The sequence below is a fragment of the Mytilus californianus genome, unplaced genomic scaffold, assembly GCF_021869535.1.
Source record: "Mytilus californianus isolate M0D057914Y unplaced genomic scaffold, xbMytCali1.0.p SCAF_6, whole genome shotgun sequence".
Lineage (NCBI taxonomy): Eukaryota > Metazoa > Mollusca > Bivalvia > Mytilida > Mytilidae > Mytilus > Mytilus californianus.
In genome coordinates this window covers 76,786,002-76,848,877 of record NW_026262712.1, presented here as the reverse complement: position 1 = coordinate 76,848,877, position 62,876 = coordinate 76,786,002, and the positions used below count along the sequence as shown (strand labels likewise).

The 62,876-nt window shown below is 32.5% G+C and overlaps 1 protein-coding gene across 1 annotated transcript; it reads right to left on the bottom strand.

Annotated features, from left to right (window-relative positions):
- Positions 1-13,563: 13,563 nt before the first annotated feature.
- LOC127704867 (synaptojanin-1-like) lies at positions 13,564-59,627 on the bottom strand. Its single transcript, XM_052209096.1, has 26 exons — positions 59,485-59,627; positions 56,840-56,926; positions 55,584-55,851; positions 55,034-55,259; positions 53,547-53,630; positions 52,819-52,977; positions 49,951-50,120; positions 47,978-48,059; positions 47,333-47,488; positions 46,798-46,954; positions 45,482-45,670; positions 44,724-44,826; positions 44,064-44,204; positions 42,050-42,242; positions 29,414-29,572; positions 27,463-27,622; positions 27,074-27,152; positions 25,926-26,126; positions 25,074-25,152; positions 22,223-22,388; positions 21,899-21,961; positions 20,907-21,034; positions 20,433-20,535; positions 19,691-19,776; positions 18,413-18,554; positions 13,564-17,434 (listed from the first exon to the last, which is right to left on the bottom strand). Exons 1-26 carry the CDS (start codon positions 59,606-59,608, stop codon positions 16,563-16,565), a joined length of 4,377 nt encoding a protein of 1,458 aa, XP_052065056.1. The 5' UTR covers positions 59,609-59,627; the 3' UTR covers positions 13,564-16,562.
- Between the last annotated feature and the right edge of the window lie 3,249 nt (positions 59,628-62,876).

The window sequence follows — 62,876 nt, the reverse complement described above, 5'->3', positions numbered from 1 at the left end:
AATACTATATGCAATAGGTCAACTATAAATTGTGTATGGAAATATTTTATGATGTACATGTCAGTCTCACAGGTTTTATTTGACCTTGACCTCATTTTCACGGTTCATTTCTCAGTGTTAAGTTTTTGTGTTTTGGTCTGTTTTTCTTCCAACTATAAGCAATAGATCAACTATATTTGATGTATGGAAGGATTGTAAGGTGTATATGTCTGTCTGGCAGGTATCATCTGACCTTAACCTCATTTTCATGGTTTCTTTGGTCAATGTTAAGTTTTCATGGTTAAGTTTGTTTCTAAGATACTATAAGCAATAGGTCAACTATATTTAATGCCTAAATTGATTGTAAGGTGTACATGTCTGTCTGGCATGGTTCATCTGACCTTGACCTCATTTTCATGGTTCATTGGTCAATGTTAAGTTTTCTTGTTTAAGACTGTTTCTTAGAAACAATAAGCAATAGGTCAACTATGTTTGGTTTATTGAATCATTGTAGGTGTACATGTATTTCTCGTTTGGTTTATCTGACCTTGACCTCATTTTCTTGGATCATGTTAAGTTTATGTGTTACTTGTAATAAAGCTTTGTATTTGGGACCATCAACATAAAATCAATGGTTAAGAAGGCGAGACATTTCAGCATGTGCACTCTTGTGGATGTTTCCTACAATTTGGTTTTTGTCACAAAATGCTTATAGGGATTAATATCCAGAGGTAGCGATAGTATAAACTATTTGTATAATGCTTTATATTTCAGAAGATAGATGCTTATGTTTCTAAGTTTCTGTCTGTCATATAAAAATAAGAAGATGTGGTATGATTGCCAATTAGACAACTCTCCACAAGAGACCAAATGACACAGACATTAACAACTATAGGTCATCGTACTGCCTTCAACAATGAGTAAAACCCATACCGCATAGTCCGCTATAAAAGGCCCCGAAATGACAAATGTAAAACAATTCAAACAAAAAAACTTAACGACCTAATTTATGTACAAAATAATGAACTAAAAACAAATATGATATAGAGCAATAAACAACAATCACTGAAATACAGGCTCCTGACTTGGGACAGGCACATATGGAATGTAGCGGGGTTAAACTAGTTTGAAGGCACCAACCCTCCCCTAACCTGGGACAGTGGTGTAACAGTGCAACATAAGAACAAACTATAATCAAAGCACCAAGGGCGCTATAGGCAGTTAATTATAAAACCAAAGGCAAACTTGGCAGATGTTAAGGTGAATATTGTAGAAGAATTGGGAAAATGTTTATCTCAGCTATTTCTCAAGTATCAAATAATGTTTGTATCGTAATGTTTCTGCTATCCAATCCTACCACTTTCGAAAGTTATTTCCAATTTATTTTTTAAAGATTCAATGTCTGAGATTATGCACATACACTGTCCCATATTAGGGGTTTTGTGCCAGCTAACATGTTTAACCCGCCACATTCTATATGCACCTGTCCATAGTGAGGACCCAGGAGTTTGGTGATTGTTGATTGTTGCTGTATATACATGTATATCATATTTAATTTTCGTAATTGCTTTGTACATTAATCAGGCTGCTTTAGTTTTATTGTTTTACATTTGTCATTTCGTGGTCGTTTATAGCTTACTATGCAGTATACATGTAGGTTTTGCTAATTGTTGCAGTCTGCATGGAGGAATATTCTTATCAGAATAATAATTTCAATAATGGTGTCCAACAGTGGTGTATGGTTTAATTCCACTATGTACATGTACTAGAGTTTGAATATGCCATATGATCAGCTGGTGCCACTATGCACAATTATCTTATCATACCTGAAACTATCTGAATAAATACATTAACATGTAAGCGATATTCTAAGACAATGAACCATGACTGATGGTACAGTGTTTATCAATCTCCATGGAAATGAGATGTGCCAATGCTTATACAACTGCTTACCAAATACCATTGACTTTTCATAAGTCGTTCCCTTTAAACAAACCTTAACACAAATTCAATTTCTAAGTCAATGAACCATAATGAGGGGTTGGGGTTATATAATATCCATGGAAATGAAACTTTTAAATACCAATACATTCTCATACCAAATAGCTTTGACTTAAGACTACTGGTAATCTTAAACTGGCATAATCATAATAATCACAAACTAATTCATGTAAACTAAGTAAAAGTTTCAAAGTCAATAGATCATGCATATGACTGAGGGGTAAGGACCACATATCCTCTATGGAAATGAGATGTACTAATGCTTCTACATCTGCAGGCCAATTATCATTAACCTTCCACTATTGGCTTCCCTAATACTAACCTAATCAAAAGCTAATAAATGAAATTTCAAAACAACGTATGTTTCCAAGTAAAAAGAGCATGATTGAGGGGGCAGGCCAAATAATCTAAATGGAAATTAGAAATGACAAAGTTTATACAACTGCACACCAAATATCATTGACCTACCACTAGTGGTTCCCCCTAAACTGACCTAATCACAAACTTATACATGTAAGTAAAACTATGCGAAGTTTTCAAAGTCAATAGACCATGACTAAGGGGGTGGGGCCAAATATTCTCCATGGTACCGTAATGAGATGTGCCTATGCTAACACAACTGCTTACCAAATATCATTGACCTACCTTAAACTATACCTTATCACAAAATCACAAACTAATACATTGTTGATGCCGCCAAAACAGCATGCCTATATATATATATATATATATATTTGCCTTCGGGTTTATATGATCCGTTCATCCTATTTTGACTCTTTCAAAATTCAAGAGTCTATCCTAAATTCAGGTAAATTATATGGCCTTCCAAACACCGTTTCGATTCCTAACATCACTGGAGACATATTTAATTGTCAAAATCCGGATATGGTGTACAAATTTTTGCACCTCATGTTTGTGGTATACCATCTTTTCCGCAAGTTTATTGTTTTCTGGTTGGTAATAAATTAATAATAAAAAGATCTATTTTGTTACATCTTGTGATCTGTTTATTTGGCAATCGCCAATGGCAGTCAGCAGGGTTTAAGAACATCAGTTGTTCGACCTGCTAGTCAAATGCGTTTTGTTAAAATATACTTTTTCACTCATTTGGTCTTTTGGAAATGTTGTTTGTGCTGTATTTAGACCCCTCTACCAAGAAATTTATTTTGCATGCACACGTATAAAAATTGCGGTTTTTATCCAACGCAATCATAGGTTTGAACGTTGTTTTCAATTTAGACTTGTGTATATATATATATATATATATATATATATATATATACATGTGTCTCTCTGTTTGACTCTGTCAAGGCAAGACAAAAATTGCAACAATTTTAATACAAATATTTTGTCCATCTTTTTTTAATATTTTCATATTCTTCATTTCTTAGATATATATATCAATGTTGCGTTCACACATAATTCGATTTTGATTCGCATTAACTGAAAATAGTTTAATATGCATTCGAAACATTTAACATGTTTAATGTCCAAAAGTAAATTCTACTTCGAATTGCAATACGCGTCAATATTGCTTTACTGTCCAAATGATGTTAACTTTTAATTCAATTTATCAATTAATTTATTATAGTTTAATTCAAATTACAATTTAAAGAGTGTCCACACCAGAGTTTAATCGAATTAATTTAATCAAATTAAATTAACTCGTATTAACAAAAAACGTATTTCTAATGAGAATTCGATAATGCAAGTTAGCCAATTTGAATTAGATTTGAATTAAAAAAAGAAGAGTGTGTCAACGCGATTAGTGAATTCGATTCGCATTAGACTTTGAATTCAATTCGAAATAAAAAAAAAAGAAGATTGTGTGAACTCGGTTCGCATTCAATTCAAATTAAACTTATGTGTGAACAAGGCATTAAACAAGTGACAAATATGCATTAAGTAAATAATAAAATTGAAAAGAATCCACAATCAAAATACTGCTGTGTAATTATGGTAATAAGTAATTCTCCTTGGTACAATTTAACCTTACTCTTGGACTGTTAATTAGAATATAAATTAAACTAAAATATTTCATGTGTACAATGCATCAATATCATGAATTCCAACTATCTTTATATAACTTCATGCAAAAAGTTTCTGATAACTTGGCATACTTCTTAGTGCACAATAATATATCTCCTTTTGTAGTAACAGTTTCACAGATTCTGACATATCATGATCATAGTTCTGAAAATATCGTTAAACAATCTCTTAAAATTGCTAGACCCATAGGCACACTTAATAACAAATAATATTCATGTGTTGTAACTGCTGGCAAGTTTATAATAATTCCTGTCAGAAAGCTGAACCAAAACTTGTCAGACTAGTCAACATGATGAGACCTATAAACAATCTTCAAAATTGAGCATATACCGGTATGTAGATATACATGTAAATATCTTCATAACATCATAGTAGTCTAGAGTTTCATTGCTTTTATGGAATTATTGTGGTGCTACAGAGAATCATGTATTGTACATGTACATGTATGCCTTAATTTTGCCTCTTCTAGTATTAGCCATTCCCAAAGATTGGAATAAAGCTGAAATAAAAACAAATACAAATAAATAAAATTAAACTTGTTGAAAACGTTAAGACTAAGTCTAAAGTACAACTTTTGTATACCTTGCGAAGTTGTACGATACGCGCGTCTGGCATATTAAATTACAATGGTACCTTTGATAACGATTTGCTGAAAGGTGCATCGAAATGATTCAAGAACACTTTACAGTGTTCTAGCCAGGATTTGAAAAGGGTAGGGTGCTAGTCAAAAAAAGGGCAATTTTACGCGCAAGAGCCATTGAAAAAAGGGCAATTATTTAAGCCTCATATTTAATTAGCATAAAACTCAAACTCGGCCACTATGGTAAAATTAAGTTTTAGTTAAAAAGGAGTAATTAAAATTCAATACTTATGGCACAATCTTCTCGGTCTGACTTTTTGATCCCAAAACAATATGCATTCTGCTGAATTCAAGTATTAAGGAGACTTTTCAAGATATTTTATTTTGATTACTGTTTCCCAAGTAGTTTTGTAAGGCTAAAATTTAAATAAATGCTAAATGTAGTTGTAATTATTACTGTAATACACTTGATAGATCAATTAATGGAAGTAAAGATTAAAAAAATGATTTTCAAAATATTATCTTTTTTAGTGTTTTCAGGTGAAAAATAATTGAAAGTAATATTCTGATATGCATTTGCATTCAATTTGTTTAAGATTAAATCTTTTTACCTAAATGATCATACATTAATTGTGAAAGGTGATAAAACAGGGGAAGTAATTCATTTTTTTTTTGTCAAACATTTTCGAATTTTCGAAATACACAAATTATTTATCACCTAAAGCTCAGGTAATTGGTGTTAATTAACGATGTGCTTGACACCAAAGCTGTCAGGTGAAGCCATGCATTTAATGGGTCACTTAATTTGACAGTTTACACAGCTAGCTTAACTTCCTGTTCATAGAAGAATTACGAATTTGCCGGTTTACATGTATTTCAAAGGCAGAAAAATGCCGATATTTTCGCGATAAAAACGGCAGGGCGCCCAGGAAACAGCAGAAAAAAGGCAGGGGCGTCAATACAAAAGGGCGGGCGCTGCGCCCTGTTTAAACTTTGTAGCTAGAACACTGCTTTACGAGTGTTTAAATATGAAAAAATCACAAAAAACATCGAAAAAGTTGTTTTTATAGCTATAAATACGTTACCATCATACATTCTGAGTGTAACCCCAATTGCGTCATAGGTCAGATGGAAAATCCCGACTAAAAATAAACGTACTCTCACTGGTCCGGACATATACCCCTGTTTGCCCATATTCTCTCATTCAATTTCCATCTGCGACATCGGTCACACGTGCAAATTATTACAGATTCAACAGAGAAGTGTTTAGTTGTTTGTTAAGTTTTTTGAATAGCTTAATTGCTTTTCATATATTGTGTTTATTATTGGAAATTTATTCCCTTGTTTAGTTTGAATTTCTAAAAAAAATATTTGTGTTTTTTTGACTAAAGTAAATTTTATTATGGACCTTACTTTGAATAGTCCTTACGTAAATATTCCTGGTTCGGACTATCTCCTGGATGGGTCACTACCTTTAAGTCCCCCCCCCCCCCCAAACTACCAGTACATTGACCGGGGTTTCGACAACGGTGTCTGGTAATGCTACCTATCCGACCCTTTCACAAGTTTCGGCCATGCATTTTTTTTTTGGGGGGGGGGGGGGGGGGGTACCTACGTCAACTTCGGTGACTCATACTTTATCTAGGCCTGTTAATTCATCGGGTACTATTGGTTCTGTCCCAGGTACAGCTATGGGCTTGAACTTGCCAGGTTCTAGACCCCCATTATCCTATTGTGGGTATATGCTTCCCAACTCGGGCACCCAACCTTTACCCTCATGGTCTCAGCCACCTTGGCCACAGTCTTATCCTTATGGTGGGTTTATGCCAAACCAACCTTGTTTTTGGCCTTATAGGGACAATTTCTATGGTCCCCCTTCTGGGGTAGCTACTGTACCACCCGTAGCAGTATCTGTGACTCCTGCAGTAGATCCTTCTACCACAATACCTGACTCTCGAGCTCAATCTTCTAGCTCTTCTCATGGTACTCAGGGTTCTGATCATGCACCATCTTTGGATGGTTTTCAGAAGTTACTTTTGGACTTTGGTGAGTCTTTCAAGGCTGAATTTAGTACTCTATCCAGTAGTATGTCTCTACTGGAGAATAGAGTTTCTTCTAATCAACCTTCTTCTCCAGCTAAGTCTGTAGAATATGATGAGAGGGAGGATGACGAGCTTTCTGTTTCCCCTGGGAGTCATGAAAGGGCTTTCCTCACTGATGAGGATGTTGAAAGTTCTTCTTCTCCCAAGGTATCGAAGACGGCCCCTGAGCCTTCTTCTAAGTCAGCTCAACAACCTCCAACCAAGGAGACTGAGGATCCTCCATCCTTGAAGGATCTTAGGGATAAGGTGTATACCTTGATGAGGGATGAAGCACATATCCTTTTTGTCTCTCCTTCCAAGCCGAAGAAACCTTCTTCAACTTTTGAAGCTTCCTGTGGTATTTCTCAGGATACTGTGACTTCTCACAATTCTTTTCCTGAATCTGGCCATATGGCATTTGCTTTACAATTTATTAATGAAGGTATCGCTAATTCTGCTAGTGAAAAGGTTGCTAATAACAATATCTCTGGATTTGGAATGTCATCCTTTTCTGATCAGGTTAAGTACAAGGATTTTGATATCTTTGATTCTTCACTGGGTAGACTTGTTCCCAGTTGTGACAAATCTATGTCATCTTTGTTGGGGGAAAAAGCCAGTAGATGGTCTTCGTCTCACTCAACCTGTTTGGTCAAAGACTGAGAATCTCCTTCGTAGTGCTTCTCAAATTCTTGGCACAGCCAAACATTTTCTAGCTGCAACCGGACATTTGCTTAACAGCGAAGATTCGGTTGTTCCAGCAGAAGTACGATCCTTCTTGCTTCAACGGGATAAAGCTCTAGGTTCATCTCAGTTGCTTTTAATGGGTTCTATTGCTAATTGCACCCTATCTAAAAGAGCAGAGTTTCTTGAAAACATTTCTGTTGCTGAGCCTTTGAAAGATTCTTTACTGAAATCTCCACTTACTGACAAGATGTTTGGTTTACCCTTACAGCGGGTTAGAGAGGAACTCAGCAAAAACCCTCCTTCAGTCAAAGTTAGTGTACAAGTTACTAATGGCAAGAGGTCGGTCAATGCTACATCTAGTGTTACTAGTACTTCTGCTTCAGGTGGTCCTCCTTCTTCTGCTAAGAAAAGGAAGAATAACTACGGCAAATCGCAGAACAAACCCCATAACTCCGGAAAAAGCTCAGGTTATCCTTCTGGTGGTTTTAAGGGTCCCAAGAAACCTGGGTCTAGTACCTAGGTGCTTGCCCCCTCGTACGTTATTGACAGCTTCCCCAGGGGAAAATTTACAACAAGTTCCTCAAAAATCATTACCAGTAGGGGGGAGGTTAAGTTTTTTCCTAAATCAGTGGAAGAAAATTACCTCAGACTGTTATGTGCTGTCAATAATTCGAGGGGGATTAACACTTCAGTTCAAGAACCCACCTCCTCTGTCTGCAGTTCCGATAAGTTTGTCTCATACCCAAGACCCAGTCAAGTATCAACTTCTATCAGTAGAAGTGGACACAATGTTACAAAAATCTGCAATAGAGGAGGTGTCGCTCTTAACTCTGTCTCCGGAATTTTATTCCCGTCTTTTTCTGGTTCCAAAGAAGACTGGAGGAATGAGGCCGGTCATAGACCTATCTATTCTGAACAACTTTCTTATTGTTCCCCATTTCAAAATGGAAACCAACAGATCAATCAGGGCTTCAATCCTTCCAGGAATGTGGACTACTTCTCTGGATCTTTCAGATGCTTATTTCCACATTCCCATTTCCCATACTTACAGGAAATATCTTCGCTTCGTTTGGAACAACAAAGTTTTCCAGTTCAAGGCTCTCCCTATTGGCCTGTCTACAGCCCCTTTGGCTTTTACCAAAATCATGCAGGCAGCTATAGCTCACCTACATGTCTGTCTATTCAGATTCATTCCTACCTGGACGATTCCCTTCTCAAGGAATTTTGCCCAATCAAATTGAGGGTTCAGACAGATTTGGTCATCAATTGTTTTCTGTCCCTAGGCTTCCTAATCTCTTGGAAAAAGTCAGAGATAATTCCTTCCAAGACTTTGTTTTCCTGGGAGAACATTTCCTAACCAATGTAGGCCTAGTCCTCCCACCAGAGGAAAAATTTACAAAACTATGTCAGAAAATACATTTATTCCTGACGGTTCAATCAGTCACAGCACGTCAATTCTTGCAAATTCTGGGTCTATTGAACTCTCTGGCAGATGTAATTCCATTGGGACGACTTCACATTCGTCCGCTTCAGTTTTATCTGCACAAGTTATGGATTCCAGCTTCACAAGAATGGGAAGCATTGATTCCAATCACTCAGCCTTTATTTCCACATCTTCAATGGTGATTAGTACGGGAAAATGTAATGAGGGGCCTATGTCTGTCCCCTCAAGTTCCCAGTCTAACATTATTCACAGATGCCTCCACCCTCGGTTGGGGAGCATATCTGGAGGGGCTTACAATCTCGGGAGTCTGGAATCCAGATCTTTTGGAAGAGCATATCAATGTATTGGAAATGAATTAAAGCAGTTTTGTTTGCACTAAATCATTTCCAAATGTCTCTAAAGAATCAGTCTGTCATTCTGGCCACGGACAACACAACAGTTGTAGCTTATCTCAAGAATCAGGGAGGAACTCATTCACCTTCTCTTTATCAGATAGCCAGAGACATTCTCCTTCTGTGTTTTCAACTCCAGGTTTATCTAGTGGTGAGACATATTGCGGGGCACCTCAATATTCTAGCCGACACTCTATCCAGATCCCTTGCTCCAGTAAACACGGAGTGGGAACTACTTCAAGTAGTTTTCAAAGCTGTGACTCTTCATTGGGGGTCACCTCAGATAGATCTGTTTGCGACCAGTCTCAATCACAAACTTCTTACATTTGTGTCTCCGGTTCCAGATCCAAAATCTTTTGCGGTAGACGCAATGAGCCTATCTTGGAAAGGAATGTTCGGGTACGCCTTCCCTCCTTTCAGGTTTCTCTCCCCAGTACTTCAGAAAATAGCAGGGGAAAATTGCAAGATCATAGTTATTGCTCCAGCATGGCCGAAACAGTCTTGGTTTCCAGACCTTCTGCGCCTATCATGTGCTTTTCCTCTAGTTCTACCTCTGAGACCAGACCGTCTGTCTCAAATCAAGGGCAAGGTTCTTTATCAAAATCCAGAAAAAACTTCATCTACACGCCTGGCTTCTCTCAGGGTAAGCCTCAGAAAGAGAGGTTTTTCTGAAGGAGCAACCAAGCATCTCACAAAGTCTGTCACTAGCATTGTCTATGATGCAAAATGGTCAATCTTCTCAGATTGGTGTAGTGAGCGGGAAATTGATCCTGTCCAAGTCACTGTACAACAATTAGCAGACTTTCTAGTTTTTCTTTTTGAATCCAAAGGATTATGTCCCTCTACTATTAAGGGATATAGATCAGCTATTTCAAGAACTATTCATATTTCTGGTGGCCCAGATTTTGGAAACAATGAGCATATTTCTCCTTTGGTTCGTAGTTTTAGTCTTGAAAGACCAAGACAAAAAACTTGAGTTCCTAAGTGGGACCTTGGACTAGTTTTATCCTTTTTAAAACGTCCTCCTTTTGAACCAGCAGAAACAATAGATTTAAGGTTTCTTTCCTATAAATGCTGTTTTCTTTTAGCTTTGGCTTCTGGACGGAGAAGGAGTGAAATCCATGCCTTCTCTATTTCTGATGCTTGCCTTCGATTTAACAGGGATAAATCTTCTGTTACTCTTTTAACGGATCCTGCTTTTTGGCAAAGAATCAGATTCCAGATAAGGGTGCATAACCAGTCGTGATTCCTGCACTCCCTAGCGATTCTATTTCTGTACTTTTATGTCCAGTAAGAATCATTTCTATTTATCTGGATAGAACGAGTAGTTTACGTTCTGTTTCTAACTCAAGACTCTTTATTCCTATTAAAAAAGGAATCTCAGATCTTTCTGTTAAAACTATTTCTACTTGGATATGCAAATGCATATCTTTAGCTTATGGTTCTTCTAAGGTAGAACTTTTAAATAGTTTTAATGTTAAAGCTCATGATGTTAGGGGTATCTCTACATCCTGGGCGCTGTTTAACAGTGCATCTTTAGAAGAGGTACTGTCTGCAGGTTTCTGGAGAAATGAGAACTCTTTTATATCTCATTACCTTCAATCATGGCTACTTTTGCCGAGAGTTTATACTCTCTTGGACCTATAGTTTCAGCACAAAGATTGAACTTTCCTCCTGTTTCTTCTGTTACAGGGGATTCAGCTTTACGTTAGATTCTGTTACTCAGAATTTATGATGGTAACGTATTTATAGCTATAAAATATTCAAATTTTAAAGTAAATTTTGATTTTATTAGATAAATACTTACCATCATAAATTATAGGTCCACCCACCTCCCCTTCATCCCCTTTCCTTACGTTTCTGTCTTGAGGAAATTGAATGGGAGAATATAGGCAAACAGGGGTATATGTCCGGACCAGTGAGAGTACGTTTATTTTTAGTTGGGATTTTCCATCTGACCTATGACGCAATTGGGGTTACACTCAGAATTTATGATGGTAAGTATTTATCTAATAAAATCCAAATTTTCTTTAAAATTTGAATATTTTCCATTTACCGGAAATATGAAAAATCATTGTAAATCAAAAACAATTACGGTGCGAGACGCATCACAAATTCGTACTTAATATTTTACAAAAATATGCGACTTTGGAAGTTAAATAATGCCGTCCTATAGCAAATAATTGATAAAGTATTAATCTAAATATTGTTTGAAGCACCTTTAGCTAAATCAAAGCACATGTAGCAGTCTGTAGCACCAAAGCCTGAATTAAAAACACAAAGGAAACCATCTTGAAATGACCTTGACATCGACCAATCAGATCTCTAGTTTGATTTCATTCATAAATAACAACAACTTGTTTTGACGAGCATGAAGATCAGTTACGACATAAACGGAATAATATTAACAAGAATACAAATGAGCATACATTTAATTAAGATGATTTTAAAAATCACACTCATCTCAAATAAAATTATTAATAATAATTACCCTTGTATTATCAGAATCCACCAAATTTAAAACGTCCTTGATTTACGTTTTGTTGACGAAGTTAAAATTACCGCCAACTGAGACTTCAACTCCGTGTCATATTAGTCCCAGCCGTTATACAATATTCCTGCGCTTTTTGCCATTTGTCAAATGTAAACGACTTGTAATTAGAGATTTTCGGTAATGAAATAATTCATACAATTGTTCTTTGACATCTTAGCCAAATGCACAGGGGATAATAAACTTCATAAGGATTTCTATTGAGCACTTCTTCCTACGTGCAACTTCAAAACTTTTGGGTGGTTCGACGATCATTTAAGGTTTTTCTGCTCATATTTTTTGTAATCCAGAATTAAAAGTATGAAAAAAGTGTTTAATTAGTTATAAATAACATAATAGCCAGCTAGATAATAACAATGGCACGTATTTCAGCATTTATTGGGTAGAACACAAATCTAGGGTGCTCGCATAAAGCAGCTTAACTGCTTAAAAATCAGTTGAAAAGGGCTTCACTCATCAGATGGATACAAAGCAGAAATAAATCTTAACAAAAACACAGAGTGGACGTGGCAGGGTACTTATACATCCCCACAACAAAAAGACACTAAGTACAGATCTGAGAGTACTCGCAGTTACTGACAGCTAGTTTAAAGCCAATAACAACTAATTAAACAAATCATGCATCTAAGACTAAAGTATCAATCAGTTCACATCCAATGTCCAATGGATTTAGCGTAACAGTCGAAGAAAAACATGACCTTGTGCAATGCCAAGATACAGGTATCGACAGATTGTAGAGCCATGAATGTGCATATGTATATAAAATGATATTTAGTCTGATTTTAATTTACTGATAACAATATCAATATTAATACCAATAAAAACAATATTCAAAGATCTAATTATAGTGTTGAATTGGTAACCTTTTAGAATAAATTTATTTAAAGTTTTCCCGGATCGTATCTAAATTTGTGGGCTTGGTTAACAATATCTCTGAAAAAATTAGGATGTGCTATATGTCCATTACACCTAGGATCATCTGAACTTGACCTCATTTTCATGGTTCATTGAACAATGTGAAATTTTTGTGGTATGGTCTATTTCTCCGGTACTATAAGCAATATGGCCACTATATTAGGTGTACAGAATGATTGTAAGATGTACATGTTTTTCTGGCAGGGTTCATCTGACCATGACATTTTCATAGTTCATTAGTCAAAGTTACGTTTGTGTCTCAGTTACTATAAGTAAAAGGTAAACTATATTTGGTGTATGGAATGTTTGCATGGTGAACATATTGTCTGACAGGATTCATCTGACCTTGACCTCCTTTTTATGGTTCATTGGTCAAAGTTCAATTTTCATAACTAGGTCTGTTTCTCAGATACTACAAATGTATAAGCAATATACATATATTTGGTGTATAGCAATATTGTAAGGTGTTCGTGTCTGTCTGGCAGGGTTCATCTGACCTTGACCTCATTTACATTGATAATTGATAATGTAACACTTTCAACATAAAATCTGATGATAAGTAAAGTAGGCAAGACAATTCAGCATGTGCACTCTTTTTTTCATCTATGTGAAGACATTCTTAAGGGGTTCTTGATCACAAAGGATAACAATTAGAATTACCTGATGCTAAAATCTGATAAAACATAGCTGGATTGAACTTTTGCAGTAAATTGTCACAAGAAAAATTGAACAATTACACCAAATACTCTAAAGCATAGAGCAGCATAAATGTATGTTTTTACTGTAGATAATTTCAGACTGGCTTCTGAGGACCATAAAAACTGTTGACTTAACTTGAAGAGAATCAGACACAGAATAATATTAACAAAAAAACACAAAGAAAACAATAACACATATCACAGTTTATTCTTAAAATGTATATCAAATATGTAACAACAGCAATACAGCAACAATGACCTAGCGTGATCTAACTTGGAATGTATACCATAACAAACAGAAGAAACTAAGCAAATAGTAACACAATGTTTTGTATCTTTTTCATGGTATTTAAAGCCATTTTGCTTTATATGTAGTCATGGTTGTCTTTTTTTTTTCTTCTCTAAAAAATCAAATCTCATATTGTATATTTAAAAATAAAAACTAAATCAAGTATCTGATAATCTTTGAGAGCCTGTGAACGTTAATGCTTTCTCTGGGGCAAACTACCAAAGAAATATTTATTTTCTCATGCATAAATGTCTAATATTCCCCCTAAATATACATGTACTATTTATCAAATATACAATGTAAATATAATTTTATTGCACAGAATTATCATTATGCACGCTTATAGCAATATTAACAATAAATTAAATTTACCTGTATGTATACAAACATACTTCTAAACTAAAATGTACAATGAATTCAATATTTTTTTATGCAATTTTGTGTCAAATCTCAACTCATAATATTGAACAGTTAACTGGACAAATATTTGAAACATTTTATTGTACAGTTGCTGTTAATATAATAAATAAATGCATTGTTTTGGAATACTTGCTGACAGTAATTTTCTATTTAATTCTAAAAATTGAATGACTGATAGAATATGAAAGCCAGAAAGTGATTATTTGCAACTTTGACGTATTGAAATTCAAGCAGATATTCAAATTTTAATGCATTGGCTGGGCTTTGTGTGTTATAATTTTCATATCAACTGAATTGCCTTTTGCAATTCTTCTTAACATTTCTAAAGACAAAGTATTGATTCTACCTCCAACCTAAATTGATGTAATACATTGTATTATATGACTCTGGCAGTACTATAGAAATAACATTAACACAGTTTTTTAAAGCCATAAGAAAAACTGATAGTTAGTGCAAAGTAAAACAAATCCTACAAAATGAAACACACAAAATTCATTGAACCCAATCCTTACAAAAAAAATATTTTAATCCAGATAGTTTTATCATAATACATATCTTTGCTTTCTTGTATTAATGTTTATTGACTAATAGGAAACAAAAATGAGTATAAGGTGTAATACCACCATTGTTTTTCCCCTATTAGTCTTTGTTAAATTTGCACTTTTCAAAATATTGTGCAGAATTTATCTTTGTTTCAAATAAAGAAATACTTGGCATGAGTAAAGTTTTATCCTGTCCAGTACTATAGACAAAATTTCACATAATATTTCATTGCATATAAGAAAATAACCATCACTGGAAGTTAACCAATCAAATTTTCACCCCTTTTTTTCCTGTGTACAAGCTTTATTAACCATGTAACATCAAGTTTCCAAAATATTCTATAAAAACAACAAATAAAAAAAATAATGGTGCTTTGAAACACCCAAGATATATGTTTATAATGTGACGTACTATGATTTGGTGGTATTACACCTATCACTTAAACATGTGTAGAACTGGTGATAAAAAAAATCATTATACATGTACATCTTTACTTTTAAACTTACAAACACATAAGTGTAAATAGCATCAAATTCTAAGTTTGGTAAAAGAAATTGAGTATAAATAGTGCAGTACATGGATTGAGTATAAAAGGCGAATCACAAACTATTGGTCAATTTTGTTCACGTCTAATGTAATGTATTAATTAAAGAGTAGATATTTCATGAGAAAACTACTTTGGTAACGCAAGGATGAGTGGAATATGCAATTTCAAAAGTGGGTGTTAATAAAAAAAATAATTGCATTTTAAAAAACCAAATAGAACTTGCATGTTTGAAAATGATCCAATACTTGTTATTAGATATATATGTGCAATAATTGATAATTTAATTTCTCATTTTTTGGGAATAAAAAAAATAAGAATGGTTTTTATAAAAAAAAATCTTCATTCAATCAATATATTGTATGATTTTTTTTGTTAGATGTTTCAAAGAAATCTGGCAGTTAAAATAACTCATTTCTAAATAATTATCCTTTAAAGTACATTTGTTTTTATTTACCACATACTGTATCATATTCCATAACGATTTTTTTTATGGAATATAAATTGTAATTCTGTAATTTGTTGTTCAATACAAAATAAGGAGATGTAGTATAAATACCAACGAGACAAACATCCATCAGAAGCCTTGGAAATGACTTTATAAATGCTTTCACTAATCGTCAAGCGACTTGATGAACACATTCTAGGCCTAAGATGTTAAATTGAGCAATGAACATCAGATGGTTTTTGGATGAACTGAAAAAAACTGTTCCCGCTTAGACCTGGTACGTCGATCGAAGAAACATTATTTATTATTTTTAATTTTTGAAATTTCTAGAAAAATTAATCCTGAAAATGAACATGTCGTTGTTGAAGTAAAAATAACTGAAAACACTTCTTTGGCACTAAAAGTACAGGAATCACAATAAAAGAACAAATAATTAACATATCTTACTGACCTTTTGTAAATCTTAAAATTTATGGTCATGTGCAAAAATAAATTCAATCTGATTCAATTGAATATACGATAAAATGTAATAACAATTCCCACATAAACCATGTAAATTTGCATACAATTGATAAATAATAATAAAAGGAGATACAACCTTTCCTTATGAAATCATATGTATAATACTTAGATTTATTGCTTTTTAACATACGGTACGGTTGGTATTATTCTTGTCAAAACACATTATAGTTGCCATGCAAAGATAGATAATGTTTATAAACCCGATAAAGTAACAGATTTTGTTGAAATGCTGTGTAGTTGATTCTATATCAAACAAAATCACAAAACAACTACTTTCTAAATACACATAGTGCAATAGATGTATTTTTAAGCATCTGTGAAAATATTCATCTTGCAGTTTTTGATTATGTCACGCAGAACAACTACAGCTATATTTACAGGAAAAATACCAGATATACTGCATTATACAGTTTTATATTAATTCAATTCCTAGGTGGTACTGGAGGTAAATTTCTACTTGGGACAGGAGGAAGATTATTTGGAATACTAGATGGTGGTCGAGATGGGACAGCAGGTCTAGAGGGAACAGGAGGAAGGTTTGTTGGAGGTCCATCTACAGGACGTGGGGGAGGTGGAGGGGGCAAGTTTGGTGGTGGATGAGAAGGTGGATTTTGATCATTAAGCCTAGGTGATTCATTAAGGTCCTCTGAAGATTTATGTGTTACTGGTGGTGATGGGGGTGGAGATTCAGGTGCAGGAGGGGGAATACTTGGAGGACTAAAATTTGGTTCTGGAAAACTTGAATACCTCATTTCAACATTTCCATTTGGCTGACTAGAATTATCTACATAGTTTGACGCTGGTATATTGAATACAGGGTTTATAAACTTTGCATTTATATTGCTTGTATCAAATGGATCAGCCTTTGGTTTAGATAAAGGTGATATTGGTGCATCTAAAATATTAGAATTTGGTTGACTAGATATATCCTGTTCTTTCTGGTTCAAAACTGACATGACTTGACCTGAATGAATGTCATTTAAGTTTGTAACATGGGATGGTACAAAAGCACTTTGTACTTCTCTTCTTGGTGCAGGTCTTGGTCGAGATGCAGGTATATTTGAATCATCAGTCGGACTATCTCTTAATCTGGGGATAGGTTTTCTATCTTCAGTAGGACTATCACGTGATCGAGGTGCAGGAACAGGATTGACAGTCCCTGAAATATTCCCTGTACTTCTTGCTCTTGGTATGGGTTTAGGAACATTAACTCCTTCATTAGCTGATTCTGCAACTGATGACAAAGTTTCTGCAGTTCTACTCTGAGGCATCTGAGAAGGAGTAAGCAGTTCATCTAAAACAGATTTGTATAAATATTAAAATTTCATACAATTTGAAAACTTAATTGAAGAATATATTTCATAGTTCTGTTCGTGAATAAATGGAATAATCTATAATATGTAATAGTCGGTCTAGATATCCCGTTTGATTTAACAAGCTGATGTATCAAAAATATATCCCAAAAAATTAATTGAATATTTAAGGCAGAAGGACATCACATGAAAATTAAACTTTATTTTTTTTCATGTTGACTGGTGTTTCTTATGGACTCAAAAATATTATTGGAATTTCTAAAAATAAGTTCAGATATTTCACATCTTGAAGAGTTTGCAGCAAAAGAATGTTCAATTTTGGGACCTTATTGGCCAATAATAAAGAAAATTGCATACTACCTGTATAAATCACATTTCAATTAACATCCTTTTATAGTTAGGGCTGTTCTGTCATAGAAGGCACTAATTTCATTGTACTTGACAACCTCCCATAGTGGAGATTTCAAAGTGCCTTTCTTGGGTCCCATTTAGGTTTTTTTTTACACATCTCTTATAAACACTAGCATTAAAATTATAAAAATAAGTTGAGTTGATTTTGACTTATGGAAGGACATGGCAGTGCAGAAAGAGAGACAGATTACTAGAGGGTACTGCTGACTTGTTGGTGGAGCCTTAATAAGAATCTGAGATTAGCAACTTTCTATTAAAGCATACCAAGAATGATTTGGGTGAGATTTAATAATTGCGATTCTCAGGTTTTTATCAATATCTATGATACAATATTGACCAATCAAATTTTACAACTGTCTGATGATAGAGAGTAAAGATAAAGCTGGAATCATAACGTATACAATCTGACATAATGAGCCCAAAGCTAAGGAGGCACTGTAGATATTTGATATTATTTCCTTTTCAGTAGTGCTTAGAAACCTAGGATTCACAGGCTAAGTGGTGATAATAGCCTCCAGATTCAATTCAATTTCCTGAATAATACCTACCATTATTTGGCAGTAATGGTTGGGGTAAGGAAGCATCTACACTTTCACCTCTAATCAATTTCTCAATAACATTCTGAGCTTCCTGCATGCTTGCTGCATGTCCATGATGTAAAACATTTGTAGGCAGTCCAATTGATGAGATCTATAAAGATTTAAAAAAAAAACTTCTTTTACATAATTTATCCTCTGACTGATACTACTAACCTTATCTCCATAAAACCATAGAAAAATTAAAAGGGACAAATTAACTTGCATGATTAGATGAAGACATACTGTTGTTTATTGTTATCTTTATCTTTGCTAAAAAATAAGCAAAATAAAATAAATAAACTGTTGATACAGAGATATGTCTTGCCTTTGCGTTATTTTGATTGTATAATTCAAATGTTGAAATTAAAATGGAAATAAAAACAAATATTAAATAATAACTAAAAATGCAGAGTAAGCAAAAGTTTCAAAGTCAATGAACCATGATGATGGAGTGGGGACACATTATCTTCATGGAAATGAGACTTGCAAATGCCAATACATTTGCATACCAAACATCATTGACTTACTATTAGTGGATCATCTTTAACTGAATAAATCACAAACTTTAACATGTTAACTAGCCAAAAGTTTACAAGTCAGACTATGACTGAGGGGTTAGGCAAAATGGTCTCCATGGAAATGAGATGTTCCAATGCTAATACATCTGAATACCAAATATCACTGATCTACCACTAGTGGTTCCCCTTTAACTGACCTAATTACATTATTATATATTACTGACACCGGAAGTAACATGTCTGTCACTTTTTATTTTACTGCATTGACTTGCCTTATCTAAATAATACAAGCAGAAATGGATGAGTCAATGTTTTGTTTGGAGAAACCATAGAAATTACTCAGATCAAAACTTAAAATAGCAGGTGTATAACTTCATGTCCTATAAAAGAATCTGTGTAAGTCTGGTTGATTCTGAAAGCCATTTATTGGGGATTAACGAAATGTGACTTGGGTGATGCAGACAACAATACAAGATGATACAATGATTCCTATGTGTTGCCCCAGCTAGGTGATACAATAAGTAATTGCTGATTCGTGTAGTATCTGCCTTAAACAGTAAAAATAAAAGCCTTTGATAGGCAACAGGCCTATTTTTTTTTATTCTGAAATGTTTCTTTTCAGTTTGTATAGCTTGAATAAATGATATTGTGAGTAATAAACAGCTTAGTTTTACCAAAACAAGACATGACCATATCTTTTTCAAAATATATGAAGATAATATTTTCTTGCCTTTGCTTGTTTTTTTGATTTGATGTTTTTAATTGATTGTGATCCCAATGGCTTTCTGACTGGTGGCATCTTCTTCAAAGGTGCAACTGCAAGAATAAAAAAGTCATTTGTAATTTTTAAGAACTTTATTTCCTTTGATGCCATATTATTTCTTTTTACTTTAGATGGAATATGCAGTTTTACCCTTCAGAAGATACACATTCTATGTATATATATTAGCTCAGTTACATTTTAATATTTATTTTATCTAGGAATTTTCTGTTGATTAAAGAGCCTCCTCATGGGGTTTTTGATTATGTGATTACTTGGCCGTTTTCATAGTGATTATTTGATTACCAGACCAAATATTTCATGATTATTTGATAATCTAGGACTGTATTTTTGATTATTTGATTATCTTGTTTAAAAAATAATTAATGATTATGTGATTATATTGGCAAAAAATTTATGATTATGTGATTACTTGGACATCCCCATGAGGGGCCTCATTAAAAAACTTTTCTCCTTAATTAAATAGAAAACAGATTAAATAATGTATATCTTATATTATATAAACAAACAGGACTTTATTATAATTTGGATGACAAACTAGGAACCAGACTGAAACTTTCATCAAGACAACCCTGTTTTCATATTTTTGTACAATTCAAATTTTTATATACTTAACCGACTGAAAGAATTAAATTTGACTTATATAATATTTGCATAAAAAGTCACAAACTGTTGAAGTGGAACAGTATACCTGTGCTTTGTTGTATTGGTTTAATAGGACCCCCAGTTGGTCTTTGTGGAGGAGGGGGCTTCACAGGAGGAGCTGGTCTCTGTGGAGGTTGTTTGACTTGAACCTAAAAAGATAAATTTATGATCTATTTAAAACAATATAATTTTACTAAAGCATCAAATAATATCTCAGAATGATACAAGCTTATTCTTGGAGGTATCAATAATTCAAATAATTGCATGAAAAATTATGGCAATGATAATTTCATCCACATCTCAATCTGTTTTTAGAGCATATGTGATGTCATACATTTATCATAATGCTTTGAAAGTGAAAAGAGTAATACTAGAAAAAAGTAAAATCACAAAAATTGCTGAAGTGATTATCAAATATTTCATGGATATTAACACAACAATACATTTAAAATTGACAACTGACACTTCTAATCGGAAAATTACCCATGAATATTTGATTCTAAACAGATATGATATTTACCTCTTTTGGCCCAGTATCCTCTGATGCGACAGGGTTTACATTTGGTCTAGCAGGAGGTGCAGGTCTGCTTGGTGGGGGAGGAGCCCCATCCAGTATACCATCATCTGAGAGAGCTGGACTGTTTCTTCCTGAAATACATATTTATTTATTCCTTCATGTCGTCATTAAACTAAATTGAAAACCCAAGAAAACTAGTATAAAGTCAATTTTTGGATTTTCCTACAACAATTAATAATTTCTTGAGATCGAATTTATATTGCTTTGGCAGTCCTGTTTAAGCAACTTAACTAGGAATAATAAAATTTCTTTGTCTGCCCTGTCTCCAATAGTAGTGGGGAAATGTGTTTTCTTGTTGGTTTCTTATCTATTCATTCGTCCACCCAGTATCAGGTTTAAGTATTTGGTAAAGGTAGTTTACCATGAAGTTCCACTCATATCAACTTGAAACTAAGTACACATGTTCATTATGATGTGAACTTTTAAAATTACTGCAAATTCAGAAATTATTGCGAGGTTTTTATTAATGAGAATAATGCGACTACTTGAATATCGAAATAATAAGAACTCGCATTCTGATATTAATTACATATATCTGTATGAAGCTTTTCCTAAAATCGCAATAATTAAACTCGCATTTTTGTTAATTCTTCAAAAATCGCAATAATAATTTCTGAATTTACAGTATAATATGCAAAATTACATTTTTTAAACCAACTGACAGTTCACTAAACCTAGAAATGTGATAGTGTGGAACCAGAAATTCCAAGTTTTATGTTAAGGAAGTTTACCATGAAGTATTGAACTATAAAATTATATGCCAAATTACAGTTTCACAGTTAACTGAACAAGGAAAATGATAGTGCAGAGGGGAATGGTGTCTTATGGAAACATATTCTTGTTCAAATATCATTCACTTATGTTTCCATATGCCAGATCAATTTGTGTCACAATGTACTTAATTAAACAGATGCAATAAAAAGACGTATGTATACCTGAATGTATTGGCGTGTTATTTTCTGATACTGTTAATCTGTCTGTCTGGTCATCTTCATCTTCTACAAATATTAAACAAAGTTATAATTATGATAGAAAAGGGAATAAAAATAAGAGTGGACATCCTAAAATGTTTTGCCAGCTTTACTATTTATAACTAAATTTTATTTTGAAAGTCCTTGAGATCAAGGTCGTACTGATGGTATCACAAAAACTTAACACTAATTCATGAAAATAAGATTAAGTTTAAGACTACATCAAACCTGATCACTAAAGATCTAAATTAATCTGAGAATCACACATCTACAACAACTGAGGCATACCATCAGAATCAAAGTCATACAATCCTGTGAAATCTTCTCCAAGTAAGCTGTTGCTGATGTTGTTAAACAGGGCCCCAGTGTTCATTGTACACAATTTCATCTCTTTATCTATCTTCTGTTTCCAGTCTACAGTCTTTAACTTTACTTGGACTTTTCTGCCATTCATCTGTAATTCAGTTTCTCTTTTATTGAATAAACCTTTCTATAAAGGCTTTATCCCATAGAAATTGTTAAAAGTTTCAAATTATCAATGCTATGAAGAAAAGTAAAAATGAAATTGAGCAGTACAGGTAACAGATAATCTTGTTAGCCATTTCTATTTTAAATGATTTTTAATATTTTCAATAAGTTAAATCATGGAAATGTTTATTGTTTATATCAGTGCAGATGGAAACCCCAATAAAAAATTTACAAAGGTCACTCCTGCACAAAATGTTGGTCAACATGATTTAATTCTTATTCTAATTAATTAATGTGAGCATTCATAATTATACAAGAAGTGTCTAATGTAGATTAAGGTTACCAATTTTTGCAAGGAAATTGATAACTGCACTTATAAAATAGCCTACATTTTGAAATTAGGTCCATAAAAAATAATACCCGTGTTTCTACTAATATGCTAATAAACTAGAGTCTCTCAAGAGCCTGTGTTGCTCACCTGACTCTACTTTGGTTTTAAAAATCATATAAAGATAGATAAAAATCATAACAGATACCCAAATAAAGATTTAGGCCAAATTTGGTTTAATATTGGTCCCATTATTAAATAAAATATCCTGGTGGCCATCTTGAACAGTAAATCGGCAACAAAGTAGCAACACTTGGTCAGCACCTCATAAGGAACATTCATGCCATGTTTGGTTTCATTCCATTCAGTGGTACTCTAAAAGAAGACATTTGTATGTATTTCCCATAGGGTCCTATGTTAAACTAAGCCTCCCCCCCCTAGCGGCCATCTTGGATGATGGATCAGCTGCAAAGTAACAACACTTGGTCAGCACCTCATAAGGAACATTCATGCCATGTTTGGTTCCATTCCATTCAGTGGTTTTCTAAAAGAAGACATTTGTATGTATTTCCCATAGGGTCCTATGTTAAACTAAGTCCCCCGCTGTCGGCCATCTTGGATGATGGACCGACTGCAAAGTAACAACACTTGGTCAGCACCTCATAAGGCACCTTCATGCCATGTTTGGTTCTATTCCAATTATTGGTTCTCTAACAGAAGACATTGGTATGTATTTCCCATAGGGTCCTATGTTAAACTAAGTCCCCCGCTGGCGGCCATCTTGGATGATGGACCGACTGCAAAGTAACAACACTTGGTCAGCATCTCATAAGGAACATTCATGCCATGTTTGGTTCCATTCCATTCACTGGTTCTCTAAGAGAAGACATTTGTATGTATTTCTCATAGGGTCCTATGTTAAACTAAGTCCCCCACTGGCGGCTATCTTGGATGATGGACCGACTGCAAAGATACAACACTTGGTCAGCACCTTATAAGGAACATTCATGCCATGTTTTGTTTCATTCCATTCAGTGGTTCTCTAAAAGAAGACATTTGTATGTATTTCCCATAGGGTCCTATGTTAAACCAAGTCCCCTGCTGGCGGCCATCTTGGATGATGGACCAACTGCAAAGTAACAACACTTGGTCAGCATCTCATAAGGAACATGCATGCTATGTTTGGTTCCATTCCAATTATTGGTTCTCTAAAAGAAGACATTTTTATGTATTTCCTGTAGGGTCCTATGTGAAACTAAGTCCCCCGCTGGCGGCCATCTTGGATGATGGATCGGCTACAAAGTAACAACACATGGTCAGCACCTCATAAGGAACATTCATGCCATGTTTGGTTTCATTCCATTCAGTGGTTCTCTAAAACAAGTCATTTGTATGCATTTCCCATAGGGTCCTATGTTAAACTAAGTCCCCCGCTGGCGGCCATCTTGGATCGGCTACAAAGTAACAACACTTGGTCAGCACCTCAAAAGGAACATTCATGCCATGTTTGGTTTCATTCCATTCAGTGGTTCTCTAGAAGAAGTTCAAAATGTAAAAAGTTAACGACGACAAACGACGCCGGACGCCAAGTGATGAGAAAAGTTCACTTGGCCCTTCGGGCCAGGTGAGCTAAAAAGTAGGCAAGCAGATAATGTTATTTTCAAAAAGTTTTTAAATGGTTTCAACTGGGGAAAGTCTTGCCTTAATAGTGCCTTTTCAACAATGACAAAAAAGTCTTTCAGGTAGCCACATTAAACATTAGGGTCCATCAGGTTTGCAGAAACACAGGCCTTACCAAAAAAACTGTGCCAGATTTGTTTAATACTTAAATCAACTCTGTTCTAGAGGTATAATTGCAAAACAGTAAGGAATAGCAAACCTTATTATAATTTTTGTTTATTTTATGTAAACCATTTAAATATCATAAATATGTCCATTGACAGAAAATAATTTTAGTTTAGTTTGTTTGATAATAGATCTTGTAAATACCGCATAAAATAATCAGATTTGTTGCCAGAAAAATTGATCACAGAACCAGATTTTGTTATTCTTTCTAAGTCATTTCCATTTTAAAATATCAGTCTGCTCAGACTTCCTTAATTTTTTATCTGATCTTTTAATTGGGATACTGAAAATTATGATTTTGTTTGTAACTAACTGTAATTTTAATTTTAAGTATTTTACATTATATTTACCCAATAAAGCATTGAAAATTACATACACAACTACAGACATTTGGCTATAATATCAATATACCACATATTTACATAAGTTCTTACTTTTTTCAAGTATAGATTATTAAATAAAATTAAATATATGAGATTTATAGTAAGAAAACCATACCTCTGTATTGTTGTACTGTAAAGCATCTATAGCATGTTTTCCATTCGTAAATATCAACCACATATCTTCATCAACAAACCTACATAAAAAACATGAGTGTGTCAAACAATTAATATGTTTCTCACAATATAAATCAGTTCAACCATCAACTTATAAAACTATTAAAATTGAAAATAAATTTCTTTTCAGAAAGTTATGAATTAGTTTTTTTGTATGGGTAAACTTTCAACCATACTAAAGTTAACAACATGTTGATGCTATACAAATATAGGCCCTACTCAATATTATAACTACATTGAGTGCCCGAGGAGAACCACGACCTTCGGTAGGAAAACTAACAATCATCATCAATTAAGATTGAAATGGAACGCACCTGCCACATACAGGATTCGAACTCACAACCTCAATGTTTGACAGGCTAGTGATAACAGTAGTTTGACTTATTAGACCACTTGGCCACCAAGGCTCCTAAGTAGCACCTGAGGAAAGTGTGAGGAAAATTTTTTGTTGGAAATGAATGGACAACGAGGAGATTTCAATAAAATATCACTTCTATAGTCAGTGCAGTATAACAAAAGAAGTAACATATCAATATAGTAAAACTTTGTAGATTGCAGGCTTCATTAAACTGTGGGTAGAAAATTTCAGTTGATGCCAATTTTACTAGCTGCTTCATCATCACAATAACAATGTTTCTGGAAGCCAATAAAGCATTACTGGAATCACTCAAAATTTGTAAATACTTTTAATAGATGAAACAAGAAAAACAACACTGAACATTTTTTAATGTAAAAAAAAAAGGTTCCTGTAAAAGCTCAGATGCATTACCAAACCCCTCAGCTTCTGTATTACCTGACCAGACTTATCTCCCCTACATCAGTTAAAGTTCCTACAATACTGTCTACAGTATCATCATCAAACTCTCCTTCTGTGAGTGAAACAACTGCAGTGCAATCTGATGGTCCTTGTTGACCGATAACTTCATCAAGAACGTCCTGTTTCTTATTGTCAATCACTTCTTGTATATCAATGTCTATTACAGCAACGACAGGTCTATAAAAAAAAATAACAACTATATTATAAAATTATTCCACGTCAAACACACTATATCTATAATTATTCCCTAGAAAATTACACCAACAGTTGTTTTTATTTTTTCAATTCAATACACAAGCTTGAATTTTTTTAAAACTTTATCAGTTGAACTTTAATTCTGATGTTTAAGTCTTTTTTTTTATTTTTATTTTTTTTTTTTTTAGGGGGTGGGTTTAGTATGATGACATCAGAAAGAGTTACCACTCTGTTTTTGCAAAGTTTGGTGGATCATCAGAGAAGTACTTAGAAATAAATCTTATATTTTTACGAACAATAAATTGAGGAGCACATAATTTAAACTGGCATTATAATTTTATTCTAACATAAGAATCGCATATATCTATCTCTAATTTCTGTTGGTTGTTGAAGATTCACATAATATATTTTCAAAAAAAATTGGTGAACTTTTAAAAATTCAAGGAGAAAAACAGTTCTCAAACTGTATTACTTTTAATAATTTTCTAATTTCATTTTTAATTTTCAAATAAAACTTGAATAAATGTGGAATCTGGGAGCTGGGATAAAATTAATAAAAAATCTCAAATGCTTTCACACATTGATTTTTCAGAAGTGTATGAAATCTCCCTTGAATCATACCCATATGGAAATTAATATTTTCTTTAAAAAAATTCAATTCTTTCTAAGAAGAAAACTGACTCTTCCTGGTTTGACAAATTTCATGAATTTTGAGGTTAATTAAATCCATGATTTTAATATTTCATAATATATATAATTTCTATTAATTTGTTATGAGCTAACACTGAAACTGTTAATTCAAAACTAAGTCTAGAAAAAAATCTATATTTACTGATAATAATTCTACATAAGATGGAGTTTTTTTCTCCTTTTTGATAGGTTCTAAAAAGAAACTAACCTATGACTTGAAGTTTTTTTATGGCGCTTACCTATGATCTGATGTCTTCAGTTCTGATCTGTTATAAAGAACAAGATGACCATTTTCATATGGATCTTCTTTTTCCAATACTGAAAAAAAAAAGATTGGTCATATTTTATATTTCTTTATATATCATGGTTTGCAAACCCTGTACTTAGACAAGTACCCTTTTCTTCAAGCAAGCATCATTTAAATATAGAAATAAAATTTATCTTTTTTAACCTAATATTGTCCATCAAATTTATTATTGATACTTCCTCAATGACTTTTTTTGTATTCTTTATCACAAACAGAATATTATTATGTCAGCACAAATAACCATAAATTTCAGTTAAAATTTTCTTATCTTTCTAAGTGTTTACAGTAAGCACTTCATTTTAAAAAGTGTTGATAACTTACAGTTTTGACCTTTTTTCCACCAAATATTTCGTCTCCAGAGCACTCTGTCTGTCCAAGCTGGTGTTCGACATTTATCACTAGTGTCATAATCATCACAGAACAGGTCATACTTGTATGTAGGAGCAAAGTTCAACTGGCCTTCATTGAATCCTTCGAATACCTAAAATAAGGTAATAAGATGGGTCTTTGGAATTGTTGAAGATTTAAGAAAATCAACAGTGAGATTGATAAACATTTCAAATAAAGGATTTATGATTGATTTTAATCAATAAAAATAATTGATGATGCTGTTGAAGTACGATAAAATTTATCTTTGATACGAATAACTGTAACAGATTCAGTAGTGACAATTATCTCCCTTTTCAGAATTACTATTTAAGACATGAAGCAAGGATACAATGTTTCTTTTGTTTTTCTCTTCTCTTTTGTTTTCTTTTGTATAGTTTGTTCTGGACATTAAAAACACTATCATGTCATACTGAACTGTTTAAGTAGTTCTTGTAAGAAATCTTTTAAGAAGTACACAACTGATATTAGAGTGTATTTGGGCATAATTTCTCATTAGCAGGTTAAGTCCTTTGAGCCTGTTTTCAGGAACTGTGAGCATTTTTTAATACAGTACGACATTGTCTATCATTTTGTGTTTGTGTATCTAATATACTTTAATTAAAGGAATAAGTGCTTTGTCTGTTACTATTTTGATTGTTACCATTTTGATTGTATGTTCTTTTTTATATGTTATGTTGGTCAACAGTTTGACAGGGGTAAAGATTTCCCTAAAAAAGTTTAACCCCATCATATATTAATTTACCTGTCCCACGTTGAGACAATTTATGTAGTATCTTAATTAGTTTGATACTGTAAATTCAGAAATTATTGCTATGTTTTTATTATTGCGAAAAATGCGACAGGGTTAATAATTTAAACTCGCATTTTGAAATTCTTTATATGAATTAAACAGGATTTTTCTCAATATCGCAAAAATTAAAATCGCATTTTAGTCCAAAATGACAAAATCGCAATAATAAATGCACGCAATAATTTCTGAATTTACAGTATTTGATGAATTTGATGTTGGTGGCTCATCTCTAATGATTTCTCAATTATATACGCTCAGGACAAACTAAAACACTTTTTACAATAAACTGATGTTGAAAAAAAAGAAAGTAAAAGAATTTTTTTAACCTGGTTAATTTTTATAGGATGAAACACATTTTTTTTGGAGTTTTATGTGTAAATTGGACAAATTTACTCACAAACTTTATATAAAAGTTCTTCTGACTTTCACTTGTTTGTGAGTAAATAGGTCCTACCATTACATGATGTCATCTTAAAAATGGTGAAAAATGAGTTTATAAAGTAATTATAAACCTCAGGTTGCACAAGTTTCTATCCCAATATGTAATCTATAAATTACATTGATTCATTTAAAATAGCAGTATCTTATGAAATTACAGGCTATGTTATCAGATAAAATTTTGGAAATAGACCACCTTCGACTGATTCAAGCCTATTTAATTCTTAGAGATTGCAATCCCATAAGAGGGTAGGAATGCCCTTTATTGTCAAGCGTCAGACGTCTGTTTTTCGCTACCGTTAGTGTCAAATGAGCCTTAATATTTTATTGTCATTCTGGAGTAAAATGTTTATGGTTAACGTTATTCTAACAAATATTTTACCATCATTCTTCATGTGGGGTAACCCATTCTAACCCTCCCATAAGGTTCCATGTAAAATCTATGTTTACGGTGGAGTTATATGAATGTAGGGTAAACTTGTATTCCTGCTTAGATTTGTTCAATTTAAGTAGCCCATTAAACACAACTCTTCTCTTCTCTTGTCCCCTAAAATAAAAAATTTCCACAAATTCATGAGGCCAAATAAGCCCTAAAATCTGTTTTCTCCATTCCATAATTTGTTTTTCCACAAAAAACATAAACCAAATCCTTACTTTTCCTTCATCTTTCTGAAGAAATAGTTGATCACATTCTCGTAATGCTGACCAGTTCTCGTCCTGTATTAACTTCTTGACGTCATCATTGGGAAGATCAATCCTGTAGTTAAAATCTCCACACCAGAATACATAATCATGTGACATTATACTTCTTCCCTAAAATAAATGATTTGCATAACTTTAGTGTGACTTTGTTGGCAAAGAGAATACAAAATAACAATTTCAACACTATGGTCATTAAAACTAAAAGTTATCAATTATTGAGTAATGATAAATAATGTCACTGTATAGTATAGGTTATTTTTACCAAATTTTAGCATCAATTTTAAAATTTCAAGTCTAATTATTATAAATACTATATAATTTCTCCATGCGTGCAAATCAGAAGAAAATTTAAACGTTGAGAAAGACTTCAATAAAAGGTTGGTAAAGATTAGTGAATAGCTGCACATTCTGTCATAAACAGCATTGGCCAATAACAACAAAATGCACTATTCATTGAGGGTTATACTTTAGAGAGATAATGTTTTATTTGATAGAAACAAAATACTTTTATCCATTTCAGGACAGAGCGTGCATCTTTCTGGGAAGGGTTTGCAAGAAAGGGGCTTGAAGCTATTTTGCAATTGCAGTTGTGCAAGGAGAACTTTTGTTTCAGATAAAAGAGGTTTTTTCTACCTTATCAAGTATTCCATATATCTGTAACAGGTTAAACAATTATATGTATAAAGATGAAAAAAATCATTAATTTTGTCAAATGGAAAGTGGCTTAAACAAATATCTTGGAGAAAATCAAAAGGTAAATGAACATGCAGACACGTCCAATAAAAAACATACAGATATGTGCAATTCACTGAACTAATTAAATGGTTGAAACAACGTTATAAAATAACATCATAGAATTTCATTTATGCTAGAATCTTGATTTTTCTATTAGGTGGGAGCTGTTCAGCTCATTTTGTAAGGGCTTTTCAAAGAAAAAGTGTATGGGGATGTTGGACAACACTTTTCTTATACCCACCATCCACAACTTTTGTTGAAATTAGCAATATCTCTCTGTAAAAAAACTACCCACTACCCACAGAAAAAAATATCATGGTGTCCAACCCTCCCATACAGATTTTCCTGGAATATCCCTAACACCTTTCAGAAACTTCAAATATAAATTCTTCTTTCAAATAGTTTTCCAAGAATAAATACAAGGTAATTTTCCATGAGATTGTTCTCTAAACTAAGTTCTTGAATATTATTAATGATCATGGAAACATGTATTCATTAATCAACCACATCATATTTTATTTAGTTTTCTTCATTTTTTAAAACAAATTATGCTCTGTGTTACATAAAAGAAATCAGGCATTTTTTTCGGTTTTGTCTATGTTACAAGAACTGTACACTAACAAGACAAAGTACTAATAAAGTGACTGGAGTATAAGTAGTGCAATCTACTGAACAACACAAATTCTGGTTATATTACTGGCATATATCCCATCTTTTATAAAAAAAGAAATGAGATATTCCCTTTTTTTTTGGGCAGACATTTCCATACAGTTTAAATATCTTTTTTTTTAGGCTTTTATGTGTAAATCTCCTCTACATAATCATTGATATGGTCAATTTATAAATTAACTGTTTACAACACTTTGAATATTATCAAATACTAAGGATTTTCTACCCTATGATTAGATTACCTTAGCTGTATTTGGAAAAACCTTTCAAAATTTTGGGTCTTCAATGAATGCTCTTCATCTTCGTACTTTATTTGGCCTTAATTATTTTTATTCGAGTGTCACTGATGAGTCTTTTGTAGATGAAACGCATGTCTGGTGTACAAAATTTTAAGCCTGGTATCTATGATCAGTTTATCTACAGATAATATTTTTGTTCTTTAATAATCCAAATTTATAATTTTAAACTTTACTTTAAAATTATAAAAAAGCTTATAATGTACAAAGTATGCCCAGTTGCCTCATTAAATATTTACAAAAAACGATCCAGTAAGAGTGTGACAACTTCAGCAAATTCAAATCAAATTACAAAAGTAGGGAAAGATTTGAATTAGATGAAGAATTCCCATCATTAACACTGAATTGGTTTATATGAATTAACAGAGATACATTATTGAGATAGAGTCTAGACCAATTTAGAGTTATTATTTATGAATAAGTTACACAGATGTGCACGAATGTGAAATTTGTCTATACCAGTATGTCCATTTGATCTAAACTTATTCTTTGCTTTATGTTGTTCCACTTTACAATACAACATGGCTTAATCATTTTGACTTTATGTTGTTCCACTTTACAATACAACATGGCTTAATCATTTTGACTTTATCTTGTTCCACTTTACAATACAACATGGCTTAATCATTTTGACTTTATGTGTTCCACTTTACAATACAACATGGCTTAATCATTTTGACTTTATCTTGTTCCACTTTACAATACAACATGGCTTAATCATTTTGACTTTATGTTGTTCCACTTTACAGGCTTAATCATTTTGACTTTATGTGTTCCACTTTACAATACTACATGGCTTAATCATTTTGACTTTATGTTGTTGCACTTTACAATACAACATGGCTTAATCATTTTGACTTTATGTTGTTGCACTTTACAATACTACATGGCTTAATCATTTTGACTTTATCTTGTTCCACTTTACAATACAACATGGCTTAATCATTTTGACTTTATGTTGTTGCACTTTACAATACAACATGGCTTAATCATTTTGACTTTATGTTGTTCTACTTTACAATACTACATGGCTTAATCATTTTGACTTTATGTTGTTCCACTTTACAATACAACATGGCTTAATCATTTTGACTTTATGTTGTTCTACTTTACAATACTACATGGCTTAATCATTTTGACTTTATCTTGTTCCACTTTACAATACAACATGGCTTAATCATTTTGACTTTATGTTGTTGCACTTTACAATACAACATGGCTTAATCATTTTGACTTTATGTTGTTCTACTTTACAATACTACATGGCTTAATCATTTTGACTTCGATAAGAAATGTATCTACTTTTTAAATGGACCTTTAAATGGTTCATGTCAAAGCAATGCTTAATCTATAAATGCACATATATACATTTATACACTGAAATACCTATAAATATAAAACTGGAAAATAAAAACAAGATAATAACAAGAGGCTCTCAAGAGCCTGAATCGCTCACCTGTTATCATTTTTGCTTAAATCTTTCATCAATGATTATTTTTGCTTTTTACCCATATGTTCCATTTTAGCCATAGTGTCTATGTTTCTTGACGTACAAGGAAATGAAGTACAAAATTTATACTAGATTCATTTGAGAAGATTTTTAAAGTTAAAAAACATAAAACAACTTGTGTAAAATTGTCCTTAAAGGGCAATAACTCCTAAAGGGGTCAATTGACCATTTTGGTCATATAAAACTTTTTTGTAGATCTTACTTTGCTGAACATTTTTGCTGTTTACAGTTTATCTTTATCTTCAATAATATTCAAGATAATAACCAAAAACTGCAAAATTTCCTTAAAACAACAAATTTAGTGGCAGCAACCCAACAGTGATGGGTTGTTCGGTGTGTCTGAAAATTTCAGGGCTGATAGATCTTGACCTTTGGAACATTTTCACCCCATGTCAGATTTGCTCTAAATGCTTTAGTTTCTGAGATATAAGCCAAAAACTGCATTTCACCCCTATGTTCTATTTTTAGCCATGGCGGCCATGTTTGTTGATGGATCAAAATTTCGGATACAATGCATAAACTAGATTCCTAAAGGAACATTCATTCAAAGTTAAGAAGTATTAGGCACAATAGTTTCAGAAGAGAAGATTTTTAAATGTTAGCAAACTTGATGAACACATTGCGTAAAATTGTATTTAAAGGGCAATTACTCCTTAAGGGGTCAATTGACAAATTTGGTCATTTAATTTTTCTGTAGATCTTACTTTGCTGAACATTATTGCTGTTTACAGTTTATATCTATCTATAATAATATTCAAGATAATAACAAAAAACTGCAAAATTTCCTCAAAACTACCAATTTAGTGGCAGCAACCCAACAATGGGTTGTTCGATTTGTCTGAAAATATCAGGGCTGATAGATCTTGACTAATTGAATAAAATTTACTCGTGTCAGATTTGCTCTAAAAGCTTTAGTTTTGGAGATATAAGCCAATAAAATGCTTCGCTGGGCGCAGCTTGATACGACCGCAGAGGTCGAACCCTGAACAGTTGGGGCAAATATGGACACAACATTCAAGCTTGATACAGCTCTGAATTTGGATTGTGATTAAATATTTGACACAGCATAGGTTTCTGACACAGAAAGAATGTGGTCTAAGAACTTCAATTTTTTTAATTTACCTATTATGGTCCAATGTCCAAAATCAAAATACATAGTTAGATTCAGCATATCAAAGAACCCCATATATTCAATTTTTGTTGAAATCAAACAAAGTTTAATTTTGGACCCCAACTTGGACAAACTTGAAAACTGGTCCCATAATCAAAAATCTAAACACATGTTTAGATTCAGCATATCAAAGTACCCGAAGAATTCAATTTTTGTTAAAATCAAACTAAGTTTAATTTTGGACCCTTTGGACCTTAATGTAGACAAATTTAAAAAACGGGACCCAAAATTAAAAATCTAAAAACACGGTTAGATTTGGCATATCAAAGAACCCCAATAATTAAATTTTTGATGAAATCAAACAAAGTTTAATTTTGGACCCTTTTGACCTCAATATGAACCAATTTGATAGCGGGCCCACAAATAAAAAATCTAAATAGATGGTAAGATTCAGCATATCAAAGAACCCCATATATTCAATTTTTGATGAAATCAAACAAAGTTTAATTTTGGACCCCAATTTGGACCAACTTGAAAACTGGGCCAAAAATCTAAAATCTGAATACATGTTTAGATTCAGCATATCAAAGAACCCCATATATTCAATTTTTGTTGAAATCAAACAAAGTTTAATTTTGGACCCAACTTGGACCAACTTGAAAACTGGTCCCATAATCAAAAATCTAAACACATGTTTAGATTCAGCATATCAAAGAACCCCTAAAATTCAATTTTTGTTAAAATCAAACTAAGTTTAATTTTGGACCCTTTGGACCTTAATGTAGACCAATTTAAAAAACAGGACCCAAAATTAAAAATCTAAATACACGGTTAGATTTGGCATATCAAAGAACCCCAATAATTCAATTTTTGATGAAATCAAACAAAGTTTAATTTTGGACCCTTTTGACCTCAATATGAACCAATTTGATAGCGGGCCCACAAATAAAAAATCTAAATACATGGTAAGATTCAGCATATCAAAGAACCCCATATATTCAATTTTTGTTGAAATCAAACAAAGTTTAATTTTGGACCCCAATTTGGACCAACTTGAAAACTGGGCCAAAAATCTAAAATCTAAATACATGTTTAGATTCAGCATATCAAAGAACCCCATATATTCAATTTTTGTTGAAATCAAACAAAGTTTAATTTTGGACCCAACTTGGACCAACTTGAAAACTGGGCCCATAATCAAAAATCTAAACACATGTTTAGATTCAGCATATCAAAGAACCCCTAAAATTCAATTTTTGTTAAAATCAAACTAAGTTTAATTTTGGACCCTTTGGACCTTAATGTAGACCAATTTAAAAAACAGGACCCAAAATTAAAAATCTAAATACACGGTTAGATTCGGCATATCAAAGAACCCCAATAATTCAATTTTTGATGAAATCAAACAAATTTAAATTTTTGACCCTTTGGACCTCAATGTGGACCAATTTAAAAACGGGGCCCAAAATCCAAAAACTTAATACACGGTTAGATTCAGCATATTAAAGAACCCCAAGAATTCAAGAATAAAACCCCATTGAAATTGATCAAGAAATAAGCAATTTATACGAAGTATCTTCTTTTGCACAATACTGTGCAATTGAATATTTCTTGCTATTGCGCAATACTGTACAATTGACAATTTCTTGCTATTGCGCAATATTGTGCTTTTGGATATTTCTTGCTATTGCGCAATACTGTGCAATTGAAGATTTCTTGCTATTGCGCAATACTGTGCAATTGAAGATTTCTTGCTATTGTGCAATACTGTGCAATTGAAAATTTCTTGCTATTGCACAATACTTATTATATAATAATTTACATATCCTGTTTGGTGTGTATCTCCTACCATATCATTATTATTTGCTTTTAAATATAAATCAGAAATAACCAACTTAAAATGGAAAATTTTAAAAGAAAAAAAAAGGAAAAAAAGAAAAAAAGAAAAAAAAAAAATCCCCCCCCCCAAATTTTTTGAACCCCCTTATGATTCATCACCCCCAAACTCAATCCCAGCCTTCCCTTTGTGGTATGGTACCTTGCAGTACAATTTCAGAGAGATCCATACACTTGAACACAAGTTATTGTCTGGAAACTAGAAAAATGCTTATTTTTGGCCCCTTTTTGGCCCCCAATTCCTAAATGTTTCGGGCAATTACCCCCAAACTCAATTCCAGCTTTCCCTTTGTGATATGGAACCTTGTAGTACAATTTCAGAAATATCCAAACACTTACACACAAGTTATTGTCATGAAACTAGAAAAATGCTTGTTTTTTGCCCCTTTTTTGGCCCCTAATTCCTAAAATTTTGAGGCAATTACCCCCAAAATCAATTACAGCCTTCCCTTTGTGATATGGAACCTTGTGGTACAATGTCAGAGAGATCCATACACTTACACACAAGTTATTGTCTGAAAGTTACAAAAATGCTTATTTTTGGCCCCTTTTTGGCCCCTAATTCCTTAACTGTTGGTACCATAACCCCCAAAATCAATCCCAACCTTCCTTTCGTGGTATTGAACTAAAGTTAGAGTGCGAAAACCAATGTGTCTTCGGACGACGCCGGACGACGACGACGACGACGACGACGCCAACGTCATACCAATATACGACCAAAAAGTTTTTAATTTTTGCGGTCGTATAAAAACTGCATTTGACCCCTATGTTCTATTTTTAGCCATGGAGGCCATGTTTGTTGATGGATTAAAACTTCGGATACAATTTATAAACTAGATATCCTAAGGAACACTTAGATGAAGTTTGAAGGTATTTGGCCCAGTAGTTTCAGAGGAGAAGATTTTTAAATGTTAGCAAACTTGATGAACAAATTGTGTAAAATTGTCTTTAAAGGGCAATAACTCCTTAAGGGGTCAATTGACAATTTTGGTCAAAAAACTTTTTTGTAGATCTTACTTTGCTGAACATTATTGCTGTTTACAGTTTATATCTATCTATAATAATATTCAAGATAATAACAAAAAACTGCAAAATTTCCTTAAAACTACCAATTTAGTGTCAGCAACCCAACAATGAGTAGTTCGATTCATCTGAAAATTTCAGGGCTGATAGATCTTGACCAATTGAACAATTTGACCCCATGTCAGATTTGCTCTAAAAGCTTTAGTTTTTGAGATATAAGCAAAAAACTGCATTTCACCCCTATGTTCTATTTTTAGCCATGGCGGCCATGTTTGTCGATGGATCAAAACTTCGGATACAATTTATAAACTAGATACCCTAAGGAACATTTAGTTAAAGTTTAAAGGTATTTGGCCCAGTAGTTTCAGAGGAGAAGATTTTTTAAATAGTTTACGACGACAGACGACGGACGCCAAGTGATGGCATAAGCTCACATGGGGCCCTTTGGGCCCCGGTGAGCTAAAAAGTTAAATAAAATGTATACAGCTGCATCAGAAGCTGACATGATATACTTATCCTTCACAATCTCACTATATTATGAACTTTAATGTGAACTGGCCGTACGGTTGCCTATAATTGCTTACATCAACTTCATTTGAACTTTGGTGGATGGTTGTCTCATTGGCGATCGTGCCACATCTCCTTATTTTTTATATTGAACTGAGTTTGTGAAATCATCCATGGTATACTATAGTAAATATGCAGTTAAAAGTATTTAATGTATTACTATTTAATAAATAGTGTCATATAGATCAGACATAGTTTTGTAAAAAAATATACTTATCACTATTACAATGAACTAGACTGGTATTATTTTATCTTAGTGTTAAATCTAAGAGCTACCTATGAACCAGTATACATAATACATGCAGATAAAGATGCAATTAATTCTAATTAATGAAAATGAATTTGTTATTATGACAGGTAGTAAAAAGTCTTGTTTCCTAAAGCTTGGTGACCTTATTACCTTCTCATGAACCTTAAAACAATTCAAACATTTAGTAAAGAACAAACAAAAAAAATCTGCTAAAAACTACCACTAAGTAAAATGCACACTTTCATATGATACTTTTAATGTAAATAGTAAATCGAAAAAAAAGTGACTTGAAATATTTAAATGAAATAAGCATATTGAGCTTTGGAGAGTTTGTTTTGATTATGTCTATTGTATTTTTTTAAGGGATTACTCCATGGTCAAAATATGGTATTCATTTATATATTTTTTTAGATTTCTCTGCCCATTTAGCTATATATTATTAGATATATGTTCCTATATTCAACAACAAATAGCCAGTATACTGGCTCATGCAACAATCAGATAACAACAATGACATAATGCAAAGATGTTTAAAAGTCCTACCATGCATTGTTCCTGTGGAGAATAATATGAATTGTTCATATAATAATAAATACAGTTCAGAAATATATTGAATTTAGTGAAAATATGTTAGAAATTGCTTGATTTAAAAAAATATATACATAAAATAACTAGAGTCCAATTCCCATATTAATAATATTTACTCTACTGTCTAAAAGGTCTTTCATGTTCCAAAAAATAATAAAATGCTCCGCAGGGCGCAGCTTGATACGACCGCAGAGGTCGAACCCTGAACAGTTGGGGCAAGTATGGACACAACATTCAAGCTTGATACAGCTTTGCATTTGGATTGTGATTAAATATTTGACACAGCATAGGTTTCTGACACAGAATGAATGTGGTCTAAGAACTTAAAAATCTTAAATTGGACATTCACCTATTATGGTCCAATATCCAAAATCTAAATACATGGTTAGATTCAGCATATCAAAGAACCCCAAGAATTCAATTTTTGATGAAATCAAACAAAGTTTAATTTTGGACCCTTTTGACCTCAATGTGGACAAAGTTGATAACAGGGCCCAAATATCAAAAATCTAAATACATGGTTAGATTCAGCATATCAAAGAACCCGATATATTCAATTTTTGTTGAAATCAAACAAAGTTTAATTTTGGACCCCGATTTGGACCAACTTGAAAACTGGGCCCATAATCAAAAATCTAAATACATGTTTAGATTCAGCATATCAAAGAACCCTAAGAATTCAATTTTTGTTAAAATCAAACTAAGTTTAATTTTGGACCCTTTGGACCTTAATGTAGACCAATTTGAAGACGGAACCAAAAATTAAGAATCTAAATACACGGTTAGATTCGGCATATCAAAGAACCCCAATAATTCAATTTTTGATGAAATCAAACAAAGTTTAATTTTGGACCCTTTGGACCTCAATGTGGACCAATTTAAAAACGGGGCCCAAAATCCAAAAACTAAATACACGGTTAGATTCAGCATATTAAAGAAACCCAAGAATTCAAGAATAAAACCCCATTGAAATTGGTCAAGAAATAAGCAATTTATACGAAGTATCTTCTTTTGCACAATACTGTGCAATTAAATATTTCTTGCTATTGCACAATACTGTACAATTGACAATTTCTTGCTATTGCGCAATATTGTGCTATTGGATATTTCTTGCTATTGCGCAATACTGTGCAATTGAAGATTTCTTGCTATTGCGCAATACTGTGCAATTGAAGATTTCTTGCTATTGTGCAATACTGTGCAATTGAAAATTTCTTGCTATTGCACAATACTTATTATATAATAATTTACACATCCTGTTTGGTGTGTATCTCCTACCATATCATTATTATTTGCTTTTAAATATAAATCAGAAATAACCAACTTAAAATGGAAAATTTTAAAAGAAAAAAAAAAGGAAAAAAAGAAAAAAAAGGGGAAAAAAAAAAAATCCCCCCCCCCAAAATTTTTTGAACCCCCTTATGATTCATCACCCCCAAACTCAATCCCAGCCTTCCCTTTGTGATATGGTACCTTGCAGTACAATTTCAGAGAGATCCATACACTTGAACACAAGTTATTGTCTGGAAACTAGAAAAATGTGTTTTTTGGCCCCTTTTTGGCCCCAAATTCCTAAACGTTTAGGGCAATTACCCCCAAAATCAAACCCAGCTTTCCCTTTGTGATATGAAACCTTGTAGTACAATTTCAGAAAGATCCATACACTTACACACAAGTTATTGTCCTGAAACTAGAAAAATGCTTGTTTTTTTCCCCTTTTTGGCCCCTAATTCCTAAAATATTGAGGCAATTACCCCCATCATCAATCCCAGCCTTCCCTTTGTGGTATGGTACCTTGCAGTACAATTTCAGAGAGATCCATACACTTGAACACAAGTTATTGTCTGGAAACTAGAAAAATGCTTATTTTTGGCCCCTTTTTGGCCCCCAATTCCTAAACGTTTCGGCAATTACCCCCAAACTCAATTCCAGCTTTCCCTTTGTGATATGGAACCTTGTAGTACAATTTCAGAAAGATCCATACACTTACACACAAGTTATTGTCATGAAACTAGAAAAATGCTTGTTTTTTGCCCCTTTTTTGGCCCCTAATTCCTAAAATTTTGAGGCAATTACCCCAAAAATCAATCCCAGCATTCCTTTTGAGATATGGAACCTTGTGGTACAATGTCAGAGAGATCCATACACTAACACACAAGTTATGTCTGGAAGTTCCAAAAATGCTTATTTTTGGCCCCTTTTTGGCCCCTAATTCCTTTACTGTTGGTACCATAACCCCCAAAATCAATCCCAACCTTCCTTTTGTGGTATTGAACCTTGTGGTAAAATTTCATAGAGATCCATTCACTTAAACTAAAGTTAGAGTGCGAAAACCAATGTGTCTTCGGACGACGCCAGACGACGACGACGACGACGACGACGACGTCATACCAATATACGACCACAAAAATTTTTTTGCGGTCGTATAAAAATATGCTGTAACTCCTTATTTTATTACTGGTAATAAAAAAAAAATTATTCATTGTCACATTTCACTGTATAGGAAAGTTCATGGACCATTATTCAAAAATTACTAAAGCAGCATTGGTTCATAAGACTAGTTACAATTTTTATGGATTTGTAGTAGAAAACAGATTTTTGACAGGATACAAGATTTTAGCCCAACTTTTTTAAGCCCTAGGGACATTATCAATCTTACTTTGGTAATTGTTGGATGCATGGTTCAGAAGATATAATATAAGAACTCCAAATTTGCACAATTTCAGTCTATTAATTGCTGATGTGACTGATTTATGTGCCAAATTATATTTTCTGGAAACAAAACTCTTCTTAAAATTTTGGTCCATTGATATGCACTGTGACCTTGACCTTTGACATTCTGACCAAAAAATAAGTAGAAGGTTCGTTCTACCCAAGGGGCATTTTCAAGTTCATTGAAGGTTGGATATATGGTTCAAAAGATGTCATCTGTAAACCAAAACATTGCATCAATTTCAGTCTATTATTTACTGCCAAGACCTGGGTCTTTGACATAGAGACCTAAAAAAACAAGTGATTTCTTCATTCCATGAGGCAAGTTTAGTAAATATATTGTTTATTGAGTAAAAGATTTTGTGGAAATCAAAATATTCACATCCAGACAACAGCACACCAGGAAGGCATTTGTGATATCATAAGTTACTTTAACTACATCACAACTTAGCTAAAACAATTAGTTAACAAGAACAGAATTCAAAGTTCATCTTAAACTCCTCATGAATTTATAACTAAATTTTACTAAGTATCTTAATTCCATTACTGAAAATTGCAGTAAAAAAACATAATGAAATCTTTTTATTTTCAAGAGTCATAACAGTCAACTGGAACAAAAACAAATCAATATATATCCCTAAAAGTCTGAAAAACTAAAACTAATTAAAAATTTCTAGGTATTGCTAACTCCATTTAATATCAGCAGACTGAAATGTCAATTATTAACTTGTAACCCCCCATAATATCATTGCAAACTGAATATCTTAACAATTTAATAAAAAGCTGCTTAAAGCAAAAAAAATATAAAAATAGATCGACAATGCCAATGGAGCATTCTGATGAGTGCCACAGATCGACAGGTTGATAACAATTAGGGTTCATAAAAGCTTAAAGATAAAAAGCAATACATGTTTAAGAAGGTAAGATGGAATATACATGTATAGTTTAAACCAGATTTCTTATACAAATATCTTCTATGATTAGATACATGAAAAGGCTTGCACATGAATAAGAGTTTATATATAATTATCATGTAAGTGCAGCGTTAATTTGTGCGGTAATAATGTATATTAACATCAATGCTTGTGATTAAAAATTGTTAACAATTCATATTGTAAGTGTATGAAAATATAATGGTTATCTTCAACATTTTCTCACTTAAAATAGGTTAAAATATATTTTATAGAAAATGAAACCAAATACACTCAAATATTGGATGGAGTTGACTCACCATGGGGAAGGAAATTTTACGAGTTATTTCTGCATAGTCGCTATTTCTGTCATTGACTTGAGACTGACCAGCAGCCAAATGTGCACAAACAAAACACACTGATGTACTCTGGACCAAAAATCTGATAGCCACACCTCCTTTGTTTCCAGTAGCTCCACCTAGACCTGTCTTAGCAGAATCTGTAGCAACATCTCTGAAAAAATATAAAAATAGATATTTCTCTGTTAAAAAAACACAGAAATTTCCAAATGTTTTATGTCAATCAATCTTCCAGGCAAAAACCCATGCACCCTTATTAGCATATATATATATGTATACTCTTAACAGAATAAAGAGCTGCGCCATGAGAGGATGATACGCCCGTTGCATTTCAAAGAATAAAGTTCCATAACATCTCAATGTCATATCAGAAATTAATAAATAAAAACTAAAGGGAGGTTATTTCAATAGATATAAACCAGTCACCAAAGTTTCATAAAAAATGCTCAAAGCGCTTTTGAGTTATTGTATGAAAACTGGAAAATCCCCCCTTTTTTATGAATAAAATCCCATAACTCAGAAACGTAAAATCCAAAATTTATAAAAATCAAAGGGAGCTTACGTCAATAGATATAAACAATCAACCAAAGTTTCACAAAAACTATAAAGTATTTTTGAGTTATTGTTAAAAAAACTGGGAAATCTCCCTTTTTTAATGAATAAAACCCCATAACTAGGAAACATAAAATCTAGAATTTATAAAAATCAAAAGGTAGCTCACGTCAATAGATATAAACTATTCACCAAAGTTTCATGCAAATTAGTTAAAGCGTTTCTGAGTTATTGTCTGAAAACTGGAAAATCCCCCTTTTTTAATGAATAAAACCACAATTACTCGGAAACGTAAAATCTAAAATTTATAAAAATCGAAAGGGAGCTCACGTCAATAGATATAAACAATTCACAAAAGTTTCATGCAAATTGGTCAAAGTGTTTTTGAGTTATTGTCCGACATGTTGACGACGGACAGACAGACAGACAACGGTATACCATAATACGTCCCATAAACAGGTGTATAAAAATCAGAGCAACATTGGATTCAGAATGACCTCTTAATGAACCGTATGTATAACTTTTACCAAACTTGTTTCAATAATGTCCATGTTGAGAGGAAGACCCTTGGGGTCAATAGGTTAAAGAACAAGGTGATAACAGCTACTTAGTTCCATAATGTCCCTAAGACTGAAGAAGACCCTTTTTGATTTTGGGGTCAATAGGTCAAAGGCCAAGGCCACAGCAGCTAATGATGGAAATGAAATTTTTTAGTTTCATCATGTTTACATTTCACCAAATTTTATTTGGTAATGCCCCGTGAGATGACAAACACCACTTCTTATCTAAAGGTAACTAGATAAAGGGTCAAGGTTACACAAGTTATTGATAGACTTAAAATTTTCTTTTGGGATGTCATCTATTGAACCATTTGTTAAACCTACACCAAAATTGGCTGGAGAATGCCACTTGGATAGGAGACCCTATTTATTTTTTAGTCAAGTCAAAGGTCAAGGTCACGGATCCTATAAATGCATTGAAAGTTTGGGAATCTTTTTTTTTAGGACTATATCTTTCGTGCCATAAATCAGATATTTCCCTACCTTTGGTGAATAATGCACATTGACATGAAAAAGACCCTTTTGATATTTAGATCAAAGGTAAAGGTTACAGCAGCAGTTAATAGACTGAAATTTAGGCTAAATTCCCCTCCTCCCACTAATTGATGTTATTTGTCAGCAGACTTTACATTCTTCAATGTACTGGACACAAACATCTGTTGATTTTGTAGCAGATCCATCAAGACAACAACTTAGCCTGTGCATCCATGTCACTGTAATTTTCTTAGCAGAATATTATATGCTATTATATTTGACTTTTTAAAACAATATTATTGGTCATATTTTACTACTATTTAAATCTTATTTGGTTATTCCTACAAATGTTAATGTATTTATTACTAAGACAAACCATTCATAATTACCTAATGAATGGGGCCAACTGTGGTCTGACAAACACATACAGAATGACCCCTACTAGCTGAACACTGGTCAACACAACATATTTATGGTCCCGAGAAATGACCTTTAGAATATATTTCTGCCATTCCCTTGCATTTGTTGTGCTGAAATAAAAAATATAACATCTTTTCATTTCTTTTCTTCCAATACAAAGTTTACCTTTCATTTACATTGGTGTTGCCTGGTTATTTTCATTCAACCCTTTTGTTAATTTTATTTTAAACTGCTTCCCTGTTTGAGGAACGGTATTTTTCCTGTTCAAACTGAATTTGTTTTCATATTACTATTAGCTCAGTTTCGTTAACATGTTCTAATTCCACAAAAAGCAAGATCAATTATAGAAATTAAATGATTCTGTTTAGGTGATAAAGTATCTGAAGCAGTTGACCCTATGTAAAACCAGATTGTTTACACATGTTGAGCACAAACTGCTCTCTCTTCTGCCAAGCAGATCTGAAAATTGCTTACTCAGTACAACATTATAAACATTCATTAATACAGAAATTGAGTACTATAAAAATAAAGTTTAGATAACAGATAGATGGACAAGGTCAGTATACCACCAACATTGTAAATCATACATAACTATATAATTGAATTAATGTCAATTCCTGACATCTTACCTTACACTGACAATGTTACTGGCATTTAAATCTACAATTTCCTCAAATCCAATAGCAAATATATCTATAGGTTTGTCAAGGTCTGCATCAGGGGAAACAACTCCTATTAAATTAGATAGATCACATCGTTAAACAATAAATAAATGGAATAATTGTACATCCTAAAACAACATCATATGATACAAAAATAAAATAATTATATTACACTTGAAGTAATGGTTTTTGACAGGTTTTGTAGTGGTATACAAATGTTTATTACTGACTATGGATTCAATATTATTATTCGTTGGATACCAATATACCAAATGGGTACAGATGAACCAAGAATTTAAATGTTAAACAAATTGTCTAAAGGCTTGTATGCAGACTTAGGCAAAACCATGAAATCAAATACCCACGAAAATGCAAGATTCCTCAATCCACGAAAATTGGTACCCAAGAAAAAAAAAGAATCCACAGTATAAATAAAAGGAGATTTAGGGTATATGTCAAAGAGATAACAACCAAAAACTTTACATTGCTTGCTTGTTTTACTGATACATACATATTGTGTCACTTAACCATGCTACTTTTTTCAAAGACTTAGTTAAACCAGTTAAATGAAACTTGTAATTCACTTACCCCTTAAGCAGTGATTCTAATGATAAAGGTAAATCCACTATTACTTGGAAAGAGAAACAATTTAGATTAAATTAAGTAATAAATAACTTACATTTTCTATTACTAAAAAAATTGACTCACAAATGCTGTGGTCTTACCTGTATCATTTTCTTTTGATATCTTAGGTGCATCTAATAACCAATCAGTCATGGATTGATGCTTGAATGCTATACTACGGAAATGTTTTCCTCCATTTACGTTCCATGTCCCAACACATATACGTAGAGGGTTCTTTTTGGTATATTCTGGATGCCTTTGGATCATTGTATGGAGGATAGGAGCTTGGGCTGAATAAAAGGACAATAAGTTTAATACAGACAAAACAAAGTAACAGGGAATATTGAAGGAATTTTCAAACAAAAATATTTTGGTTGGTAGTTAGTATAAACTTTGTGATCTGCCTTTTTAAAAACACAGATGCCCAAAGAAAAGCTACAAAATTGGCTTACATACAAGTTTTACAACATGTCACTCTAGCATGACATCATTGTGATATTATTAAAGCAAACCATTTGAACTATATAAAAAGATTGTAGTGAAATATAATTGATATACCATCACAGGTATCTGAGATATGCACCTGGATTTTCAACTTTATTAAATTCATTTCAAGTGAAAACAAAATATCAGGGTTATCCAGATGTATTCATGACTAATCTTTCAAGTTATTATGTCACCTTTACCTTATACTTCTAACCTTAAAATTTGGAAGCAATAAACAAACTTTGAAGCAACGTTCATAATAATCAACAGTGATAAACTAACTACTATTTTCATACTGAAAATAAATGGGGAATGTGTCGATGACCGCGCTTGCATATCATATAAAGTTATAAAGGGACATAACTGAAGAACGGTAAAAGTGACACTACCCAAATTGCACTTGATCTGAGTTTTGTGGTAATAAGTATTGTGTATAAGTTTCATAACATTTGGTTGAGGCAAACTTAAGTTAGAGAACGGAAATGAAAAATTCAGCAATTTTTCCGTTTGTAAAGGGGCATAACTCTAGAACAGTAAAAGTGACAACACCAAAATTCAAAATTGATTGGTGTTTTGTGGTAATAAGTATAGTGTATAAGTTTCATAACATTTGGTCGAGGCTAACTTAAATTAGAGAACAGAAACGAAAAATTCAGCAATTTTTCCATTTGTAAAGGGGCATAACTCTAGAACGGTTAAAGTGACGCCACCAAAATTCAAACTTGATCTGTGTTTTGTGGTAATAAGCATTGTGCATAAGTTTGGTTGAGGAAAACTAAAGTTAGAGAACGGAAACCAACTTTGGGACGTACGGACGTACATACAAGACGGACAAGGGTAAAACTTAATGCCCCCTCCGCTACGGCGGGGACATAAAAATATATCATACTTGTTACATATTGAAAGAATCATTGTTAAGTTTTCTAATTACCATGTAAAACTCTGGTTGATAACAATGCTCTAACTTTATCAGCCAGATCTCCCCGTAATGTACTGCCTAGCAACAACATGTCTATTGCCTCTTGTTTACTGCTGTCTAAGAAGTTATTTTGTATTGTTCTAGATGCTGACCTTGTTGCATCGGAATACTGAAATTAAAAAAATTAAAGAACAGAGTTCCAATGTCCTCTGCATTGCACGTATTTGATCTATATAAGGGCAATAACTAAAAAAACTTCTTATTTTTTTTTTGTTCTTGACAAAATAAAATTATCAAAATCTTGAATTTCATATGTGAACAAAAAAAAATAAAGGTATTGCACATAATGATAAACCTCAGATAATCAGTATTACATGCTGTAAACTTGAAATAACTTTTTCAACTCAAATGATTACTTGCTCAAGGTAGTTCAAAAAGAGTTATTCCTAACAATGTCTTTTTTTTACTTAAACAAAAAATATTCAAAATTTTAAAAAGAATCTCAATAATTTGAAATTGAGGTATGGCCTAAATCTTGGAGCAATACCTTAGATCTTCCTCCTCCTAAAGCCCCTGTCCCAGCATAGATTCTACTGCAATGGTCCCCATTAAGTGTCCAGATCTGTTTGTAAATCTCCTCAAACCTCGATATCATCTGTGGTTTGTTATATAACCCAAGACATTCTAACTGCTTTGGTAAAATCTACATTAGAGAGAAAAAGTACAATCAGTTACTATCTAACCAGACTTAGTGTCTCTCTTGTGTATAATGAAAATGTCAAGTGATGCATACTAATAAAAAATATTGGGTTGCATAAAGAAATAAAGGACTAAGAGAAAATAATATTAGAATTTCTTGTCTGAAAATCTCTAATTGTCAGTCCTAGAAGGCATGTAAATCAATTTTAGATTCTACAACAGCTGAAATGTTGTATTAATTTCATGAGGAATCATTTGAATATTTTTGTTATAGAAAAACTATAACTTTAAAATATGCAATGAAGCAGTTAACAAATTGTTGATAAATTGCATAATCATAATGATTAGTCAACACACGTCCTGTACAAAACACATATGAAACATTACCTCTGCACCAATCATAGACTGTGTAGCATTAGTTCTGACATATCAAACATTACCTATGCACCAATCATAGACTGTGTAGCATTAGTTCTGACATATAAAACATTACCTCTGCACCAATCATAGACTGTGTAGCATTAGTTCTGTCTAAACAATCTAAACAATTGGTTCTGATCGTCCCTGTCTGAAACCTGAAAATATAACAAAAGTAATCTATAAAACTGGTTCAAATGGTCCCTGCATGAATTATGAACTATAATAATTAACAATTTACATACGATTAACCAACTTATCAAATTTTAATAAAGGATTTATTTGTGCCACCTTCATGAGTTGAAAAAATAGGCAAAGATAAATTGTCAGGAAAAAGTCAAACTTGGATGCGCTCTCATTAACAAGTAAAAAAATCACAAAAAAAATAATCTCCTTATGTCAACTAGAACAAGCATTCTGTGAGTATTGCATGGCAATACATAGTCTCCTTCCGGTAAAAAATCCATTGTATTGGAACAAAATTCTAACTTGATCTCTAACTTGTCATGGTGTAAACTATATAACAAATATCAAGTCAATATCTTCAAACATGACGAAAAAAAGTGTTGAAAACTGATTCTCTAAGTGAATTTTCTAAGTCAAAGGACCATAACTCTGCACAAAATCATCAGACCGGAATAAAATTTGAACTTCATGATAAATCTATATACCATTACTGCACAAAATCATCAGACCGGAACAAAATTCAAACTTGAACTGTAACTTGTCATGATAACACTATTTACCAATTATCAAATCAAAATCTTCAAGAATGACAAAAAAAAGTGCGGAAAACTGATTATTTAAGTGAATTTTCTAAGTCAAAGGACCATAACTCTGCACAAAATCATCAGACCGGAACAAAATTTGAACTTCATGATAAAACTATATACCATTACTGCACAAAATCATCAGACCAAAACAAAATTCAAACTTGAACTGTAACTTGTCATGATAACACTATATACCAATTATCAAATCAAATCTTCAAGAATGACAAAAAAAAGTGTGGAAAACTGATTATTTAAGTGAATTTTCTAAGTCAAAGGACCATAACTCTGCACAAAATCATCAGACCGAAACAAAATTTGAACTTCATGATAAAACTATATACCATTACTGCACAAAATCATCAGACCAAAACAAAATTCAAACTTATACTGTAAATTGTCATGATAACACTATATACCAATTATCAAATCAAAATCTTCAAGAATGACAAAAAAAAGTGCGGAAAACTGATTATTAAAGTGAATTTTCTAAGTCAAAGGACCATAACTCTGCACAAAATCATCAGACCGGAACAAAATTCGAACTTGATCTGTAACTTGTCATGATAAAACAATACACCAAATATCAAATCAATATCTTCAAGCATGAAGAAAAAAAGTGTGGAAAATTGATTTGCCAGACTGACGTATGGATGGACAGACAGATAGACAGACAGACAGACAGACAGACAGACAGACAGACAGACAGACAGACAGACAGACAGACAGACAGACAGACAGACCAACGGAGTGCAAACCTAAAGTCCCCTTAGACTTCATCTCATCGGTAGGGGACTAATAAGCAGCTTTGGCTACACATAAAAAGTATCTATGAAAAATAAATTGTTAACAGTAATTGTTTCTGACGATAATAAAAAATTAGATAAACTGGTTTATGAGTGCACACCGACTTGTATTTCAGTCACTTAATCATTAATTTTATAAACAAACCCAGGATTATTGTGTAGAGAATGTATTATCTAAAAGTTTGTCATTTTGAAATATACATTGGAAGAAATACATGTTTTTCATATAAATGAATAAAAATTTCATTCATGCAAATTTTCTAGTTTTTTAGTATAATTGAAGAAAAAAGCTTCTATGCTTTTCATATATTTTATCCAACTAAACCTAATTTGCTCTTCCCCTGATTCTCATCAGAATTCTGTATCTATATTGTTTCTGCATATAAAATAAACAATTGATAATAGATTGTGTATTGACAGAAATGCACTTTTAGGTGTTCAAATGCAATACACTTCATACATGTCATACTCACTTTTTTGATTCGTCATTTTCTACATAAAAAAACTCAAAACTATCAAGTTGTTTTTTAATTCTGTCTCTCAATTTGCATAGGTTTTTCAGATTTCCACCTCTGCATTCTGAGTGATAATCAAAGTTAATCAGTGGTTTGTCTTTACCATACTGTGATGCTTTATGATGAGACTGTAAAATAATTCTTATTTGTTATTACATTTTTACTACCATGAAAACTTTGAGATTCAGAAAAACTGTAAGACACAATGTAACAAAAACCATTCAAGTGTTCACCAATTTTATTGCAAGTGATCATTTTATTTTATCCAAAGCTATTAAAAAATAATCTAATGTTGAATCATTATTGATCATACAAACCTTGAGTAAATCCTTAGTTAGTTAAATTTCATGAATCAAGCTGTTTCAACTGAATTGTATTAATGTTGGCACTAAATAATTTTTCTAATAGCTCCTGATAAGATTTAAATTGAATGAACAAGTTTCAAGAAAATTTGTTTTGTGCTGTAAAAGCTCTGTATATATAGTCAGATATATGCCTCATTCGGTTAAGATACTCAAATGAGAAACTATGCTGACACTTTTATTTCTTATAACTGTAAAATGGTTTTCACCAAAACAAGAAAGCTAATCAAATCACTTTATACAAAAGACTCCAAATTAAAAGAAATTGATTTAATGGTTTTGCTGTTAAAAACAGAGCCAAAGAAAATGCCAGAGACAGAATCCACATGAGGAAATTGCGTTGAAAATCTTAACTATGGCAAAAAGAAATAATCTGCCATTCTTGCAGATGCCAAAGCTGTACTTCTACACCATTGATTTGTCTTCCACAAAAAGAATGACTTTAAGTAGGAAGTGGCTCTACCAGAAGTAGTTGTATCTTATGCATTAGTATTAAGCTTAAAGGCTACAACATCAGTTTGTTATCTCTTGTACCATACAGTGCTTTCCTTTTAAACCCACCATTCCAAGTTACTGCTATCAATGCATAAATACTTAAAATACAAGATCGTTGTTTGGTTAATGTCCAATAGCAAACATTTCATGCATGTTCAAAAACAAGATAGAGTTTACAAAAATAAGAATATCTATCTGTAGATAAGACAGAAGATAACTATAATATAAATATACTAAAGAAAATTATAACAGATAATGAACCTCTTTGTTTGAATTTTCATCAGGTACACCTTTGGGCAATTTAGGCAGCAAGTAAGTTTGAAAGGCAAAAAAAACAAATTTGACAATACTGATAGGACAATTATGTTAAGAGATTCAGAAAAATCCGGTACTGATAACTTGTACAAAAGTTCTGTAAAATTAAATTTACAATTTTTAAAAAACATGTACATACAATACATTGCAAAAAAAAGTTTGTATTTTATACAAGTAGTATGGTATGTATATATACCAGATGGCTCAAACATGTGTCAAATTCGACCTGTGACTTTGGGGTTTTTGCAGGCAACCTTGCAACCTGACCTCTTATTTAAAAGGACGTGTTTCCTTTTAAAAAGTTTAAAATCGTACTGTTTAGTTTAAATGTTTTATTTACTTAAAAGTGGCCTGGTGACCTGAAGCAATTTATAAACAGACCATGTTCAAATCGAAGGTGAAAAGCTTTGAAAGCCAAAAACTCATGCCAAACCTAGCTATGGCCATCAACATCTTTGGGTAGGAAAACCTTATAGTTAGATATTTAAACATCTCATCAATAGTAAATTTACAGAAAATTATGTCAGTAATTCATTGATATATATCATAGATGTTACCATTACAAAACAGGCTGGATAGATGTTGAAATATTATGGACAACGGGAACTAGAAAAGATCATTACTCAGAGACTTTTCATTACACTTCAATGGTATATTTAAATTTAGTGTAATAATGCAATTTTCTGTTGAATGTAACTTCTGTATTAATTGCTAAGCAGGTTTTTTTTTTATCTACATGATTGATTGATTGATTGTTGATTGCTTAATGTCGCATCAGCACAAAAAGTCTGTGTCAAGATAATTTACCGGTACAGACAAACAGACAAAGGTACACCAGTCTACACCTCTTTTGGAGTGACCTTATGAATGTCAATAGTCAAATGAAAACTGAAGAAAAATGTAGAAGTACTACTTTAAGGAAAAACTATTATATCAAAGATGCTAAAATTTATATCAATGAATATTAAAAACATCATTATCAATGATGATAATCAATGTAACAATCATATATATATATTAAATTATATCATCATTGTACATGTTTACTTTTCTCCATACCTTAAAAAACATCTCATGCACTTCAATTTGATGCTAGAAAATGTACAAGTAAATTATTGTGCACCTTATCAAAATGAACATGTTATAAGCTGAGAGTTCTTTTCAAATATTTTTGACGTTTTTGTTTCTTCAAAAGTCACACTTTATGTAAGCAATATAACAAAATGAATGCATTGATATGAGCTTTTATAAAGCAATCAGAAACCGGACAAACATTTAATCAAAATATTATTCATTTTTCCATAAACTAACCAAATGCACTCAGGACCATTGTTATAACTATATTATATTTTGTTGAACTTGGTCGAAATGACTTTCAGATGTTGAATGACATTTTTTTTACAAATGAATACATGGCTACGTCTAAATGTTTTACGAATTCTTGTAATTATTAATAATCAAAAACATCTCAAATTAACATTATAACTAAATCATGAATAGACTGATAAAAGTCTTATACTTTAGAATTTGTCAACACAATTATCCCCTTATAGACTGCGCCAAGGCAAACAACATATTTTATGATTTTACAAGATAGCAACAGTTCAATTACATGTAGCATCATGTAAAACCTAATTCCTTAAATTCCTTATACCTGGAATGCTTGACTTAACATATGTTCCCCTTCTTTTCTGCCCAGCAGATTTATAATAACTTGCTCTCCATATAACTGCTTTATCGTCACCAGATGGCGCTCGAATGCTGGAGCTGAAGCTTCATGACCTCTTGACATTCGTACTTTATGAGAACCAACCTACAAAAGAAAAAGAAAATTAATTTTGTCTCTTAAAGATAGGTTTTCAGATGCATAATTTTCTAACACAAAACTAGTGCTGTATTATTTCATTATCGTTTTCAACCCTATACCACTTATGAACAGGCCTTTTTGTCACAAAACTTTACTCAGTACATAAGAGTACAAAATTTGTGCTGGAAAAGCCAAATTCAGTTTTTTGATTGGTTGATTTCTAAGTCTGAGTAAGATAATTGTACTCAAAAGCTTTATGACCATAAGCCCAGGTGTACTTCCATTTTGCTTCCAAAGTCTTGAATATTTTTGTGTTAATGTTTTGTAGTGTTGTGAATCACAAATCTTTGTATAAATCTAAACACAAACTTAAAAGTAAAATTCCAGTTAAAATTTAGACTTGTCCATCACTAATTCTTCCTTCACGAAAACAAATCAGATATCTTATAAAGCCAAATTTGTTAATGGTATATCATTATATATCCCAAACTTTTCACCTAATTGTTTGCCTAGACATCATAAAAAAGCAAAACATACACTTTAATATAACTCCATGCTTAAAATGCAAGACAAACCTGAATTCCTGGTTGTTCCCAAAATAAGGGGACAGAACCCCTTGTTTGTATGAATGATGAAATCTGTCCATCAAGAAATATAACCTGTAAATAGAAAATTTTTTAATACATAAAAAGTAGAACAGGAATTGAACTGTACAACAGACCATCAACAACATAAATTTACAGTGTCTTCAAGTATAATAAATAGCTTCAAATATCAAGATTTTTAAATTTTTAAATAAAAACATAGATTTAGTTATGTATATGGATGTATACAAATTAACAGAAAACTATTCTTTTTTAGACTTTAAAGTGTATGTTTAATAGTGGCTATGTTTCTTGACGTACAAGGAAATAAAATACAAAATTTATACTAGATATTCTGAAACTCATTCAGCCCAAGTTTGGCTGAAATTGATTTAGCAGTTTCAAAGGAGAATTTTTTTTAAAGTAAGCAAACTAGATGAACAAATTGTGAAAAATTGTCTTTAAAGGACAATAACTCCTTAAGGGGTCAATTGACAATGTTGGTCATATATTCTTATTTATAGAACTTACTTTGCTGAACATTTTTGCTGTTTACAGTTTATCTTTATCTATAATAATATTCAAGATAATAACCGAAAACTGCAAAATTTCCTTAAAATCATCAGTTCAGGGGCAATTTCCTAAAAATCAGATACCCGATTTGGCTGATAATTTCAGGGCTGGTAGACCTTGACCTAATGAATACTTTAATTTCTTGTCTGGTTTGCTCTAAATGCTTTAGTTTTTGAGATATGTCAAAAACTGCATTTTACCCCTATGTTCTATTTTTAGCCATGGCGGCCATGTTTTCTGAGGAAACAGAAAATAAAACACACCTTTTATTCTAGATAACCTAAGAATCATTCAGCTTAAGTTTGGTTTAATTTGGTTCAGTAGTTTCAGAGGAGAGGACTTTTTAAAGTTAGAAAACATGATAAACAAATTGTGTAAAATTGTCCTTAAAGGGCAATAACTCCTTAAGGGGTCAATTGACAATTTTGGTCATTAAACTTATTTGTAGATCTTACTTTGCTGAACATTTTTGCTGTTTACAGTTTATCTTTTATCTATATATTATATAATATTCAAGATAATAACCAATAAATGTGGATAGTCCCCCCACTACGTAGGGGGCATAAAAACTGCAAAATTTCCATAAAATTACCAATTTAGTGGCAGCAACCCAACAATGGGTTGTTAGATTCATCAGAAAATTTCAGGGCTGATAGAACTTGACCTAATGAACATTTTTACCCCATGATGAAACAAAAAATAAAACACAAACTTTATTCTAGATACCCTAAGGATCATTCAGCTTAAGTTTGGTTGGAATTAGTTCAGTAGTTTCAGAGGAGAAGATGTTTGAAATAGTTTACACCGGACAAACGACGACGACGGACGCCAAGTGATGGCAAAAGCTCACATTTCCTTTGGAAAGATGAGCTAAAAATCAAATATTCATCATATAAAAATCTTACTTGTTCTGTTTCCACAAAATTGGCAACATTTCCATCATCATTTGCTCCTCTAACATTAAATCTGGTTCCTGCTCTTTCACAACTTAGACGAGATATGAGACAGGCCTTTGCTTGTCTATGAGAGGCATAAATTGTTCTGATTTCTACACCCCCACATATTATTTTAAACAACCATTTATCACAGTCAACATTAAATCTTTGGAAATGTACATGTAACATACGATTCCTGAAAAGAAAGAAATAAAATTTCAACATGTGTTACCTGCATTTAACCTCTATGAAGTGCTCAGAATGTTTCAATGTTAGTACTTTTTATCACATCATTATTAAGAGACATTAGAGTAAAAAGTCTTCTCAAATTAATCATGAAGGTGGATGACTCAAAAATAAACATTCATCACTTTTTTCAAAAACACCATAAGAAAATTTGAGAAAATAGTGATACAATCATTTCCTGATATATGTTTTTTGAAATGTCATCTCATATATATCAAACCCATATCACTTTTGGCAAGTTATTTTTTTTTTAATTGAACGATGTTTAATTTACCAAAAGAATCTGTTATCGGTTTCATGTTCCTGTAATTTTCTTTGTGCACAGAGTGTAAGGTCCCATGGAATACCAGAGTTTGACCATGAAAAGTAAAATGTTCCAGAGTTCATCAGCTTTTTAATTTCCTGTATCCTCTCCTCGTCACCTGGATTGTTTCGTAAAGACACAAACTGAGTTGTAGTGATTTTGAAAATGTCAGATTCTCCAATTTTACCAACAGATAAACAACCAGTCACTAAAACCAAATATGATACACATTCTTGTCCTGAAAAATAATAACAAATTAATAAATCAGTATTTAGGAATCATCATACTCTGGATTCATTTCTATTTGTGAATAACAATTTTCGTGGATTGAGGAAAAATTTTGTGTTTTTGTGAATATTTGATATCATGGATTTGTCAAAGTCTGTATACAAGAATTTAGAAAATGTGTACTTTGTGGTTAACATGTATCAACAAAATTCATGAAAATTGGTATCCAACAAATAAAATGAATCCCCAGTATATATCAAGCAGTTAATAACTTCTACCTCTTTCTTGAAGGCAAATATATTTCTTTTGTGGTTTAACATGAATATGGAGAAATATTTGTTTTATTTAAATGTGAACTTATTATAAAATGTCATAAGTATTGTAAGATGTGAAGCCCTGCAAAGTAATTTAACTTGCATTGTTTCTTAAAAAAATTCTAAATCTTACCAGAGCAAAATCTTTGATACACTGTACCTCACCTTCTAACATGTCTCAATATATGACATATCAAAGAAATTGTTATTTGTAACCTTAATCCATAAAAATAAAAACATCTGGTTTTGGCAGCAATCATGGCATTCAAAAGTTTTGAATCCCAGTCAACATTTTATGTTTGGATATGGAAAAGTAAATTTTAGACTTTAACCTTGCAGACATTCTATTTTTATTTATGGCACATTCTCTGGCATGTCTGTGGAAAACAAAAGTAACTAGTATCATTAATATCCATGAGGTCTTTCCAAAGTTCTGAGCTGTACATAACTTTGTATATACAATTGTATTTCGATAAAGTGTAAAACATAGTTGAACTAAGTTCAGGAATTTGACCTTGCAGATAAAATTTAAATTTTATTCACAACACATCCTTTGGTAATGGGAAACAATAATTGATATCCTTCAAAGCTTTCAACAGTTCTAAACGGGGCACATCTTGACAAGACAGAAACAGCTATTCTTTTTAATGCCATCCCCAGTACTAACATAACCCATATATTTACCTAGATTGAAGTTAAGAACACCCAGGCATCCATATGCATCCAATATCTTCACATACTGCTTTTTAATGGCTTCTGTTTCAGCAGCAGCTATAAAATAAACAGAATTTAATATTAATTACATCAGTAGTTACAAAATTAATAGAAAACATCATAGCAAGCTACAAAAGTTCAGCCGAAAATTCTCCCTCAAAGTCCAGACGAAAAAAATGGCTTCAGTGTTATGACGTCATAGGAAGGCATCAAATCAAAAAAATAAAATATCCTTTCAAGACGTCATAATCATTTGGACTAGATGAAGTTCTCATACATGTCACAGTAGAAAAATCATTATCAGTATCAAAATAATAGTGAAACCAAAATCTTTAAATTGAACATTTCTGTCCCACCTTATCTATACGACCAGATAAACTCCAATTGCGACAGTAAAACCCACGTTTGAAGTAGGTCAAGCTTGAAATACAATATGGTTATCTCTAATCTAATGAAAAATAAACAAAAGACCATTTCACTTCTTATTTTGGTGTAATATTTAATGAAATTTCCGCAAAATGATGTTGTGGTCTTTGGCAACTAAACAAGGTGACGTCATATGTATACTGGTGATGTCAAATATAAATACTGGGCGTTTTCATGCTTCTTATACGCCTCAGAATGTCATAAAATTTGAAAAAAAGAAAAGTTTTAGGTGAAAAATGTGAGTTTCAATTTTATCGAATACTATGATATTAATATGGGGACGAAGTCCCCAATAACAGTAAGAAAATCAATAAAATGGAAAAAAAAACCAATCTACTATTGAACTCAAAACAGTTTTCCGCATTTTAACAGAAATCGTTTTTTTTCTTCCGGTTTCGTTTGTCACAGGACTTTAAGTGAAATATACGAAAGAGCATCACATTCATGATATTATTTCCTAAAAATTTGTTGTTTTTGATTATGAAAAAAAACTGCCAGTTAACAATTAGAATAAATTCCTTACATTTTAAAATCAGTATGGAGCTTAATCAACATATAATTTTATAGCACACAAAATGTGTTCTCTTGGGAAACTTACCTGACCAATCAACTTCAAATTTCAGTATTTGATAAGGATAACAAGCCGACTTGGTATGTCATCGTTTAAAGATATAATTTATAACAATTCTATTTTAAAAATTCTTCAATATGAAACAAAAAACGTTACCTGAATGATGATAGAGTTTCTTTATTTATATTGAAAATGACGTCACAACCAAAACCCCTAACAACAGGACCAACATCGGAAATGTTTCCGTAATTCTGTTCTTTTTCATTTTTGATTTTTCCAGATACTGAAGTTAAAATATGCTTGAATTCCAAAAATAATTTATACGAACTTTGTCCGCTTTCACATATAACACCTGCCTCATAATAATATCTGTATAGGGCTTTCACGGTAGACAAAATTACTGTCCTATTAGAATCTAAATAATTCATGGCAGCCATAGATTTGTTTACATATATTTGTATTTTAACCATAGCCAGTCAAGGATATAACTCTATAGGGTTATTAGAGAAAAATAACATATGTTTGTTATTGTGGACTAAAAAATCAAAGACCTGTGATAACATACATGTATGTATGTTACATGTTTCAAAGGGACAATACACATCATTAGTTTTTAAAATGTTTACAGGTTCTATTGATATTGCTATTGTCTTTATGTATACTTAACTATAGAAAGATATAACAGTTCATATTTTGACAATCATGCATAGTACACCTATGTTATTACAGAAAAAAATGGCTTGTAATAACTAAAGGGTGTTATTACAGCTTCTCTATATCACTCCAAAGCATTTGCTCAGACATACGTCATGCTTAATTACAATTTATTTTAATTCATTGTAAGAAATAATAACCAGAGCATGTAATGAGGTTCTGCACAAGTTTCACAGTAAATCCCAAGTGTCTCATATAATAAGTTGCATGCCTTTAATAACTAAGCCTTGTTATTACAGCTAAGTTGATCACTTAAAAGCCTTGTCTTATTGATTTACCATGGTTAATGATAAATGTATTAATTTAATTCAAAAATTAGTTATCAAGGCTATGCATTTAGTTTCTGTGCAAAGTTTCCAGAGTTCCCTAGAGCCAACTAAAAATTAAAATGTTGATGATTTATTTTACAAATAACAAACATATGTTACTACAGATTTAGAAAATTTTAGATTTAAAGAGTAGACAAATCATAAAAATATCTGTAATAACACATGCAAGTTATTTCCTGTAATAACCCCATAGAGTTATATCCCTGACTGATAGCTATCGCTCCAGATAAAATAAACAAATGTAAAAGCCCAACCTATGATTAAATGAAAACAAATCTACGTCTGCTATGTATTATTTCTTAATTTGTATATCCTGTATCTGCGTATCTGATCGGCAAAAAACAGAAAAAGTATGATTGCAAGCATAAAGACAATAAGAAATCAAAGCACCCTCGGGAACGTGTGTGTTATCTCCAAATCCGCCGTATCTGTGCCATATAAAACGATAATTCAGCTGAAATTTGGTAAATTATTTCAGAGTAAAATACCAGGACTTATAAATAATGAGATTGATTTTATGAAAGAGACAACAGGATATGTTGTATATTGCATGCCTCATGTAATATATCACGTACATAAAACAGCTAATGCGTTGGATTCAAACATCAAGGTGTCCTCATTATTTCTGTTTTCGAGAATGATGCTATATGGGGGAGGCTCTAGCTTATGAAAAACTCGGAAATTTTTAATCATCGCCATCTTCTTAATTAGTGAAGTTGTCCCCCTTATTTCCGTCTGCTATACTTCCGGTTGGTCTCACTAATTAGCGACAAGAAGAATTTTAGCGACAAGAAGCGACAAGAAGCGTCAAGAAGCGACAAGAAGAATAAATTTAGCGACAAGAAAACTTAATAACAATATTATTAAAATAAATATATTAAAAAAATATGCATTGACATTTTTATTTTAATATACGGAAAGTAAAGTGATTTTCATTTTTTTTTTTAAATATATTGATAAATATAGAAATTTCCCTGTCATAGTATGATATTAATTTTTACATGTTCTTGTGTTTTAGAACAATAATATATTTATTTTTTAACACTCTCTTTGTCAAAAATATAATAAACTGACTGCATGCAAAATGCATTATACGTGAATCAGTGTCCAGAAAAGATAATGTTTAAAACGTGAATATTTTATTTGGGAATTGACTTATCAAACGATATGTATGATGTTTATGCATAGTTTATAGTTGATTGAAGATTAAAGGTAATTAATGACAATGTTGAGTGTTCAACAGTTGCTCACTATTTACAATAATTGTATATTCTGGCGCGTGTAGTTGTATAGTCTGACGCGTGTACAAAGTTATAGGTGTTAATTGAATGTTATTGTAGCAATACAATTAGGGACACACGTCCTTTACTCCAACCATGATTCTAATTTGTTCATCCTTAAGCGTCATTATGCTTCTATGAAAAGAAGTAATTCTTACAAGAAAATAATCAGCTGGTTCGAAAAAAAATGCCTGGCCATTCTCTTGAAACCATGATTCGGAATAAAGCAATAGCAGAATACATAGGTACCTATCCTATTAAACAAACAAAATATTGCTGATGATATATGCAAGTTGTCATCAATATTAATTCTTTGAAAGAAATTGTTCAGATCACAGGCAAACCTCCAAATGTTATCTTGACTCATTAGGGGACTCATTAATTTCTTCATGTATCAATATAATAAAAAAATGAAAATCTCTTTATTGCTGTCAATGCATATTTTTTTAAATATATTTATTCTAATAATTTTTTTTTAAAGTTTTCTTGTCGCTAAATAGTCTTCTTGTCGCTAAATTTATTCTTCTTGTCGCTTCTTGACGCTTCTTGACGCTTCTTGTCGCTTCTTAACGCTTCTTGTCGCTAATTAGTGAGACCTTTTCCGGTTTGAATATATAAGCTAAAAACCAAACACCTATACAAAGCACCATAACTCGCCTACTTTAAGTTCATGCATGCTGATCCAACTTCCGAAGCAAGGTTGTCGGCTCTCCGAACTTTCCCGAAGTCCTGCGTTTTGATTGCCGAGTTTATGAGCTTCAGTCCTTTTTTGGAAGTTGATGCTGATCGTGCCAGAATGCATAGCATATCAGGATATCTACACATAGAATAAATACGAGTAATATTTTTTTTAAATTTTTATACGACCGCAAACAAATTTTTGGGATCGTATAATGGTATGATGTCGTCGTCGTCTGCGTCGTCTGCGTCGTCGTCCGAAGACACATTGGTTTCAGGACAATAATTTTAGTTTAAGTGAATGGATCATCTCTATGAAATTTTTTTAGAAGGTTCAATACCACAAAAGGAAGGTTGGGATTGATTTTGGGGATGATGGTCCCAACCGTTAAGAATTTAGGGGCCCAAAAGGGGCCCTAAACAAGCATTTTCTAGTTTCAGGATAATAACTTGTGTACAAGTATTTTGATTGCTCTGAAATTGTACCACAATGTTTAATACCACAAGTAGAAGGTTGGGATTCATTTTTGGGGGTTATGGGGCCAACAGTTTAGGAATTAAGGGCCAAAAAGGGGCCAAAAACAAGCATTTTTCTAGTTTCCAGACAATAACTTGTGTGTAAGTGTATAGTTCTCTCTGACATTGTACCACAAGGTTCCATATCACAAAGGGAAGGCTGGGATTGAGTTTGGGGTTAATTGCCTTTAACATGTAGAAATTAGGGGCAAAAAAAGGGCCAAAAACAAGCATTTTTCTAGTTTCCAGACAATAACTTGTGTGTAAGTGTATGGATCTCTCTGAAATTGTGCTACAAGGTCCCATACTACAAAGGCAATGCTTGGATTGAGTTTTGGGGTTATTGCTACAAGGGGGGTTTCAAAAAGTTGGGGGGGGGGGTCCAATTTGTTTAGGGGATTCATATTTTTTTTTTCAAAATTTTTCAAATTTCAAACTTTTGAAAAGTTTCAAGAAGAAATCTTCAATTGCACAGTAATGCGCAATAGATTTGTAAGATCTTTGACCACATTTATTTTGTGTCAGAAACCTATATTATGCCCAAAATTTGATCACAATCCAAATTCAGACAGTATCAAGCTTGAATATTGTGTCCAAATTTGCCCCAACTGTTCAGGGTTCGACCTCTGCGGTCGTATCAGGCTGCGCTCAGCGAAGCATTTTATTTTAATTAAAAATAGAAATGTAAAAAACACCCACCTCAAATATAAAAATTTCGATTTATTTTCAATCAGTGTGCTTGCTACTTTTTATTTGTTTTATCATTTTTCTTGTTATTTCGTAATACTATTTTTGTTTGTCTGTTTGTGTTTTGTTGGGTTATATTGTTGTTGTTGGGTTTTTTAGGGGGGGGGGGGGGAGGTACGATCAAAGTACGTATTTTTTGTTTTTGGATTTACAAAAACAAACAAACGTGGCATGACGTCTTTTCTTTAAATTACACTGACACGAGTAAATGCCGAACACAAATATTTTGATTGATAAGATTGAAAAAGTACAAACAGATGCTGCCAGAATCGTAACTAGGGTTTTTTTTTAGAGAGATTATATCTCGAAACAGGTTGGGAAAAGCTTAAAGATCGAAGGAAGGCCCCTTTTAATTTAGTTCTACAAGATGAAAAATCATATTACTCCGGAATATTTATCGAACTTAGTTCCAGAATCCCATTCAATTATATATAATCATAATACGAGAAATTCGTCACTAATCCCCCTGTTCGAACAAGAACAGCCCTTTATTCGAATTATTATCAGTGGCGGATCCAGGGGGGGGGGGGGGGGTCCGGGGGTTGGAACCCCCCTTTTTTGACGATCAATGCTTTCGAATGGGGACATATGGTTGGGACCCCTCTTTAAAAATGGCTGGATCCGCCCTTGATTATTTACCTGCAACTGTTCATAGAATCTCCTCCCCGAGAATCCTAAAAATATTTCTTCAGTGGGAGATTTCAGGAATCAGTCTGTCCAGTTTCGGGTAACTAGACCTCCAAATC

Coding starts and splice junctions, on each gene's coding strand:
- LOC127704867 (XM_052209096.1), bottom strand. CDS start 59,608: ATGGCGATGATTAAAAATTTCCGAGTTTTTCATAAGCTAGAGCCTCCC. Junction 55,260..55,583: donor ACCGATAACAGATTCTTTTG/GTAAATTAAACA, acceptor CTTTCTTTTCAG/GAATCGTATGTTACATGTAC. Junction 47,489..47,977: donor AGTCTATGATTGGTGCAGAG/GTAATGTTTTAT, acceptor TCTCTAATGTAG/ATTTTACCAAAGCAGTTAGA.